Source organism: Taudactylus pleione, unplaced genomic scaffold (assembly GCF_031769625.1).
Source record: "Taudactylus pleione unplaced genomic scaffold, aTauple2 ptg000256l, whole genome shotgun sequence".
NCBI lineage: Eukaryota > Metazoa > Chordata > Amphibia > Anura > Myobatrachidae > Taudactylus > Taudactylus pleione.
Window position 1 is genome coordinate 8263554 of NW_028284658.1, and position 72089 is coordinate 8335642.

Sequence of the window (72089 nt, forward strand, 5' to 3'; positions counted from 1 at the left end):
CTCCTCTGCCTACCCCAGCCCTGCTAGAGCCCGGCGCCCGCAGCTCCCACACCCTAACAACGCGCTTTCGGCGCTGTCATAGTCTCCCTCCCCCTGCCCTGCTGAGAGCGGCAGCCCATCGGGACTCCCCACACCCGGCGGCTGCAAAGATCAGAGCAGCTGCCGAGGAAATAAAGAACACCACGCTCAGGGATTGTTAGCCTGTTATTTTTATTTATAGCCATTTGTTCTATAAATTGCCCCAAAATATTGAAATAAGTTTATGTATAAATATTGTAACAGATGAAGTTGCATATTATCAGTGAGTATTATAGAAATCTGTTAGTAAATAATATATGAAAAGGTTGTCGAGCCAAATACCGGGCCCTGAGTTCAAGATTAATTTATAATTCCTCTTGGTGTTACTGGTTGTGAACATCCCCTATATGTAATATAAAATGAAAAGCTAGTACAGGCTAGAAAATTACTTGCAAGTTCGCACCATATAAAAAACTGGTGATTTGCTAATGGAAATGACCTATTACAGGAGTCAGATACATGGAAGAGGAGTCACAGGGGTATACAATCGGGAAGCCGGCTGACTGTTTCCCAACAGCCGGCTTCCCGACTGCTTTATCCCGTGGGATAAATGACCGGCGTCTATATCTAGACGCCTGTCATTTCCCCGATGCCGGGCGCCACGAGCGGACAGCCGCGGGGGGGGGCTAGGTTTAGGGCACCTGGGGGGACTTAGGGTTAGGCACCCTCCCGGGAGGGATAGGGCTAGGCTAGGGGGAGGGAGGGTTAGGCACCCCCTGGGGGACTTAGGGTTAGGCACCCCCCCGGGGGACTTAGGTTTAGGCAGCGGGAAAGGGGGGGTTAGGGTTAGGCACTTAGAGGGGAGATTAGGGCTATGCACAGGGGGGGAGGGTAGGGTTAGGCACCCCTAAGGAGGTTTAGGGGGTTAGGTTAGATTCGTTGATACTTACCTTACCACGATCGGGATTTCCAGCGCTGTTGGGCTTCCGCTGCCGACCTCTGCTGTTTTGTCGGATTGCCGCTGCCGGGATTCGAACTCCCGGCCATGCGGCAGCCGGGATATCATACCGGTTTCGCCACATGAATGGTGTATTAACAGTGGACCTGATTCAAATCCGTTCACTAAGGCGTGATCGCTCGCTGCCGGGCGATTGGTGCTCAGTGAGCATGCGTATAAGTCGCAGTGTGCATGCGTAAGCCAGTCATTGCGATGGGCAATCGTGTGCTCGTAGCACAAAGCCAAAGTGCTCCTTTGAATGACAGATAGTGCCGTTTGTGGGTGGTTACAGGGGAAGGTGCTTGTAAACGGGGGAGTGGTCTTGCGAACGCAGGCGTGTCAGGCCAACAAAACGCTGTTTAAAGAGCATACATAGTTAGCAAAGCGACGTCATTGTACACGTCACCTGCATATATTTCAGCTAGCACTGATCGCAGTGCTTGCGGCAGGGTAGGGCTACCTCAAGGGCTGCGAGCAGCTCCGATTGCTCTCGATGTTACCGAATAATCCAACAATTCCAGGAGATGACGTGTGTTGCGAGGGGAAAGGGGGCGTCTTTATACACTAGCGAGCGCTCAGTGCCGTAGCTCGCTAAGACATAGAGAGCATCCTTACGCCACGCAGTGCGAGCGTGGAATTTGAATATCCGGACCCTTTTTGCCAGCGAGCGTCCGCATCTTGCGAGCAGGTTTGATTGTGCTCCAGTGGCCACAAGGAAATGTGGAAATAAGAATATTGAGCCACATAACAGATATATATACATAAGGTCTTGGTAGTTTAACAATTCTATTTATTTTGGAGAGTAAAGCCCCATATGCATAGTGAATTTCATACAGTATCTCAACATTATTCATGCTAGATCATAGCAGTTCCTGACCTGTCTGTACAGGCCCTGTGGCTGTTTGTGAGCTTCAAGCTTGGCTGTGTCTTTTACTTTCCCCAGGCAGGTAGTTTTTGCTGCAGTCTTATTGAAAACAGTTGTTTACCATTCATAAGTTATCATAACTATGGAGTGTACTCATGTGGACACTGCTAACTGCCAATCTGTATCACTGCTTTTTGAGGCAATAGCAATTCAGATTTTAGTAGTGTCACTATTTAGCAATCCAGGGTTCTTTTTAGGGCCCCTGCAAAACCCTGCACTGCTGCTAGCATTTCTAGTGAACTCAGCGTAAAATGCGCATGCCTGGTGCCCTAGTTTGACCTAGTGGGGGCGGTGCCTTTCTGGGTTTGCATGTCCCCCATTGCCGGGCAGGGCCAGATTAAGGGCAGGGCGACAGGGGCGGTCGTCCAGGGGCCCCCACACATAGGGGGCCCCCACACACTGTCCCCGGACCCCGGGCACATCCAGATTAACCCTTTTTTTGTTTATTTTAACAGAAGCCATCTGCCGAGGCACGCGGTTAAGCCCCGCCCCTCCTGGCATTTGGCTCCGCCCCCTTTTAAAACGAACCGCCAATCGCGATTCACGCTGGTCCATCTCTGCTGCCTGTAACCAGGAGAGGTAGGCAGGTGCCTGTCTGTGTGTGCTGGCGTGTTGGTGTGTGTGTGTGTGTGTGTGTCTGTCTGTGTGTGCATGCAGAATGTTGATAACAATAGCAACATTACCATGTAACATGGACCCACAAGTGTCACTGCCCCCAGGACTTTGGTCAGCCAGTGGCGGTTCTAGGGGCGGGCTAAAAGGGCAGTCGCCCGGGGCGCCGGCCCCTAGAGGGCACCACTGAGTCCCCAGCAGGCCAAAAAAAATAAATTCCCATAATAAAAAAAAAAAACAGCGCCGGTCCCCACCGCGTTGACGGGTGCCCGCTGATATTTGTTATCAGCTGGCACCCGGCTCCCTCCCTGCAGAGGCAGCCGAAGCTCACTCCAGATCTCCGGCTCCCGCATAGAGCACTATGGGAGGGACGTCATGACTACTACTATACGGGGCATTATTACTGGGGCACTACTAATGTGGGCACTACTATAGGGGGCACTACTACTGTGGGCATTGTATTAGGGGCACTACTAAGTACTGTGTGCCTTGAGTATAAGGGACACTCATTTGGGCATTGTGTAAAAGGGGCACCACTGTGAGTCATAACATGAATAAGGGACTAATGTGTGGCGTAATTTGAATTGGGGATACTGTATTATAAAGGGAATTACTGTGTGTGGCACAATGTATTCTACAGGGCATTACTGCGTATGGCATAATATGTTATACAGGGCATTACTGCATGTGGCATAATGTGTTATACTGGGCACTACTGCATGTGGCATAATGTGTTATACAGGGCATTACTGCATGTGGCATAATGTGTTATAAAAGCCATTACTGCATGTGGCACAATGTGCTATACAGGGCATTACTGCATGTGGCATAATGTGTTATACAGGGCATTACTGCATGTGGCATAATGTGTTATAAAGGGCATTACTGCATGTGGTATAATGTGTTATACAGGGCATTACTGCATGTGGCATAATGTGTTATACAGGGCATTACTACATGTGGCATAATGTGTTATACAGGGCATTACTGTGTGTGGCATAATGTGTTATACAGGCCATTACTGCGTGTGGCATAATGTGTTATAAAGGCCATTACTGCGTGTGGCATAATGTGTTATACAGGGCATTACTGCGTGTGGCATAATGTGTTATAAAGGCCATTACTGCGTGTGGCATAATGTGTTATACAGGGCACTACTGCGTGTGGCATAATGTGCTATACAGGGCATTACTGCGTGTGGCATAATGTGTTTATAAAGGGCATTACTGCGTGTGACATAATGCGTTATACAAGGCATTACTGCGTGTGGCATAATGCGTTATACAAGGCATTACTGCGTGTGGCATAATGTTTTTATAAAGGGCATTACTGTGTAAGGCGCATTACTGCACATGGCAATCAATTATTCGCCATGAGGGGAGAGCTTGGGGGAAGCCCAGCACCTTCATAAGTGCTGGGCATGCCCCACAGTGTGATGAATTGGGGGTGTTCCGCAAGGACAGGCCCCCTTTCCGGAAAAGCGTGTGCTTTCAGCGCGCGCAGAGGAACGTCATCTACAAAAAGTTGTTTTTTTTGGGGGGGGGGGGCGCAACTGTGAACTTTCGCCCTGAGCTCCACAATATCTAGAACCGGCCCTTGGGTCAGCCCCAGGTAGGGAGAGAGCTGCAGCCAGATTCTCAGTGCCAACAGTAGCAGCAATGTTTTATTGATAGGGGCCCCTACACTTTTGTTGCCCAGGGGCCCCACAGACCTTAATCCGGCCCTGTTGCCGGGTATGAAGACGACATGACCTAGCAGCGTAAAACAAAGCTTCATGAATAGACTCATAACATTCACAAAACTATACACATAGTATAGGAATGATTAGGCTGAATTTAGATATAAAGTCAGATGCTTTTTGCATGACGGTGAATTCAATGAAAGAGTTAATTAGGCCAAGATGGGAGAGCAAATATAAAGGTGCCCTTACATGGGCAAATATGTTAATATGCTACAATTGCCAAATTACTTGATCTTTTTAAAAATTGCCCAGATGTGCAAAGCAACATTTTACATATCCAGTTATTATGGGATCTAGTCCAATAGGATCATAATAATCCTATTTTTTGAAATGTGAAATTATATTTTCATATTTCAAAAATTAGGGCTCAATCCAATTAGGAGCGAATTACTCGCGATGCGAGAAAATCTGGGTACACTGCCGATAGCAGTTGCGACAGGCGACATATCGTGCAGTCCATACACATCACATGATTTTGTGAACGACCGCACGATATGTCGTTCCCCAGCCGCATCCAAATGCATGGGATCGTCAGTCACATCTTCAGATTGAGAAGCATGTACGGCAGATCTGAAGATGCAACGGACATTGCCGCGGTAGTGCTCATAGCACGTACACACTGGACAATTTGAACGATTAGTCGTTTCGATCCGTTGGAAAATGACAAATCTTTTTAAAAATCGTCTAAAGTGTACCCAGCTTAAGAGAGGCTGTCTGCCGCTTTTACGGTGCCACCGCAGCCCTATAGAGCTGCAAGCCAAAATGTGCGAGTTAGGATCGGGCCGCAAGGTGGATGAATTGTATGATCGAGCCCTTAATGTCAGAGTCAGGTTTAATGAAAGGTTATTGCAATATGAAATTCTAGTAGCAAAGATATGTAATTGGAGATAATAGTGAGCAACAATACAGCAGATGATATGTTTATAGAAAGAAAATATAAATTCTGCGCTACACAATGATGAAAATGCTGCTCAGTAAAAATGTGGTCCACACCACATATAAATGGATTAAACACAAATGAAATATACCAAGCGCAAAATCTTTTAGGGTACTAGTAATTCTATAAGTGTCCGTAAATCTGAGGGTTCCTGTAAATCAGTCCATAGATGCACTCAAGAAAAACTCAGATAAGTCTTCTTTTTAATGGTGGTCCTTCTTAACTTGTTCCTCAAAGAGAAGAAATTAATAGACCATTCAGTAGATGTAGGTAGGTGTAATGAAAATTGTGCTTTTCCTACTTACATCTAAGTTTTTAGTCTTCTTTCGGGCCTGATGTATATCCTTGAATAGGAGTTCTGTGTAGATCAAAAGTTCCTCCCAGACACAGAGGGACACATCTATACAGTGACTGATCTACAGGGACCTCAGATTTATGGAAACTTATAGAATTACTGGTACCCTAAAATATTTTGTGCTTGGTACATTTCATTTGAGCAGATGATATCTCGACGTCCAGAGGGCTGTGTAGCAGGTCTCATTTTCGGACAGTCCAGGTCTGGTGCACAATCGAGTAGGTAGAAATCCATTAGTATTAAGCAAAGTCCAGTAAACAGTCCAAAGTTCGGGAAAATGCTGAAGAAACATGCCATGTTAGAGTTACAGAGCCAAGTTCATATATATACGGAGCCGGGTCATTAGAGGTAATCTGAACTAGAGGTCCAGGAAGCAAGCTGGATCAGTACACAAGTAAATCAAACAAGAGATACAGAAAACAAACTGGATGAGTACACAAGTAATTCAAACAGAGGGGCAGCAGATGGGTTATCGTTAAGGTAAAAGCACAGGAACCACGAGCAAGGTTGCAATAGTCTCCAAAAATAGAACTTAAACCTAGAATGCTAACCAGGGTCTAACTTTCCAATAAAGAACGTTCAACTGGCAACTTTACCTCGCTCAGTTAAGATGTTGTTACAGAATATTCTGCAAAAAAAAATGCACCAGCAGTTAGAACCAATATAGGTCTACCAAAATCAAAGAGATGTGGAATATGTCCTTTGAAAAAAGACCAAAAGACAGCATACAAATGTAATGTATCACAAGCTGAAATGCATGGACCATCAGGCAATGATTGGTTCTGATTGTATTTGAATGAAAAATTCTTTATTTTTTCAGTTGTAATTTCTTGTTTAGAACATATACGGAATTAGCCATGCATTGCATTATTGTTCAATAAATGTTATTTTTCTGGATACTACAGAGTTTTCATGTTACGGGTAACACACACCCAGATTAGCTGTTATGAAGCTTTTATAAGGTTAGCTTTCTAGGATTAATCACCTAGCATGTGTCTTCTCTTGCGCACACATGCATTGGCAGACATGATGCAGAGAACTGCTTCTCCATCCACAGTCCCGGGCAAGGATGTTAAATGTCCCGGTCCCATACTGCATGACCAATTTCTTAAACTACCAACTTCCTACTTTAATGGAACATGTACGCACCACTTAGCATTGTGAAATTGCTACAATCTCCCTCTTTCCAAGTGTCTTTACAACTTTGTTTCTTGGCCCCCTCACTTTCTCTCCTCAGATCTTCCATTCATTATCTTCGGTGACAGCAATATCCCAATCTATGTCCCTACAGAAGCGCCTGCCTCTAAACTCCTTGCCCTCACATTTTCATTGGTCTCTCCCAATGGACCTCCTCCCCCTCCAATGTGAGTGGGCACTCACTTGATCTGGTCTTCACTCACCGTTGTGATAGTTCTGATTACTCCAATTCATTATTTTCCCTCTTTGACCATCACCACTTCTCTTTTAACTTAACCCTCTCTCTTTCTCTATCTCTGCCTCCTAAGGCTACAATTACGAAGCGTAACATTGATGTTATCAACACCGTTTACTTATCCTCTAACTTGAATCACTTCTCTCCCTTATTTTCTCACTCTCCAGCCCTGAAAAAGATGCTTCCCTATACAATGCCTCCCTTACTTCTGCTCTTAACTCTGTTGCTACGACAATCACTACTCACCCTTGCAGATCCACACCTCAACTTTGGCATTCCAAATGCACCAGATACCTGGAAAAGTGTTCACGAACCTTCAAGCAACAATGGATGAAATCACGTTCTAAAGCAAACTTCCTCCATTTCAAATTTATGCTCCCTACAGTGCTGCCCTTTCCCTCTCTTAACAGTCATAGTTCAAATACCTCTCAGTCCTCAAACCCTTGGCATCTCTTCGCCACTTTCAACTTCCTCCTCTGCCAAGCCCCTCCTTGCCTCCCCTCCTTGCTCTCTGTCCTTGACCTTGCCACCTACTTTGCATCTAAAATTGACTCCATACATCAGAACATCGCATCCCACCACACCTTCAGCATTCCACCCTCTCCTTTCCCTTCAACATCCCTCCCTATCCATTTTACCAACTCTGACATCTTTCTCCCCTGTATCTGGAGAGGAAGTCATGGCCCTCAACCACTCCTTTCCCTTTCCACCTCCCTCCTTGACCCTATCCTCTTCTGCCTTCTCCGCTATCTCTCTCCTTCTGTATGCTTCCATCTTGCCAACCTTACCGATATATTCCTCTCATCAGGCACTGTCCCTTCTGCATTCAAGCATGCCCTTATCTCCCCCGTTCTTAAAAAGCCCACCCTTGATCCTAACGCTCTCTCCTACCCATGCCTCTCCTCTCTTTTGCCTCCAAACTCCTTGATCATATTATTTACAACCACCTTACCACCTTTCTTTCCTCCCACTTCCTGCTTTCCCCATTTCAGTCTGGATTCCGATTTTTCCACTCCACTGAAACTGCCCTCATGAAAGTCAGCAATGACCTCCTTGCTGCCAAATCAAAGGCCGCTACTCTATGCTCATTCTCCTCTAACTTCTCTGCTGCTTTTGACACTGTGGACCACCACATTCTCCTGCAAATCCTTTACTCCCTTGGTTTACATGATATTTTCTTCTCCGGGCTGTCCTTCTACCTCTCTGACTGTTCCTTCTCAATTTCATTATCTACTGATGGCACAATAATCTCCTCTAGCCCCCAAATGCACTGTCTTGGAGTCAGCCTTGATTTCTCCCTCTCCTTTAAACCACACATTCAGTACCTCTCCCAGTTCTGCCATTTCCATCTCAAAAAATGTTCCTGGATCAGACTCTTTCTCATCCGGGATGCTATTAAGACACTCATCTACTCATCTCCAGATCAGACTACTGTAATCTCCTCCTATCTGGCTTCCTTGACTCCCACCTCCAATCTGTCCTCAATGCTGGTGCTTGGCTCATCTTCCTTTCCAAACATTTTACATCTGCCTCCCCTCTCTCTACAAGCCATACACTGGCTTCCCTGCCCCTTCAGAGCCCTATTCAAGGTTCTTAAACTCACTAACAAAGCGCTCACCAAATTATCTCCCATTTACATCTTAGACCTCATCTCCCTTCTCACTTCCACCCACCCACTTTGCTCAACAAATGCAAGCCGTCTCTCCTGCCAACTGATTACTTCTTCCTACTCCTGCCTCGAAGATTTTGCCTGTGCTGCGCCCTACCTCTGATGCTCTCTCCCTCTCCCTACCACCTCTCTACAAAACTTCAAACAGGCTCTCAAGACTCACTACTTCATCAAAGCCTTCCATCTAACCCACTGCTCCATATCACCTTCCTCACTGCCTAGCCATCTGTGTCACCCCTGTCTGTCTGTCTGTCCCATCCCTTTAGAATGTAAGCTCTCCTGAGCAGGGCCCTCTTTGCTTCTCCTTCCCTTACTATCATCTACTCCTAACTCCACACAAGGGCACCTAACACTTGGTTGCTAATGTCATGCTGCTTCTGTGAGTGTTAAGATCACTAATGCAGCAATTTAAAAAATATATATATTTTTTTTAAGCACAGTTGACATATTGACAAAACAAAGATATGTAAATCAAGCTTAATTAACATCACATACCATAGTAAGCGATATATATAATACACAAATCATTGCTAGCTTCCATAGGTGCCAATTCTGCCTACAGGGCACCACGTCAGAGCAGTAATATAAGCAAAATGGAATGGAAGTTAGATAGCATTAAAGTACTGAATATATACAATATAAAGGCATGCATGTAGCTCAAGGCATGAGTATGAGACAGACTGGTATACAATATTTGAGTATGCTGATGCAGCAATGTTTATAAACCATATCTTTGTCATGCATTGTTTTGTACTGTAAGTCACTATTTTCTTGTTTGCTCTACACAGTGCTTTTATACAGAGTTATGCGGGCCATTTATCTAGAGTGCCAATCCCCAATTCTCTTATGCCGATCGGTGATCTGCCAGACTCAGATGATCGGCAATTCCTTGGGGGATCACTATAATATTATGTGTTATAAACCTCAAGACAATCGAGATTGTCCAAAATGTTGGATTTTGCCAATCACTCAACCCAGTTATTGGCAGAACAGGGAATTGCCCCGATAAATGCCTGATGTATGGCCAGCTTGAGTCTGCAAAGGTTGACACTCATACTCTGCTGGCTCAGAATAATATAAGATAGAGAAGCACATTCCTACTAACTTACCAACCTGTTGCAAAGAGGTGAAAGGAGCATGACCAACATACAGATATCGTATCCAGAATGCTTTGGACTTCTGGATTTTTGGATATGCCTTTTCCCTATCTTGACTCACCATGCCTAAAATATACTTCAGATTGTTTAGTAGTGTCCTTCACAGGACCTGTATGAGGAGGCATTTTGTGATGAAGGTTGGAAGAATTATGAGAAAACACTGGCCCTCATTCAGAGGCACTCGCAAGAAGCGAGCGCTCGTTCTAAATGAGGGCAACCGCTTCTTTTTTTTAGTGCGGCCTCCTGGTCGCTAGCTAAGCTGTGGGTTACCACCCACAGCTTAGCAACCATCCAGGTTGATGGTCGCGATGGTCAAGACCATTGCGGCCATCGGGGCTTGCGACGAGACCCTAAGGTTGGGTCTCGGCAGCCACAAGCCCCAGGGAGCTTCCTGCTCTGATCGAGCAGGAAACTCCCCACTGACATCACTGCTGATGTCAGTGCAGCCACCCACAAAATGGCAGGCGTCCGCTTGGGAACGCCGCCATTTGTGTAGCCACCCCCCGCCCCGCCTACAAAATGGGCCGAGCTGTCGATCAACATCGACAGCTGCCCCTTTTGTAGTGAGCTCCCTAGCGAGAGAGTTTCTCTCTCGCTCTGGGTATTGCGCAAGCGCAGTGCGGCCGCTGCGCTTGCGCAGGTCCTTAACATCAACCCGGTTGTGAGCGCTCTGAATGAGTTCCACTATGCCAGTTGGTGCAGTGTATTTTGCATGAATTTGATCTATACATGCTTAGAATGTGTTCGCATACAAATGCATGCTTGCATACCTGCATGCATCTTACCAGTAACAACCTTACAACTGGAAATGTGGAATGGGGTGGGAGGGGCATTATCATGTAGGTCGAGTACAGTTAGGGCATGTTCATTCAAATATCAATGGAAGCATATACGCCTGGTAAACTGTATTATTTAAAGGTGTTCAGGGGCAGGTTTAAATAGTGGATGACAATGGTCACCGCCACTAGCAAACCTCTTGAAAAAGAGACCCTATGGAACTGTCACTGTTGTGACTATAATATGATATCAGAAGTAATTTACACATAAACTGTTGCTAGTATAGTTACCTGTTCTGTGGTGGAGAAACCAGGAAAATAATTAGGGCAAGGACAACGCAAGTTGATGTCTAGTGAATAAATGGAAATAAAATGATCAAGGATTTATCTGTGTTGTCAAAGATATCCATGACTATCGCAGTTCTTAAAATGATGGTAGCCTGTGACAATGTTTGGCTCTGGAGGTGGATGAACCTGCTGGTGCAGCTCCATGCAGTCCCATTCAGGATGAAGGCAGAGATGAACCAGAAAGTATTCTAATAATAGATGACTAATTACTGTAGTCATTGAAATGGCATGTAAAATTAATTTCCATAGTGTGTGATATAAACTGTCTCTGAGTATCCCAATTAAGGTAGATAACGCCATTTCACTGACCAATGTCAGCTTCATCAAAGGCAGGTAGATAGTGCCTTAACATTGCAAGTTTAAATACCTCCATACCTTAAATAAACGCATTGCACCTGGGTTAGGGGACGGGACAGTGTAAACTCTGACACAGTATAAACAAAGCATAAGTGCAACAACATATTGTATATCAGAGCCGTAACTAGACTTTTTGGTGGCCTGTGCCAGAAAGAGCATTGGCGCCCCCCTCATTTTTCAAAGGGACATAATGCACCCAAAAAAGGGCCATGGCTTCATGGGGAAGGGCCAGGGAAGAGATAGGAGAGGACAGGAGATGCTGGTAATGAAATAAGAGGAAGCTACAAGCAAGAATGGTAATAAACAGAAATTTGACAGGCTCAAACAGTGCCCCCTTCCCTGTGGTGCCCTGTGCGATGGCACTGGCCGCACTACCATAGCTATGGCCCTGTTGTATATACATAGCAAAAAGAGTGGTAATAATTGATATATAAATATTAAAATTAAATGAATATGTATAAATGGGTCTAATGGATCGCCTAATTTTTAATAGTATGTCATAAGTTCTATACTGACCATGTTCTATATGAGTACTAATGAAGTATACTGTATTAAAAGGAAAACCATTCTAGCTTGATAATAACAATATGATATAACGAATGTAGGTCAATATCCTAAACTCAAGCAAAATGTAAACCTATATATATATATATATATATATAATGGTCTATGACCTAAACAATCATATTTATAATTGCTGTAGCTAACATTAAGACCTAGTCGCAACAGCCTTCACAATGAATGCTGAGTGGGAGATCATTTTCAGTAGGTTTAAGAATTATAGGTCCACACCATCCACTTGCTGAAGTCACATCACCAGGTATGGTCCAAAATAAATGACTTAGACAAAAGATCAAGGCAAAATAATCTTAGAATAGTTGGTCTTTCGGAAACTATGCTATGTCTGCCTTTTTTCCATTTTCTGAGGTCTACTTTACCAGATGTTTGCACAGATCTGGTAATAGAATGAGCCCAGCAGTTTGGCCCAAAGAGATTCCAAAACATTCAGATCTAGAGTGGTTATATTCCGCTACTTAAATTACATTAATCAAGAAACCATTTGGTCAGCGTCTAGGAGGAACTGGGATCTGACATGGACTGTGATGCCAAGTTCAATATATTATATGCATCCTCTCCTATTAATGTATCTGCAAAGCTGTCTTTTTGGTATGGATAGAAATTACCCCATTTAGACTACTCATATGTAGAACTATTATGTGCACTTAATTATTTGGAGAAAGTTCGGAAGGCAATCAAAAATTAAATTCAGCCATATTGTAGCTCCAGGACCTGATGGCCTAACTGGAGAGTACTACAAGATACTCTCTGCCAGGATTTGTAACTCTTACATTGGTCTTTACTCATATACTAAATTACCGACTGCTCCCTGTCTATTATAATTCTGCAATCCTCAAAATTCTACCCAAACCATGGAGAAACATGGGACTACCTGGATCACATTGTCCTATCTCTCTCCTTGATATTAAGTAAAAACTCCTAACCAAAATCCTGGTGGAGAGGCTCAAGCTAGTGCTACCTCAGATAATACATGATGATCAACAGGCTTCATCTAGGGCAGACACCCATTGTTAATATTAGGAAAAGTCTCTCTGACGCTCAGTGGCTTCAATGGTCTGGATACCAAGATGCCCATTTGCTTTTATCATTTGATGGAAAAAAAATGTCATTCATTCATCATCACTTAATTTCTACAAAAGCAATTGAACATTAACATTTTCACCTACTTTTGTAGAAATTAAGGATCCGTGCCATTCATCATAAAGGTAATGCAGGAGATATAGCTGATATCACCTGCTTACCTTCCAACTCCGATCTGGCCCGCTGTCCCCATACACTAGTATGGGGACCTAAATTCATCAAGTTCTGAAAATATTATAATTCTGGAGCTTGACTGTGGCATCATTCTTCATCTTCAGATGGTGTTTGCTTCCGCAACCCCGCTCCTTCCCTACGGGAATGAGTCCCGGTTTGCAAAGAGGTATCCCTTTGGATCCCTCCTGTTAAGTAAGCGCACTCTGACTCGGCAGTGCTAAGTTTCACTGCTCCAAAAGAAGCAGTAAAGGGGATCGCGGAGACAGCTCATTTTCAGATCAGCTGTCTCCGCACCTGAGCATTGTAGAATTGCATCAGCGAGCGTGTATCCACCGCTGCTACTCTCAGCTAATTGAATTCTTATTTATTGGGTGTCACCGGGACCCCAATAATTAACATGATAATGGACACCTAAGTCTCTTGGGACCATCTTTTGAATCCTTGGTCCATTTCTGTTTTCCAGTTGATGTCATTGCTGTTTTCAAAGCTCTTTATATAACCCCTAAATTTCAAGTGACCTGTAATGGATACCTTTATGATACAGAGAGGAAGTAGACAGGGATGCCCAATGTCACTATTATTTTTTGCTATTGCTTTAGAATTCCTAGTAATTGCATTGCGTACTATTCCATTATTCCATATAATCAAGATTGGCAAGGTAGAAACAAAGTTGGCTTTTTTCACCGACAATGTGCTCTTATATCGGATTCCATCCCAGCTGTGGTGGAAACAATTTCAGTTTTTAAATAATTTGCAGGATAATATTTAGACAAATCCGAGTTGCTCCCACTGACAAAAATCTCATTAGATATTGCCTACCTATTATTTAGCAGTTTTGCCTTAGTACTTCCCAATTGTAGTATTTGTGGATAAATAATCCAACTACATTAAATAAGCTTTATTCTGCTAATTTTTGTCTATTGATAAATAAAATGGAAAAACTACTGGATATCTGGAGATTCTTACTCCTATCACTTTTGGGTCATGCAACAGTCTTGAAGAGTACTATTTTTCCTAAATTATCTTATGCAATTCAAATGTTGTATATCCATATTATATCACTCTGATATTTCTCATTGTTTCATACTTTTTTCAAAATTTCTCTGGTCTAACAAAAGAATAAGGACAACAATATAGAAATTATGGTTTAGGTATCTCTGACCTGCTAGTATAAATAAGTATGAAGTTAGACGATGCTATAATGCCCCCTACTCACCCAATGCTTTGTTACATACACCAAAATAAGCTATTCGTTCACTTATCTATTCTAACATACTCTTCAGAGGCACATATTTGTCTTGGTTGGCAATCATCAAAAAACTCACTAGGACTTCCAAAGAACTCTAGATATTTCACATTCTGGGGAAACCCTCTTGCATTAGATAATAGGATGTACTTGGACTGGAAGAGTAATGGTTTATTAGCTGTGGAAGATGTGCTTGACCCAGGAGGATCCTTACTTTCTTCCCAAGCTTTAAAATATTAATATGGCCTTATGCATAAACATTTTTATATGTATTTTCAGATTCACCATTTTCTTACTACTCTTTCCACTGAGATGTCAACCGGCCATGACAAAGATATTTTATCAAATGTCTTATCTTTTATTGCTACAAAAGTCTACAGAGCAAAGTATCTCTATGCAGTCCTAATTCGCTGAACTTAGATAAACTGTGGTCCCGTTCAATATCTGCTCGGTCGTCTAACATCTCGGACATATCTACTAAAGAAATGATTCTATTACATTCTAGCATGTCCTGACCAAAATGTTATTCTGACATTGAAACGTAGGTAACAATCTGCTGCCTGACTTGTTTTCTTTTGCATTAAGTTTATTTGATGTCTAAAGCCGGGTACACACAGAACGATATGCTCCATGAGCGATATAGTTCAGTGTTGTACCCTCACCTGCCGGGCTCAATGTCGTTCCCGACACTGAGCATATACACTCGTTCAGTGACGTCACCGGCTGCATTCCCAAACTTGCAGGATCTGACAATATCGTCAGATTGGCCTGCAAGTACGGCTGATGAAAGATATCGTTAACGATCAGCGGGAGCGCGCATCGTTAAGGATGTCTCGCATACAGGGCCGGATTAAGGGGGGGCGACAGGGGTGGTCATCCCTGGGCCCCCACACACGGAGGGGCTCCCACTAGCAGAGGTGCGCTGTCTGCGCCCGCCGCCAGTGTCCACTCTGCTAGTGTAGTGTAGACCGCACAGTGAGCGCGGCCACACTACACAGTGACATACACACAGCCACCGGCGGCAGCTGTGTGTATGTGACAGCAGCCGATGAGAGTCACACAGACTCTTATTGGCTGCTTCGTCAGCTGAGGGAGCCGACTGGAGCTCACTCATGAGCTCCGCCTTCCGGCTCCCCCCCGCAGCTGGTGATGATGGGAGAGACGTCATGACGCTGACGTCTCTCCAATCTGTGCAACAGAAGAGCCGGGACTCGCGTCAGGAGAGGGGATTCAGGTAAGTTTTTTTTTTTTTCTTTTCGTGTACGTGTGCGTGTGGGGCACTGTCACTGCATAGGGGGGAGCGCTACAGACGTCCCTGTATAGGAAGGCCACTTCATGAGGGCACTATTTATGGGGGGTGTGCTACTTGGGGCAATGCATAGGGGGGCTACTACTGGGGGCACTGTATACCAGGGTACTACTGGGGGCAGAGCATGGGGGACTACTAGTGGGGGCACTGTATAGGGGGGGACTACTACTAGGGGCAGAGCTTGGGGGGACTACTACTGGGGGCAGAGCATGGGGGACTACTACTGGGGGCACTGTATAGGCGGGACTACTATTGGGGGCAGAGCATGGGGGGACTACTACTGGGGAAATGCTTTCGGGGGAATACTACTGGGGGCACTATATAAAGGACACTGCATAGGGGAGATTACTACTGGGGGCACTGTATAGGGGTGGACTACTACTGGGGGCAATGCATAGGGGGAACTATTACTGGGGGCAATGCATAGGGGGGAACTACTACTGAGGGCAATTCATAGGGGGAACTACTACTGAGGGCAATGCATAGGGGGGACAACTACTGGGGGCACTGTATTGGGGGACCATTACTGTGGGCATTATATAAGGGGCACTGCATAGGAAAGAACAATACTGGGGGCATTGCATAAGGGGCACTACTACAGGGGGCACTGCATAGCGAGGACTACTACAGGGGGCACTGCATAGGGAGGACTACTACAGGGGGCACTGCATAAGGAGCACTGCATAGGGGGGACCATTACTGGGGACATTGCATAAGGGGCACTTCTACAGTGGGCATTGCAAGAGGGGCATTAAGGTGAATAGAAAGAAAAAAAAATACTAGGGTGACGAGAAACGGCGGTATATAGGGCCCCCACAAGTTTGTTGACCAGGGGCCCCCACAGATCTTAATCCGGCCCTGCTCGCATACACATGGAACGATATTGAACGGTATGAATGATAATGATATCATTATCAGGCATATCATTCATAATATCATTCCATGTGTATGCAGTTTTAGATTTACTAATTTCGTGTGCAGACCTCAGTTCTCCAGCACTTTTCTCTTCTGGAAGTCATGACTACATCAACTCCCTTCTTTGTCTGTTCATGTTTTATATTTTATTTCAGTACTTATCAAAAACTTAATGAACAAATTTGAAAAAATAAATAGCCCTGTTTAGTCGTATTCATTTTTGTAAATGTATCTTTTTATATTTATTTAAATGGTTTATTTTTCAATTATTAACACTCTAAGGGCCATATCCAATTAGACACGATAAAGCAAAAAGTTAACTTCAGTGAACTTTTTGCACAATGGGGCTTTTGGTGCGATATTTTTACGTCTTTTGTCTATGTGCGCTCCCATTTTTTGCACTATCCTATTACAAAAGACGCGATGCAGTATTTGCCCGAAAACGGTCCGCGGCGTAACCTTTGAAAAGTATAGCAGATTTTGGGGAAACCTGTCTTTACCCTATAAAAAGGGAAACTGACATAGGAAATCACTTTATAAGTATATCAGTGGACCTAATAAAAGTATTTTCGGTTCTTAAATTGTGTCAAATGGCTGTTATATGCATTTTATGTGTAATAGTGGATAAATGCTAGAAATCTTTTCTTTTATTTTAAATGTTTGCAAAATAACTGCTGCAGGCAAATCAGTGGTACAATAAAATTGGTGCAGCTATATTTTTGTGTCATAAAACTGCACTTTAAAAATTTTTTACAAATACACCTGCAATGTTTAAAACACATGTCCCATCCATAGAGCCCCCCACCCCCACCCCAAAATACCAAACACACTGCTTTAAACTCAGTTTTCAAGACTCTGACATGTCATTATTGACCAAATTAGGCTATTTTAATATATTTTTTGCCTTATTTATCAGTGTGGGGGGGGCGGGGGATTTGGAGTGTCCAAAGGGTTCTGAACCAAGTCCCCCACATTTTAGTCCAAAATAGGGGTTTTGCACAATTTTTCACCTGCTCGGAGATGGTGAAAACTTTTCGTCGGTTATTAGCCAGTGGAGAATTTGCACGTGTGAAAAGTTTGGCAATAGGAATGCCCAATATGCATTTTGTGGGAAAACTTTGCATTGTCGAAAAAACTTTTAGCAAAACAGGGCTTTTCGCATCTAATTAGATATGGCCCTAAGTAGTTTAAATAGTTATTATGAAACCCAATAATTTACATGTCTTGGTAACCACATATATATAAAGATATCCTTATCCTCTGTAAGAACATTTGCGTTGATGGCATATATTTGTACTACTCATTACCACTAAAGAGATTAATTTCCATACATGCTCTTTATGATCTCTATAATGATCATTGCTACTGTACATGTGATTGCTCAAACTACAAACACCTCTATTTCTGTATATTTCTGATTACTATAGTTTCCCTCAATATGTCAATACGTTATGTATTATATAGCCATATTTATATGAGATATTGAGTTATGTTGGTTTACTATTATGATTAGTAGTATTTAGATGGTTCAGTGCGGAATCTTCCCTTTTCCTTTTTCAATTTACAATATCATCTTCCCTCTGTTGACTCAATGCCACTGTAGCCTATACTATAATTATATTTATCTGCACCTTACAATATACCTCTCATTTTGCATGCTTTATACAGTATGTGTATTTTTTATTGTATTCTTTTTATATATTGCACTTTATTTTTATTTGCTTATCTTATAAAACATGTCTATGCCTTTTAGTACATATTAAATCAAACAATTTGATGCTCTTAATATAGTTCATGTTGATATTCATGTATTTTTGATTGACAATATAGATAATTCCTTTGATATTTTTATTTTCTTTTGTTCAGTACACATTAAGTTACGCTGTCGTTATCCTAGTTGTTATCTTGGCTATCTGTGTGAACCCCCTCTGACACTGATTGACGTTTCTTCATCACTCATGTGTAGATTATGCTTTTATGAGTGTGTATGTATTATTATTACCAGTTATTTACATAGTGCACACATATACGCAGTGTTTTACAGATAATATTTGGTCATTCTCATCAGTTCCTGCCCCAGTGGAGCTTATAATCTATGGGCCCCATTTATCAAGGATCGCTTTTGCAATGCGTTCAGGGCATGCCAGTAATGCCCCTGATCGCATTTCAAAATGCGATCCTATCGGCTGGATGTATTATCCGGGACATGCAGGGAGACGGGCTCCGAAAGGAGTCCTTCCCTGCGATGTCTACGGAGGGCAGTAGGGGCTGCTGCGCATGCGCAGTCCTGCGTACTGCACATGAGCGGCTCTAATTGCCAGCGGAGGGTTCCGTGAGATCCCTCTGCCGGCTGATATGTGGCAAGTTGCCATAGACTACAGCGGCTAACGCTATCTTCAGATGGCGTTAGCTGCTGGGGCCAATATCGGGAATGCTTCGCATTCCCGATATTGATGCATTTGGCAGCATCGCACCCCCCATAGAAACCTATGGGGGAGGCGGCTGCCGGCGGCAATGGAGGGATCGCAGCAGGTATCGGAGATACCTGCTGCGATCCCTCCTTCATACATCCGGGGGATACTTAGTATTTGAGGTAAGCCCCAAAAACGTGTGTTTTCGGGGATTTTACCTCAAATATTGAATGATAAATGGGCCCCCATGTTCTTTACCATGTGTACTCATAATGTACACTAGGATTCATTTTTGTCAGAAACCAATTAACCTACCATTATGTTTTTGGATTGATGGAGGAAATCGGCCACCCAGAGGAAAACAGCACAAACATGGACAGACACAGTGGTGCAGCGTTGACACAGTGCCCATGCAAACTCCCTTCCACCCACGGGATACTGTGGCCCCCGAGTGGGACAGTGCCTGAAAAGTGTTATTGTCCCGCTGAAATTGGGATGGGATGCCACCATTGTAACTTGGCAAACTGTATTGATTTGCTGGCCGAGGGCTAAGAGAAGCAGCTGTATGTAGCAGCCACACCTGTGTTGTATTTAAATTGCCCCTGCTTTTGCCCCTTCTACCAGTTGGTAGTGAAGCTTTAATTCAAAAAGTGTATAGGCCTCCCCCCCCCACCCCCCATTAACAAGCTACTGTTCATTTATTTTGTCAGTTTTTTAAAACGTACAGTATTTTTCTCTCTTTTCTTATCTGTATTTACCCATGTGCAGCAAATATAATGTTATATTTGGGTTTAGTTTATTGATTTTTCATAAAATGTGATCCAGGTAACAAATTCCAGCAAAAGGACATTTACTTGCATGTAGAGATGCAAAATGTTTTGGCAGATTTGGATTTGAATATCCATTTTTTACGGTGAGGGAGCCCGTTCGGTTGAGCTGAAAATCATTTCAGAACTGAGATCCGAACTGTATTGCTTTGAACAAAATTGGATTTTAAAATATTGTTTTTAACAACGGTTCTTGTGCAACCATGAACAAATATGACACTCACACACACACAAATCATCTTTTTAAAGCGGTTTTGAGGGAATGTTGTCTTGTAACGTGAGTTCTGATTGCAAATATTACATTGATCGACTGTATCTTGCAGTAATAGAATGTTCCTTAAATATCGCCTTAACAATGGGCACATCACACTTTCCTGAACAACAAATATGGGAGGTTAATATGCATTAGTAATTAGCATTTTCACCTTTTTGGCTTGCCACGAAATCCGTCTGACTTGTGAAATATTATGAGCCTAGTTCTAGTGTAACATTATTTTTTCTGTCAATCATGGCCCCTGTTGATCTATGCATTCCTTTATCCTTAGAGATTTTTCCTAGTGGAACAGCAATGTCTGACAGACCACATAAAGGATTTTCCAAATGAGCAGGGTAATAGAATCAAAATGCATGAGTGCTTTTGGGCTTGTTTGTTTATTTTGGGTAGCGAGGTTAATCCTCAGTGTTTTGGAAGAGACGTTGTAGAGTGAAGTTTATTCCTTGTTGAGCAGCTCAGTGCATGTTTCCACGCAAGAGCAAAAACTTCAAAGAGCAAACTACAGGCTGTTGGAAAATCCAGGATAAAGTCTATACAAGGGCCTCCCTTTTCCCTTCTGAAGAGAAAACCTAAAGCTCATGCTGAGCTAAACTATAGAATTTGTGTAGCTTTTCTGAGTCCTTGATGTGTATGGGCCTGAGTCAGAGTGTACGCAGCTGCTATGCGAAAAATGCAAATGCCGCAGTTGTCGGGATATGTATTAACACGCCCACCACCATCTGCATACAAAGATGCATCATCAGTCGCAGATCAGTCGATCATCAGCCTTCTGAGTAACCCTATGGCTACACGGAATGGATGACGGAACTAATGCTGGGTACACAGTGGAGTGACGTTGGCACGATATGTCGTTTCCGGCCGAATTGGAACGACATATCGGCTGCATCGCTCAGTGAATACGACCAATATGCGTGCTCCCACAGCCGCTTGCAATTGCTACATCGTCCTGAGCTCTGCTGCACGTACAAGCGGACAATTTTACAAGCAGCACCGTTGCATGTAATGAAGGATGGAATGAGGTATCGTTCCATCCTTCATTACCTTGTTCTGATGTGTACCCATTATCCGATATGTCGGTTGGATACACGGCGCTCAGTGTGTACCCAGCAAAAAACACTTGCACCAGTGAAACTGCCTACAAAGACGCAGTTGCTGGATCTGACACTCCTATAAAACTGTTGTGACACACCCGCATTTTTCTAACCACCCCTCTGTTACCACCTGTTACCACCCCCAACCGTCCCTAACCGTCAATGACTTTTGGGGACATGTACTAAGCTCTGGAAAGTGATCAATTGGAAAGTGATAAAAGTACCAGCCACTCAGCTCCTAACTGTCATGTTACAGGCTGTGTTTAAAAAATTACAGTTAGAAGCTGATTGTTTGGTAGTTTATCATTCTCCAATTTATCACTTTCTAGAGCTTACTACATCTCCCACAATGCGTCTAAATCCTCTCTGCGAGCGGCTTTTGCAGAGGAGCCAGGATGCATGTGCTGTAATAAAAACATCTGCCAACAGCAGGGGCGGATTGGCCATTACTTTTATCGGGAAGAATCCCGGTGGGCCGATTGGTGTGTGGGGCCGCTTGTCAATTGTGGCCCCGCCCCCCCCATCCGGCTGTCATTCTGCTTTAGCCCGGCTGCCTGTCACAGTTAGTCTAGAGTTCTGCTGCCCGCAGCCCGCCTCTTCTCGCGAGAAGAGGCTTATTTACTGTTGAGAAGGGAGCTGTCTCCTACTCTGCCAGCACCCAGAAAAGAGAGCAGCGGATCCACGCCCGGCGGCGGCAGGTGGGGTAAGTAACGGGGCCACTTAGGCAGCCAGCCCGATTGTCTCCTCTCCACTCTGACCCCTCCCCAGGCTGTGAAGTTAAACTTTAACTTCACAGCCTAAGGAGGGGGCCGAGTGGAGAGTTGGCTAATCGGGGCTGGCTGCCTGAGGGACTCAGGCAGAACGGGGCTGGGGTGGCTGCCTGGGAGTCTCCTCCCCCCCTGTCCTGCCGTATGCTTCCATTGGATGCTGCCTGGCAGTCGGGGTGGTGATTGTGTGGTGGTATTAGCTGGGCCGGACGCTACTGCAGCAGCTGCTCTCCGTAGACGCGCCCTACGGCCAGTGACCTCCGCGGGGCTCCTCATCTTGCCACACATCCGCAGCATGGCGCCCCGACCGCTGCACATCCAGGAGCAAACAGCGCTGAGATACTGTTCAGCAAAAGGTACAACCGGGGGGAGAAGGCTCAGCTGCTGCAGAACCTCTTGCGGGGAAAGGGGGGTGGCGGGGCTCAGCTGCTGCAGAACCTCGATGGGGGGACACAATCTTTTGGATTTCCCTGTGTCTGTCCCCTCAGTGTCTCTCTCCTGCCCCTGGATCTCTCTCTCCTGCCCCTGGGTCTCCCCCCTCCCACCCCTCAGTCTCTCTCTCTCTCCTGGCCCTCAGCCTCTCTCTCTCCTGCCCCTCAGCCTATCTCTCTCCTGCCCCTCAGCCTCTCTCTCTCCTGCCCCTCAGCGTCTTATGCACCTGCCCCTCGGCGTCTCTCTCTTTCCTGCCCCTCAACCTCTTTCTCTCTTGCCCCTCAGCCTTTTTCTCTCCTGCCCTTCAGTGTCACACTCTCCTGCCCTTCAGCCTCTTTCTCTCCAGCGCATCAGCGTCTTTCTTTTCCTAAAGGTATAACCGGGGAATGGGGGGAGGCCTTGAGTATCTGCTCCTGCAGGACCTCTTCCCAGCTTTGTATTGTCCTGTCCCATCTCAGACATTGTGCATGGTGTATATAGAGGGGCCTCCTGTCATATATTGTATATAGTGATGCATTATAGTGTGTGTCCTGTGTGATACATGGTAGAGGATGGTAGGACCGCTGGTACTATTAGAAGAAACAACTGGGGGACAGTAATCATCAGTAATTCTAATGAAATCATATTACTGATGCAAATGGTACCAAATTAGCAAATATATTTTATTAATATAAATTTGTTTGATATGGGAAACCCACATTTATTATCTGGTTGTACCTCTGTTGCATGATAATGACATTGGTTTTATTGCGACACATACAGGCGACTTCCAGACCATGGGATCTCCCGCATGAATAGTAAATACCAACTCAAGACACTGCCTGTCCAGGGAGGATCAATTTGTTCAGAGGTTCTCTGTTGCAGAGAAATCATATAGATAAGAAAAAGTTCATTCACATGCTTGCTGAGGTTATTCACTGGAGAGAAGGACTGTGGACAAGCCCATCAGCTCCTGGAGCGGTGGGCATGCCCCCAGCATGACTGAAACAGGGGGAGTGGCTTGTGGGCATGGCTTTTCGCATTAGGCCACACCCATTTCCTCGAGGCCAAACCCACTTTTTTGGGCGCGCGACGGAGGCGCGCGCACATTGGGCCACTTTGACACATTTTTCCAGGGCCACTTTCATTTCCCAATCCGCCCCTGGCCAACAGCATAACTATAGGCACAGTGTATAACTTTGAATCCAACCCTATGTACACCAGCTAAGCTAAGCTCTATGGATCTGATGTTTCTGGATCTAGTAAGTAGAGTTATTGTATAAAAGGTGAACCACAGAAGTGGCATATTTCAAATGACAAGTATCTTCTACACAGCAAGGATGGACAGTATTCTTATGCTGAGCAAATCCTTTGCATATGTTCCACCAACCCTGAAGAACCATAAACCATTCTTGTCTTAGAGCCATAGATGTTATTTAGCAAATTAATGTATCACGTATAGGGTCTAAATTGCTCCAGTTTTCAGCGACTGCTGAGATTCATACGTAGTGATGAGGAAAATTGAAGGAGCATCCAGGTTCTGTGATTTTATAAAGATGCAAGAGAGCCTTCCGTAATGTAATAAAGAGCGTTGTAATGTTCAAATATGAGACTTTATACAATATTCCAAAGGTAACATAAGTTACTGTATAATATATTGTTCTTCCACCAAAACAAAGAATGAATTGCAAAAAATCGGAGGATGTTTCTGTTTTTTATTTAATTAGACATAATGGGCTGTATTCATTTCGGAGTGAAAAGCCATTTTTGCAGGTATTTTTGCGAAAAATTTTGCCTGTTTTTTTCTCTGTATTCAATTCCATTCTGTTTTTGCCTATGTGAAAAGTCAAGGCACTGAAATAGGCGATACTTCTTCTCCACAGAATAGCAGGTGAAAAAAAGTGTAAAATCTATATTTTGGGGGTGCAGATGTTGTGAAACCACTTAAAACCCTTGGCACACCCCCCCTAATGAACAATTTTACCTAAAAAAGAATTACAAAATTCCAGGAACAACCCAAAAAACACCTTTGAAATTTGGGGCAAAAATGACAAAAGTAGGGGGACAACTTCAAAAACTAGCAAAATAAGCTTCTGGGGGTGCTCTAAGAAGGGGCCAAGTTTTGGGGGGATTGCAGGTGCTTGTAAAACTTCACTTTAGAGACTTTAAGATATGCTAGTACCCATTTTCAAGTACCCCAAATTTGACATGACTACTTATTTTCACCAAAAAATACTGCTTAATGCCATTCTTCACCACTTTTGCAAGGATGCTAATAACAAGGATTTTAAACAACTTCAGTACCCCAATTAGCTTTATTAGGACTATAGGAACACTTCTAAATTGATCCCCAATGTTAGTGCATCTTTTTGAGGGGTACAGACTGAGGGCCTGATTCAGAGCCGCTCGTAAGCGGCTGCTCGTAAGTGGCCGCTCATTCGCTCCGAGCGATGTTCGCACAACTGCGCATGCGTATGGGTTGTAATACACATGTGCGAACCAGTCATTGTGGTCGGAAATTGTGTGCTCGCAAAATAGCGAATGCCTGCTAATTTGAGTGACAGAATGAGGCGTTTGTGGGTGGTAACAGGGGAAGGTGCTTGAAAACGGGGAGTGGAGATCTGAACGCAGGCGTGCCAAAAGGTCAAAACGGGCATTTTAAGGGTGTGCATAATTAACAAAGCAGCGTCATCAACCACGTCATTTGGTTGTTTCTTAGCCTGAACTGGTCGCATGATTGCGGTAGGAAAATCCAACCACAAGCACTGCGAGCAGTTCAGATGCCTTTCGATGTACTCGATTAATCTAATAAATAGCGGAGATGACGTAGGATGCGAGCGGCCAGGGGGCGTTTTTTTTAAAATAGCGAGCGCATGTTTTGTTCGCTCGTTCAGACATAGAGGCGTCAACAGACCGCAAAGAGCGAGCGCTCTATTTAAATATCCGGCCCCTTTTTTCTGAACGAGCGAGCGCAAATAGCGTCCGGCTCTGAATCAGGCCCTGATTTCCCCAAGTCTGACAGTACTTTCCGCCTGTTCTGCATTCGCCGCTTGCCATTTTCGCCTGTTTAGGAACTGAATAAAGCGGAAAGCAGGGACGCGCACAATAGGTTTTCGTGTCCAAAACACGCGATGTAGGCGAAAAGTCGAGCAGGCGGAACTTTTTCGCGGATGCAAAACTAATTGCATACGGCCCAAAGTTGTAAATCTGCATCACCTTTTGCCTAAAGATGCTTTGTTAACGAAGTCTGTGCATACCTTAGAAAAAAAATGTTCCTGATTCTGAGCAGCCTGGTACAACACTTAGGGCTTGATTCAGAAATGTACGCTAACCTGATGGTTAGCGTACATCTCCGATGTTTAGGATGCTGCGCAGGTGCAGTCAGTGGATGCTTATTTCTTGGCCTCGCAAGTGACCAAGCCTGACCAGCAAACTTCAGCTTACGCAGCCTGGTCAAAGGAAAAACTACGGACGCTGCACTCAAATCGCAAATGCAATGCAGGAGGTATCTATTTCCTATAGACACCTCCTGCTGCATTTGAATTTTGATAGACAATATTGCACAGCCGCTTCTATGTGATTGTGTAATACCGTACGTCTCTGCATCAGGTCCTCAGTACAGTATGTGCACTGGGTTGGATTGTTCCAGCTTCAGGAATGACTTGGACGCTATATGGATGACCTGATTAAAATTAAAAAATAAATAAATAACATAGCAGATCTCTGGGAGTACCTGCATTTACATCAGTATTGCATCTCTGTATTTAAGTATAAGATACTGTTCAGTGAGGCATATTTTTGTTCAGGTGTATCTTGTAATCAGCCATAGTATATCCTAACACTCAGTCTAAGGGGCCAGACCAGAGGTGTTGGGGGTGCACTTAATTTATGTCTGGACACTGTTGTGGGGCCTCACGCAGTTTTCTGATTATCTGAAAACTGAGCATGCGCGGAACCCATTCTGTGCATGCGTAAAATGGGTCCTGCCATCTCGCTTTCTGATCCCCCAAGCCGCAGCATGATTGACATGTTGCAGCATTAGGGGGTGGAGCACGGGTGTGCCTGTCCTGCAATCCCGGAAACGGACGTGCCGTCCCTCTTTTTCCGGGAGTGCCGAGGCCAGGGCCTGCGTCAGTGGATTTAGATTTCCTGGCATCAGAGGCTGCCTGGGTAAGCTGAAGCTTACTCAGACTGGCTGCTGCTGCTGCCGCCATCGTGAGCGATGGTCTCGATGGTGATTCAAAGCATCATCTACATTACTGTCTGGAGACATCTTCCTATAGATGCCTCCTGCAGTATTTTAATATCTGCTGGACGGTATTGCACAGCTGCTTCCTTGCGACTGCATTACCTTCCAGACATGAATCAGGACCAATGTGTAAAATAACATAGTTGGGCCCCAATTTATTAACGAGTTTTATCACCAAAACGAGTGATAAAGTTCACTGTGTATGATAAATGGTGCTCCAGCCAATCAGCTCCCAACTGTAATTTTTCTAACAGTTGACAGTGGGGAGCTGATGGCTGGAGCACCAGCGGTGATAAAACTCGTTAGTAAGGGCTCCATTTACAAACTAACGAAAAAAGCAATTTTCATTTAGTATCACTGTGATACAACCGAAAATTCCACTGGTACTTAGTAATACTTAAAGATGTCATCTAAGATTACAGCTGTGTACTAAATACAGAAAAATGGTATAAACCCTTTAGCGCTAAAGGGGTTATACTTCGTTAGTAAATGGAGCCCTAAATGAGGCCTTTAGTATTAAACCCACAATGTAAGAAATTACTATTCTTAATCTCCTTCCATGACATTATCTCTAGGCTGCAGCAGCTCTCTGGCCATATTACTTTCTCACTACTCCATTCCCCTCTCATTAACATTGACTTTATCCTATATGTATTAACTGTAATATCCTCAACCTATTACCAGAAAATAAAAGCTCACACATCCTGCCATTATCTTTTTTATTTCTTTCTCATTCTGTTTCATTTAGCTGGTGATATAGCTCCAAATCCAGTTCCCTACCCATACACCCATACACACCACACACCTACATCTGATTCACAACAGTATAGGAATCCTCCAACAAACCTCAAACTAGCCACCTGTCTCCCACCACCTGCCCTATAGAATGCATGCTCTGGCTGTAGCAACGAACTGACCTCTCTCCATGACCTCTCATCTCCAACTCACACAATGAGGCACTGCCTCACCTGCAGCTCCTTCACATGGTGGTCTCCATTTCACCCACACTTCAAGGCCTTGAAGCAGACAAAGAGATGGGGTTGGCTAACTTTTCCCAATATTGCGAAGTCACATTTCTACCAAATGTCCCATCACTCACATTCACATCTTTTGGGGTACATGCTATCAGGATTTCCAGCCTGTTCTCTCTGCATGTTACAGAGATCTATCATCCTCCTAATTTCAACCATTACATTCCCGCAGAGTTCCGGCAATATGAAGCAGCATTTGGAGGTACAGTCAGTGTTATTGGGCTCCCCTCTGGCAGAGTTGCACTGCTCCGCAGCCCCCATGTTGCAACTGCACTGAAGTATCAGAAATGTACTGGAAAATAAGAACATTTCAAAATATCTCTGGCCAGGTTACAAATGCATAGTTTGTGGGGAATAATTGTAATTTTCTATATTCTTGGGGCATAAGCTATTAGGAAATATCACTACAAACACAAGGACACACAAAACAATAATATTTGTGACATAGTATAACTGACCAATCTGAGGGCATAGGGACGCCCACTGCTGCTTTCTCATATCCGTCCAGCCTCGCTTTTCTGTGTATACTTCGGCACCATCGACGCACATCGAACGCCACATTTACAGCAGGTCTGACCAGCCACAGACACTGTAAGACTCATCGCATGCAATGAGTACTCATGCTGGTTATGTAATTGCAATGGCTAATTTATGCACGTAATTGAAATGGCGTTCAAACAGACAGGCACACCTTAGTTCTTCTGACCACTCCCTCATCACCACCTCCAAACTCTGACAGCCTGTCACTCACTCTGCAATGATTTCCTTTGTGTGTCCGTAATCACAATGCGATCACTGTGCATGCCCACACTGGCTTGCACGCATGCGTCATAGCAAACAATCACTCGACTGCATCCATAACCACTGTTGCGTACGTTGCTGAATCAGGCCCCGAGACCGAGATGCATCTTTGTACTTGGAATTGCAAAGCCGCCGCCGGCTGCAACATTTGCCTATTTTTGCACAACCACTGCATACAAATTTGCAGTTGCGGCTGCATTAGCGTACAACCCTGCATCATGCCATGTATCTTTAATGCAATTTCATCTTCTAACAGGCTTTAATAAATTATTGACTTTGAGCACAAGCATGTCACCTATTCCATGAATCCATAACACCCACATAACTAGGTACCTTCCCACTAGTCCTCATATCATTTCAGTCTCCCACGTCACCCCTTCGAAATACTTAAAGTGTGTCCCAGAAGCTGGTCCGGTTTCAACTTTGTGCAGCCTTCTTCAGGATCGTACAGGAGCCGGAACATCCACCAGCACAGCCTATGGGCTGAATTAACCCATACTTCACCTCTATCATTAGCTCACTACTCCTCTAAAGGGAGTAGGCACTTCATGTGCATATTGAACTTAAGTCACTGGTGACCCCCACAATTTACCAAAACTTACTGGTAAGTGAACTTTTGTGGGTGGTGACAGGGGCTGGCCGCTAGAAACGGGGGAGTGGAGGTGCGAACGTAGGCGTGTCTGAGCATCTTAACGCCGTTTCCGAGGCGTGCATAATTAAGAGGAAGCGTCATAGTACACGTCGCTTGGCTGAAAATTACACTGAAGTGCTTGCGGCAGGGTATGGTCAACCACAAGTGCTGTGCAAGTGCGCATCTTAAGACAGTCTGGTGGGCGTCTGCATACACAATGTGATCGCACACTGACATAGTGGGCGTGCTAATGCCTTGCCGTGCTATCGCCTGCATTGCAGAATTTGCACACGCATCTAGCGAGCGAACACATCTAGCGAGCGGGTCTGAATAAGGTAGTTAGAACTTTATCAATTGTTCCTGCTCACGGACTAAGTTTACACCTAAGGGGCCAACCTTCCTCAACTTCCCTACCACCCTTAACTCCTCCTGACCTTCCCCCACACATAGCCCAGCCGGAATCCCATTGTCTTACCACACTAGGTTTAGTCTGCACCCACGCCTCATTATCGTTAATCAACATAGAGAGGTGGGACATCTTTCAGGGTCAGAGGCTCCCAAAATCAATCTAACTAGCGCAAGATTTACTAACCCAGTATTGTACTAAAAATGTTTAAATCTTCTTCATAGCAATATCTCCCAGTGGACCACCTCCAGTGTTGATATTAAATATCAGGATGGGCAAATGAGTTAACTAATATGGGGAGTGGTCTTACGAATGAGATTCACCCTGGCATATCACTGCATTCTGTCAGTCAGAACCTTGGCATATTCTTAGCTGAACACAAAACCCCTTAATAACATCATAGGACTAGGCCAGACTGGCACATCTCCTAATTTCCATGGGCAAAACCAGATTTTCACTTAATCCATGGAAGTTTCCCTATTTTTCAAAATGATGGACTACACCATAAAATTTATCGTAATCTGTGTATAAAATGCGACTTTCGTTTTACAGAAAAAACAAATAAGTTAACCATGGAGTTCCTTCACAACCATTCTGGTGGCAGTCCATTCACATTGCCACTGTAATAAATGTTCAGTCCCAGAAACAAGGTAAAGGCACCATTGGTAGATATAAAATGTACTCTTAATAAGACACGCTGACACCTGCAGTTTTACAAAATAGTATACCTCCCACTTGTCTTGGATACATGGATAAAACTCCTCCATAAATCATCTGTAACATATATCCTGTACGGAAATATTTGCAAAGAGGGTTACTTGTAAAAACTCCAAACAATGATTCACACATTCACTTTCTTCAAGTAAGCAATACACATCAATATCTGATCTAAGGGGCAGTATTTTAAAAAGTTGAAACATGTGAATGACAATAGATTTAATAATATAATGTGCTGCAATTAATGGAAAATTAAGTATGTAAATATAAACTCTCCAGGTTCCTCAGTCTATTCTCTAGCAACCGCTTTTTCTTTAGTCCACATGCTGTGGGGTGATATCTGTCCACCTCTTTGTGACTTATACCCGATTCCCAGACTAGTGCCTTAACTCAGGACTGTAGCTGATCTGCGCCTGTATTATTATTTATTATGTATGGCCACTTTTCGTGTTTTGTGTTTTGGTTTTGGATCTGGATCTTTCTTCGTGTTTTGGATCTGGTTTGGTTTTGCCAAAACCACCCTTCCGTGTTTTGGGTTCTGGGTTTTGTTTTTTGGATCTGCATTTTTTTGAAAAAAAGTATAAAAACAGCTAGAATCACAGAATTTGTGGGTTTTTCTGCTCCTATGATATTATTAACCTCAATAACATTCATTTCCACTCATTTCCAGTCTATTCTGAACACCTCACAATATTGTTTTTAGTCCAAAAGGTTGCACCGAGGTAGCTGGATGACTATGCTAAGCGACACGAGTGGGCGGCACAAACACGTGGCCCATCTAGGAGTGACACTGCAGTGGCAGACAGATGGCAGTTTGAAAAACTAGACCCCACACAGTACATAATGCAAAGAAAAAAAAGAGGTGCAAGATGGAATTGTCCACCCACCCTTATGTTGTATAAATAGTACATGCACACTTTAACAAACCAATCATTTCAGTGCCAGGGTCTGCCACACGACTGTGGCTGAAATGATTGGTTCATTTGGGCAACCACAAAATAAGCTGGCAATTAATCTGTCCCTGCACAAACTGGCTCTACGGAGGCAAGATGTCGTCCTCATCCTCCTCATCCACCGATTCCTCAACCTCTTCAGTGTTGTGTACATCTTCATCCTCACAGAGTATTAATTTGTCCCACCTGGAATCCACAGGTCCCTCTATACGTTCTGGAGTCTGGTCTCCCTGGAAGAGTTGATAATTAATTTTTATGAACATCATCTTCTCCACATTTTGTGGAAGCAACCTCCTATGCCTTTCGCTGACAAGGTTCCCGGCTGCACTATACACTCTTTCGGAGCACACACTGGAGGGAGAGCAACTCAGGTAAAATAGAGCCAGTTTGTACAGGGGCCTCCAAATTGCCTCTTTTTCCTGCCAGTACAGGTACGGACTGTCTGACATACCTACTTGGATGCTGTCACCGTTGTAATCCTCCACCATTCTGTCACTGGTGGAAGTATCATATGCAGTGCAGTAGACATGTCAGAAATTGTTGCCAGGTCCTTCAGTCCGGACCAGATGCAGGGTCCTGCCTGCCCTGCATCACCGCCAGCGGGTTGCTTAGGACACCTAAGTTGTTTCCTGGCAGCCCCAGTTGCAGGAGAAAATGAAGAAGGAGCTGTTGACGTGTCACGTTCCGCTTCAGCTGACAGTGTTTTCACCAGCAGGTCTTTGCACCTCTGCAGGCTTGTGTCGGCCGGAAAGAGAGACACCACATAGGCTTTAAACCTAGGATCAAGCACGGTGGCCAAAATGTAGTGGTCTGATTTCAACAGATTGACCACCCTGGAATCCTAGCAAAGTGAATGAAGGGCTTCATCCACAAGTCCCACATGCCGAGCGGAATCGCTCCGTCTTAGCTCCTCCTGCACTTTCTCCAGCTGCTTCTGCAAAAGCCTGATGAGGGGAATGACCTGACTCAAGCTGGCAGTGTCTGAACTGACTTCACGTGTGGCAAGTTCGAAGGGCTGGAGAACCTTGCACAACACGGAAGTCATTCTCCACTGCGCTTGAGTTAGGTGCATACCCCCTCCTTTGCCTATGTCATAGGCGAATGTATAGGCTAGAATGGCCTTTTGCTGCTCCTCCATCCTCTGAAGCATATAGAGGGTTGAGTTCCACCGCGTCACAACCTCTTGCTTCAGGTGATGGCGGTGCAGGTTCAAGAGTGTTTGCTGGCACTCCAGTCTTCGGCACGAAGTCGCTGAATGGCGAAAGTGGCCAGAAATTTTTCGGGCCACCCAAAGCGTCTCCTGCACGCCCCTGTCGTTTTTCAGAAAATTCTGCACCACCAAATTTATTGTGTGCGCAAAACATGGGACCTGCTGTAATTTGCCCAGATGTAATGCCCGCACAATATTGGTGGCGTTGTCAGATATCACAAATCCCCAGGAGAGTCTAAGTGGGGTAAGCCACTAGGCGATGATTTCCCTCAGTTTCTCTAAGAGGTTGTCGGCGGTGTGCCTCTTACTGAAACCGGTGATACACAGTGAAGCTTGCCTTGAAACGAGCTGGCGTTTCTGAGATGCTGCTACTGGTGACACTGCTGTTGTTGCTGCGTAAGGTGATACATCTACCCAGTGGGCTGTCACAGTAATATAGTCCTTAGTCTGCCCTGTTCCACTTCTCCACATGTCCGTGGTTAAGTGGACATTGGGTACAACCGCATTTTTTAAGACACTGAGGACACTTTTTCTGACATTTCTGTACAGTCTCGGTATTGCCTGCCTAGTGAAGTGGAATCTAGAAGGGATTTGGAACCGGGGACACACTACCTCCATCAATTGTCTAAATCCCACTGCAATAATGGCAGATACTGGACGCACGTCTAACATCAACATAGCAGTCAAGGCCTCAGTTATCCATTTTGCTTCAGGATGACTGCTGTTGTACTTCATCCTCCTCGCTAAGGACTGTTGGAGGGTCAATTGTTTAGTAAAAGTAGTGGTGTTCCTACTTCCTCTCTGGGATGATGAACGATTCCCAGAAGCAACAGCAGCAGCGGCAGCAGTAGGTGTAGCAATGCAGGATCCTCCATAGGAATCCCGGATAGGAGAGTTAGTCATGCCAGTGACATGGCCTGCAGGACTACTTCCGATCCTGACTAAAGAGGAAATTGATGAGGAGGGAGTTGACGGTGTGGTTTGCAGGCGCTTGGATACAACAGGACAAAGGGATTTAGGTGTCCCTGGACTGCTTATGGTCTTAGCCAAAGTTTCTGAACTTGACAGTAACTTTTTATGAATGCACTGCAAGTGACGTATAAGGCTCTTTCCACCATTTGCACGCCCTCTGCAAGTGCTGAAAGGAGCACCCACAGTCCACTTGCTGATATGCAAATTGAAGATGTCACTGTTGAAGTACAACAGGATGAGGATACTGGTGTAGCTGGCGCTGAGGAGGAAGTTGGCGAGGAGGATTCTGATGGTGATGTGGTTTGTTTAAATCAGGCTCCAGGGGAGACAGTTGTTGTCCGTGGGATGAAAAAGCTCATCACGGTCATGCCTGGGCCGAAGACCAAACATTCCATCTCTTTGGTCTGGCAATATTTCTATCCAAATCTGGACAACAACTGTCTTGCCATATGTACCGAATGTAAAGGTGAAATAAGTAGGGGTAGGGACGTTAACCACCCAGGAACATCCTCCCTTATACGTCACTTGCAGTGCATTCATAAAAAGTTACTGTCAAGTTCAGAAACTTTGGCTAAGACCATAAGCAGTCCAGGGACACCTAAATCCCTTTGTCCAGTGCTGGGAAGGTCAGGCATCGCAACCACCAACACACTTGGACTCTCCTTGGGGATTTGTGATATCTTCTTAGAACGCAGTGTTCTTCGCTGTGCTTTTGCCAGCTTAACTCTGTCACAAGCGTGGAATTTAGGAGCTGTGTTCCCGGACTGGGCCTTGGATCTGTATTACTTGGCGCAGACGCTCGCTGGATGAGACTTGGCTTAATGAAGTTTCTCCGCATGAGAGGGTGCAGCGAACTGACAGGAATTTGAGGAATGCGGCAGTAACGAGGTAGCTAGGAAGCTACGTGGAGCGGCTGGATAGCCGTGGGTAGATGTTGGTAGCTGAGTGGCTATGTGGAGCGGCTGGATAGCCGTGGGTAGACGTTGGTAGCTGAGTGGCTACGTGGAGCGGCTGGATAGCCGTGGGTAGACGTTGGTACCTGAGCGGCTACGTGGAGCGGCTGGATAGCCGTGGGTAGACGTTGGTAGCTGAGCGGCTACGTGGAGCGGCTGGATAGCCGTGGGTAGACGTTGGTAGCTGAGTGGCTACGTGGAGCGGCTGGATAGCCGTGGGTAGACGTTGGTAGCTGAGTGGCTACGTGGAGCGGCTGGATAGCCGTGGGTAGACGTTGGTAGCTGAGCGGCTACGTGGAGCGGCTGGTTAGCCGTGGGTAGACGTTGGTAGCTGAGTGGCTACGTGGAGCGGCTGGATAGCCGTGGGTAGACGTTGGTAGCTGAGCGGCTATGTGGAGCGGCTGGATAGCACAGTGGGAAGGCTTGCTTAGCTAAACTAAGAAACTAGTTGCACTGGCAACTTGTGTGAGCATTGGGGATCCTTTTATAGTGGACACTGGGAGCTGACAGGCTGAGAGAGAAGGAGAAGGCTCCTCATTGGTGGTAGTGGGGTCACATGGGCAATCCAAGATGGCCGCGCCCATGGACCGGAGGACAGCGCTTCCTGGAGGTAGTCAGCGGGGACCAGCGGTCAGCAGGAGCCGGCGTGGGAGCAGCACAGCAGCGGAACCCTCCAGAGGACAACTGCGGAGACTGCCTTGGGAGAAGAGGAAGGAGCGTACAGCGCGGGAGCCGGAAGACAGCGCGGGTCAGCGCCCGCACAGGTAAGCGACGGGGTCTGATTCTGGGGTCTCCAGGCTGGCGTGTGACAGTACCCCCTTCTTCAAGAGTGGCCACCGGACACTTCCTTGGATAATGAGGAAATTTCACATGGAACGCTTTGACCAGATGGGGTGCATGGACATCGGAGGCATTTATCCAGATTCGTTCCTCCGGACCATAATTCTTCCAGTCGATGAGGTATTGAAGACGGTTGTATCGACAACGGGAATCTAAGATTCTGTCAACTTCGAACTCCTCTCCCTGCTGTGTTTGAACACTAGAAGCTTTAGGCAGGACCTTCTGAAATCGGTTTAAGACTAGTGGTTTTAAAAGAGAAATATGGAAAGAACTTGGAATGCGAAGAAATGGAGGAAGCTTTAACTTGTAAGCCACAGGATTTAAGACTTTGATGATTGGGAATGGACCAATGAATCGCGGAGCAAATTTCATCGAGGGTACTCGGAGTCTTAGGTTTCGGGTAGAGAGCCAGACCATATCCCCAGGTCGGAAATTTGGAACCGCTCATCTTTGGCGGTCAGCAAATCTCTTGTACCAGGCTGACGTTTTAGTCAGAGAGGAACGAACCTTTTCCCAGATGTTGGAGAACCATTGAAGGGACATTTTGGCCGCAGGCACATCTAATGTGGGAAGAAGAGGGAAATCTGTCACTCGAGGATGTTGACCAAAAACTGTAAAAAAAGGAGTTGAGCTGGTGGACGTGTGATAATGATTATTGTGGGCAAATTCGGCCCAAGGAAGAAGTTCAATCCTGTCATCTTGGGAGGAGGAGACAAAAGTGCGCAGGAACTGTTCCAGGTCTTGATTGACCCTTTCGGTCTGACCGTTGGTCTGGGGATGATAAGCGGTAGAAAATTTGAGTTTTACCTGAAGGGCTGAGCAGAGTGACCTCCAGAACTTCGCTACGAACTGTACTCCCCTGTCGGAGATGATCTCTTGAGGAAGGCCGTGGAGCTTGAAGATCTCTTTTATAAAGCTCTGGGCGAGTAGAGGTGCAGACGGAAGCCCAGTAAGTGGTACGAAATGAGCCATTTTAGAAAAACGATCCACGATAACCCAAATTGTGTTGTGGCCCCGAGATGGAGGAAGATCAGAGATGAAATCCATAGATAGGTGAGTCCATGGCTTAGATGGAATTGCAAGAGGTTGGAGTTGACCGTGTGGAACCCGCCAAGGTATCTTGTGTTGGGCACATTTGCTGCATGAAGACACATAAGACCTGACGTCCTTTTTCATCGAAGACCACCAATTGGACCGCTGGATAAATTCTAGGGTTTTATCCATACCCAGGTGACCAGAGAACCGGGAAGCATGAGCCCAGTGCAGTAACCTCTTGCGGAGTTCCGGAGCGACGAAAGTCTTCCCAACCGGGGGTATAGAAGATAATTGGGTAGAGGCGAAGAAAGCTGAATTCAAGATTGGTTGGGGCTGTTCCATGGGTAGATCAGGGTTGCTCGTCATGGAACAGGAGAGTGCGTCGGCTTTGAGGTTTTGTGAACCGGGGCGATAGGAGACTTTGAAGTTAAATCTGGAGAAAAACATTGCCCACCGGGCTTGACGAGGGTTCAAGCAATTTGCAGATTTAAGATAAAGGAGGTTCTTATGGTCAGTAAAAATGGTAATGGGGTAATGAGCTCCTTCTAGAAGATATCGCCATTCTTCGAGGGCTAGTTTCATGGCGAGTAACTCTTGATCTCCAATGGTGTAGTTCTTCTCTGCAGGCAAAAACTTCCGGGAAAAGAAACCACAGGGATGAAGTTTTTCATCTTTAAATCGCTGGGAGAGCACTGCACCGACACCTTCAGAGGATGCGTCCACCTCCAGGATAAAGGGCCGGGTGGAGTCTGGTTGCTTTAAGATGGGAGCGGAGATGAAGGCTTGCTTAAGAAGTTGAAATGCAGAGGTAGCTTCGACGGGCCATATAGTTGGATCTGCTCCCTTGCGGGTGAGGGCTGTAATCGGAGCTACCAGAGTCGAGAAACCTTTTACAAACTTGCGATAGTAGTTGGCAAATCCTAGGAATCTTTGTATGGATTTTAAGGAAGAAGGAAGAGACCAATCAAGAATGGCTTGTAGTTTTGACGAATCCATTTGAAGGCCTGTTCCGGAGATAATGTATCCCAGGAATGGTACACTTGAGACCACAAACAGACACTTCTCTAATTTGCAAAACAGTTGATTGGACCGCAACCTCAGAAGGACTTGTTTGACCTGGTCTCGATGAGTTTGGAGGTCTTGAGAAAAAATCAAAATGTCGTCTAAGTAAACGACCACACACTTGTACAAGAGGTCCCGGAAGATTTCATTGACGAAAAACTGGAAGACGGCCGGAGCATTACAGACGCCGAAGGGCATAACGAGATACTCGTAGTGCCCATCCCTGGTGTTGAAGGCCGTTTTCCATTCATCGCCTGGACGGATACGAATTAAATTATAGGCTCCTCTTAGGTCGAGTTTGGAAAAAACTGTGGCTTCCTTGACTCTATCAAATAACTCTGTAATGAGAGGAAGAGGGTAGCGATCTTTAATTGTTATTTCATTAAGACCCCGGTAGTCAATACACGGGCGCAAGCCACCATCTTTCTTTTTTACGAAGAAAAATCCAGCCCCTGCTGGAGACGTGGAAGGTCGAATGAAGCCTTTATTTAAGTTTTCCGTAATGTACTCCGACATGGCCTGAGTCTCAGGGAGAGATAGAGGGTAGGTTCGGCCTCTAGGAGGATTCTTCCCGGGAATCAGATCTATGGGACAGTCCCAATCACGATGGGGAGGTAACAGGTCTGCGCTCTGTTTGCTAAAGACGTCCTGAAACCCATCGTAGGCTTTGGGCAGGTCTGTAGAATCCCGTACAACGGAAGATCTGATAGGTATTACCCGCTGAAGGCAACCTTTGAAGCAATTGGAACCCCAGGAGATTATTTGCATGGTGGTCCAATCGATTTGAGGTGAAAGTCTCTGTAGCCAGGGTAATCCGAGGACTAAAGAATGAGAGGCTTTGGGAATCACTAGGAAGGATAGTTGTTCGGAATGGAGCACCCCAATGGTAAGTTTAAGTGGTGTTGTACGATGGGTGATGGTTCCACTAGAAATGCGACTACCATCGATGGCGGTTAAAGTGATGACTCGAGGCAACGCTTCCATGGGGATTTGATGCTTCTGGACAAATTCAGTAGTGACAAAGTTCTCTGCCGCTCCGGAATCCAGGAGAGCTAATACAGCTTTGGAACCTCAAGGACACTTTAAATGAGCCTGGATGGTGGAATCAGACTTCCTTTGTGATTCAATGGCAACTCCTAACTTAACCTCTCTTTCATAAGTTAGGAGGAGGCGTTTCCCGGACGAATGGGACAAGTTTTAACTAAATGTTGAGGAGATCCGCAGTACATACAGAGGTTCTGCCTCTGCCTTTTCTGCCGCTCCTCAGCCGATAAATGAGAGCGGTTGACCTGCATGGGTTCTTCGCCCAGAGGAGGAGAGGGTAAGCGGGAAACTGGACGTGGCCTTCCACGATCAAATCTGCCTCTTTCCAAGGCACGCTCCCTGTGACGGAGATCCACCTTGTTGCAGAGAGAGATTAACCCATCCAAACTGGTTGGAAGGTCACGGGAAGCTAGGTCGTCTTTGAGCCTTTCAGAAAGGCCACTCCAGAAGGCAGCGATGAGGGCATCCTTGTTTAAAAATTGAGTTCTGAAGCCAGAGTCTGGAACTGGACTACGTATTGGCCGACGGTCCTGCTGCCCTGACGGAGGCGTAGACCCGGTTCTTCCGGGTTCATCAAAGATTTTGCGAAGTGTAGCAACAAATTCGGGGTAGTTGGAGAGCAGGGGATCCGACTTCTCCCAAAGGGGCGAGACCCAATCGAGTGCTTGGCCAGAGAGTAGAGAGATGATATATGCCACCCTGGTTCTGGCCGTCGGAAAGTTGGCGGATTGTAGCTCGAATTGGATTTCGCATTGGTTTAAAAAACCCCTGCATAATTTGGGGTTGCCATCGAACTTGCTCGGAGGGGAAAGCTGAAGACGAGCAGGAGGTAGAACCGGAGGAGCAGGTGACACCACAGGAGGAGAGGCGGCTTGGGAGCCAGCGGGAGCGGGATGAGCCAGTAAGGACTGAATGTTGTCCAGGCGTGACGACATATCTTGGATAAATTGGATCAGCTGAGCCTGAGAGGTCTCCTGTCTTTCCAGACGGGATAGTACATCCTGCGAGGCTTCTATCGCAGATCCTTGACCACTTGCCGAGTCCATCTGGCCAGTGCAAACTGTCACAAGCGTGGAATTTAGGAGCTGTGTTCCCGGACTGGGCCTTGGATCTGTATTACTTGGTGCAGACGCTCGCTGGAGGAGACTTGGCTTAATGAAGTTTCTCCGCATGAGAGGGTGCAGCGAACTGACAGGAATTTGAGGAATGCAGCAGTAACGAGGTAGCTAGGAAGCTACGTGGAGCGGCTGGATAGCCGAGGGTAGACGTTGGTAGCTGAGTGGCTACGTGGAGCGGCTGGATAGCCGTGGGTAGACGTTGGTAGCTGAGTGGCTACGTGGAGCGGCTGGATAGCCATGGGTAGACGTTGGTAGCTGAGCGGCTACGTGGAGCGGCTGGATAGCCGTGGGTAGACATTGGTAGCTGAGCGGCTACGTGGAGCGGCTGGATAGCCGTGGGTAGACGTTGGTAGCTGAGTGGCTACGTGGAGCGGCTGGATAGCCGTGGGCAGACGTTGGTAGCTGAGTGGCTACGTGGAGCGGCTGGATAGCCGTGGGTAGATGTTGGTAGCTGAGCGGCTACGTGGAGCGGCTGGTTAGCCGTGGGTAGACGTTGGTAGCTGAGTGGCTACGTGGAGCGGCTGGATAGCCGTGGGTAGACGTTGGTAGCTGAGCGGCTACGTGGAGCGGCTGGTTAGCCGTGGGTAGACGTTGGTAGCTGAGTGGCTACGTGGAGCGGCTGGATAGCCGTGGGTAGACATTGGTAGCTGAGCGGCTACGTGGAGCGGCTGGATAGGGCAGTGGGAAGGCTTGCTTAGCTAAACTAAGAAACTAGTAGCACTGGCAACTTGTGTGAGCATTGGGGATCCTTTTATAGTGGACACTGGGAGCTGACAGGCTGAGAGAGAAGGAGAAGGCTCCTCATTGGTGGTAGTGGGGTCACATGGGCAATCCAAGATGGCCACGCCCATGGACCGGAGGACAGCGCTTCCTGGAGGCAGTCAGCGAGGACCAGCGGTCAGCAGGAGCCGGCGTGGGAGCAGCACAGCAGCGGAACCCTCCAGAGGACAACAGCGGAGACTGCCTTGGGAGAAGAGGAAGGAGCGTACAGCGCGGGAGCCGGAAGACAGCGCGGGTCAGCGCCCGCACAGGTAAGCGACGGGGTCTGATTCTGGGGTCTCCAGGCCGGCGTGTGACAAACTCGTTTGATATTTGTAGCGGGAGGAGGGATTCCATCGTCATATGAAGCTGAACCACTAGTCATGAACATAGGGAAAGACCTTAGCCGTTCCTTGCCACTCGTAAATGGCATATTGGCAAGTTTACGTTTCTCCTCAGATGATTTAAATGTTTTTATTTAAGGTCATTTTCCTGAACTTTGTCTTTTGGGATTTTATATGCCCTCTACTATGACATTGGGTATCGAAATTGGTAGACGACGTTGATGGCATTTTATCGTCTATGTCATGACTAGTGGCAGCAGCTTCAGCACTAGCAGGAAGTGGTTCTTGATATTTCCCTATTTTATTTTTATCGGACAAAGGCCCTCATTCAGAGCCACTCGCAAGCGGGCGCACGTACGTTAGGCGTACGTACAAAATTATTTAAATTAAATGGCTTGCTCGTATTTTCGTTCGCATCTAAAATTCCTCCCTAAACTCAGGCGACCCCTCCTCTAACTAACAAGCGTGCGAAATAGCGACCTTACATCCCCGAAATGGCTTGAAGGGAACGCACGCACAAGTGAAACCGGAAGTGGCCTTGTCAGATGTCGATTACCTGCTCCTTTATTCTGCCTACCTCCCTCAATCGTATCATGCCAATCAATGTATCAATTAGCTTAATTGTTTTTTTTTTTTCAACACAATGCAAGAAACTTTACTCTTGTCCGTGTTTGTGTTTACCCGCAGAATACGTACGGATGGAACATTCGCTTTTATTGTTCAAAAAACATGGGAACCACAATTAAACAATTGTTCTATTGGTGTGGATCCCCGCATATTTTCCGGGGTTCATTTCTTTATTTAAATTTGCAAACGCATGTCACTGCATCAAGCCTATCATAACTCTCCAGAGATTTCTGGCCCTGTTGAACACATGACTCATACACTAACCAATAAAATTGCTCCTGTTAATTTCCAAAATACATTAGCCAATCAGAAATTTTTTGCACACTTTATCAAAAATGTTTTGTATGAAAAACTCCATTGCCATCATGAGAGCCTCCGCATTCACCAGGCGCGAGCTGCTGGTGCTTACGGAGGTGATGGATCGCCGTATCACCAGCCAGCCTCCACCCATCACCAACCGGCAGAAGCGCTCCGCGTATGCGGAGGCACGGTCCCGCCTGCGGTCCTTGGGTTCACGCCGCAACATCGGGCAGCTGGAGCGCAGGTGGTCAGACCTGCAACGGCGAACGCCCCGCTTGCTGGCATGCTTTCGCATGCAGATCCTTGAAAGTAAGTGTTATGTATTGTGGTTTTCATGTTTGTGTTTGTGGGGCAAACTGCGTGTGCATGTTTTCCTGTCTGTCCTATTTATTATTTGTCCTCATATCTGCGTGTGCATGTTTTCCTGTCTGTCCTATTTATTATTTGTCCTCATATCTGCGTGTGCATGTTTTCCTGTCTGTCCTCTTAATTATTTGTCCTCATATCAGCGTGTGCTTGTTTTCCCTCTATTTCTGTTTTTTTCATTCTACTCCTATTTGCATGTTTTTTGTTGGTGGTTTTTTTTTTTTTTATTTGGGCCCCGGATTTGCCCAGAAACTAACCTCAATTTGTTTGACATATTTTAGGAGGACAGCCAAGACTACGCCGTCACCGTCCGGCCAGACGGCGTTCCCGGCCACTATCCCCAACCCCCAGCCAACACTCCACCCCAAATATTTCCCCTATACCCCACTCCTCCCCAGCCTTCCAAGACCCTCTCCCGGAACTGTCGGGCCTCCTTCCCCTCCGTCCCACTTCCCCCTCTCCTCCACCCACCCCTCTTCCAATTACCCCCTCCCCGGAGTCCATCATTACCCCTCCCCATTCTTTGGGGAATGAAGGCTCCTCCGAGGAGGAACATGGAGGGACTTCCGGAGCTCCCGTTTTGGCTCCCGGTATGTTTTTCTTTCACATTTTTTTTTACCACAAACTGTTTGTATGTAATCATGTGTCGTGCCTTTATTCGTGCTTGTTTGGTTTACTTTTGGTGATTTAGCAGTTTGCCTTTACCTCTTCCTGCTGATTTCAACATACACATATCACACCTGTGGGAATTTGTACATAGGCCTTGTATTTTTGGCAGCACCCCCTTTTTGTTTTGGGGTTTTTTTTTTCGGTTTAGGAGTGATTTCGTTGTGTTTTTGTTTTTTTAATGTGGATTCCCTATTGTTTTATTAATCCACACACTTTTCTCACCCACAGAGGAACAGAGGCGTCGACAAGAGGTGGACGATTGTGTTGGCCAGATGCGCCAACATGTCATTGGCATTCTTGTGGGCCTTGACCGGCTGTCTGGCATCCTTCGCCAGTAGTTTTTTTTGTTTATTTTCGTTTTGTAAATAAATTTTCGAGTTCTAATATACGTTCTGGCTCATTCTTTTTTTCCAAAACAAAAATAGTTTTCCCTGACATAAGTAGACTGTTCCTGCAAGGATTTCCCTTTTTTAAAAGTTAGATTGTGTTTTGTATTTGTATGTTAAACAGCCACAAGAAACACATAACAGTAACAATGTCATTTCCCTTTTTGGGTGTAGTGTCAATTAGATATTTCGACATTTTACAGGTTCCTAGTTGGTGTGCAAGCTGCTTAGGCCAATCTTCAAAATCCAAAGGTTTGGACAGGCTTCCTTTTGGTGTGGGTTGGGAACCTGAAAACATATTTCAGTTTACATCAACTGGTGTCAGTACTGGATTACCCCTTAGTCAAATGTAAGGTGTGTTAACCTGGTTACACTTGCTGTTAACGTCCAAAAAAAGGAAGACCATTTCACTCTCCAAACATTTATTCACAACATAAATGAGAAATCAAAGTGGTCAGTCCCAAAAAAAAAAAACAGTGATAATCTCAAATACAACACATACAAATAAAATATTTAAATCAAAAAAACAATCAAGAACTGGTTGACGAAGGACCATGCCAACATGATTCCACAAACATGGCGTTGCGATATGGGTTCCAGAATATATGGCCAAAATCACCAGATCCAGGTTTGGTAAGGGTAGCAGGAAGTAGTGAGCGTTGGAGTTCCAAAGATTATGTGAACAAACAGAAGATGGTGAAAAAAAAATAAATAAATTAGATGTTCGCAAACAAACACAAACACATTAGGTATAAACACTGTAGTTTGGGTCAAACTTACCTAAAAAATCTGGCCACCACATCATCGCGTATGGCCCCCCCACATACTGACCTCCGACCAACCTCGGGGGGGCCATCCTCAGGTAAGGCATCCTCTGGCTGCATTGGGACACCACTCCTTATGGCGATGTTGTGAAATATCCCACACAGGACCACAATTTTCGACACCATATCCGGCAAATACATGAGCTCGCCACTAGAGCGGTGGAGGCATCTGAATCGGCCTTTTAAAAGGCCGATACAGCGCTCCACCACTTGCCTGGTGGCTGTAAGTGCGGAATTATACTCACTTTGTGGGCCTGGTGTGGGAGCCAAATAAGGAGTGAGCAGCCAGGACATGCAAGGGTATCCACTGTCTCCTGTGAAAAATAAGAGACAACATCAGGAACACTGTGTATCAAGCTTAACATTGTTATGTACTAAAGGTCTCCACTTACCCAGAAGCCATGCATCACCAGCTTGTAGGTTGGTTAATTTCTGCCATATCCCTGATTGCCGGATGACGAAGGAGTCATGTGCACTTCCTGGTAACTTAGCATTCAGGGACAGGATCTGGAGGGAGGCATCACATACCACCATTACATTCAGGGAGTGATAGTGTTTCCTGTTTCTAAATATTGCCTCCAGCCATGCTGGAGGCTGAAGTGGTATGTGAGTACCATCCACAACCCCTATGATGTGTGGGAAGCCAGCTATTTGGTAAAAATTGGCCTTGGCCACACTAAGGGCACCCATATCCAAAGGCATTTGAATAAAATGATGGAGGTGCTTGAAAAGTGCCACCATCACTGCCCTCAGGATCCGGGAAAAGGAGGATTGGGAGATGCCCGCCACTATTCCCACCATTGTTTGAAACGATCCTGAGGCACAGAAATGTAACACCGCCATAAATTGCATCAGTGGTGGTATTGCTGTTGGACTGTCAATTTGCCGCTCAAGATCACTTTCTATTAATGAGAGAGTGTCTATGATGATTTTGGGAGGTAGACGGTAGCGTCTTAAAACCTCATCATCGGGCATTCCAAAAAGGGTGACACGTGTTCAAAATATCTGGGGCCTTGCATGCCTACGATGCCTACGCCTGGGATGAGATTGAGGTTGGTCGGCTTCCGGGAGCATGGCCAGAACAATCCGCCCCAGATCAACCTGAAATTCAAAGATTTCAAAGTAAGGCTTTTGACCCACCCCAAAACTATATTAAAACAACTTAGCTTGATGATACCATCCATTGCTGCTTACATGCCGGGGTATTGTCATGATACGTCCAAACTGAAAATAAACAACAAAATTACTTGACACATTTCACTCTGTGCATTTTTGTTTATACATTTTGTGCTAGACCAAAGTTAAAATATGTCAAACACCCATTTAGCAAAACCGCAAAGCGACATTTAACACAGTACATCAAAACGGGTCGAAATGTTGGCTCAAAAAGCGAAAGATAAACCACCAAAAAGTTAGAATGATTATTAAGCTGTTTAAAATGCGCTAATTAGTTCGCTAATACAAGTCACAAGAGTACCTACTAAAAACGCGCTAATTAGTTCGCTAATACAAGTCACAAGAGTACCTACTAAAAATGCGCTAATTAGTTCGCTAATACAAGTCACAAGAGTAACTACTAAAAATGCGCTAATTAGTTCGCTAATACAAGTCACAAGAGTAACTACTAAAAATGCGCTAATTAGTTCGCTAATACAAGTCACAAGAGTAACTACTAAAAATGCGCTAATTAGTTCGCTAATACAAGATAAAAAATGGACTTACCAAGAGCAAATATCTAAGATGCAAAATCAAAAGGTCTTTGGGGTCGAAAATAAACAAAATCTAAAATAGAAGAAATTAGGGATCCAAAAATTACAAAATATACGAAACACAATGAAACAACAATTGAACAAAAGTTAGACTTCACAAAACTTACCAAATCAACAAACGAGGTCCCAAAAATATAAACCAACAAAGATAACGGAAAAAAAAACGCAAATCTAACCAACAAACGAATCTCCAACCTCCAACTCCTTTCTACGCAATCAATAAACTCCAGCCAAGATAACCTCCAACAATCCAAAAACGCCACCTCGACTTGAGACACACCAAGCCATAAATAGTGTTTCGTTTCCCGCACAAATTAAGGAGGGATCATAGGGCCGCACAATCAATGATGCGGCCGCAAAATAAGGACGCATGTATAAATACGTCACGAAAACACATTCAAATTCTGGTGTATTTCTTGTTTGGACCTCAGACATGGCGACAGACCAGGGAAAAAATGCACAAGAGTCAGGCGGTAAGTCTTTCATGCATTTTCTATCAACGATTAATTTGAAACATAAGATTAGGCAAGTTGTGATTTTGTGAATTCTGTAAATTTACACAAATAGGTGAGGAGGATGACATGGAAGAGGCTGCTGGGCCCAGTATTCCGGCCAAAGCGGCCAAAAAAAAAAGGCAGCCACATTTCACAAGAAAGGAGATGGAGGTTTTGATCCAGAAGTGTGTGGACATCCTGCCACAGGCAGACAGGAATATGAGTCTAAGCCAGAAGTGGAGAATGTGGGAAGAGGTAGCCGTTGCTGTCAATAGAGTGGGTGATTATGTCCGTCTAGCCCGGGATGTCAAACGGCGGTAAGTAAACCCTTGCCCCCCCTAAAAACAAACCCCATTTTAAACCAAAGGATAATGGCTTCCATTTTTCCCCACAGATGGGGCGACTTCAAATATCGCCTAAAGCAAAAACTCGCGGACAGGGCTAGGCATGCAAGGGGGACAGGTGGGGGTCCCACCCCTGTGTCATTGGAGTTGACGGATGTAGAAGAGCTGGCACAGGGGTGTGTGCAGCCTGTGGAGGTGTTTGGCGTGTCCAACATGGATATGGACATGCCAGACTTTGCGGCTCCTCATGTTGGCCCAGGTAAGTATTGTGATGTCACCAACTCTGAAATGCTATTGTGCCAATATGTAGATTCTAATGTGACTCTTTTCTCATTTTTCAAACAGAGACACAGGCGGATGAGTCTGCTCCAGAGGGAAGCCTTGGCCGCAGAATTTCTGCTGGCTCTGCAGGGGAGGAACCAGTACATCCGGCTGAGGACCCTGCAGAAGCCAGTCCAGGGCGTGCACCCTCGCAGGCAGTGGGCCTCCTCACAGAACTCAATTTCAAATCGGATTTCCATACGGAGATTCTGCAGAGGATGGACGCCAGTCTGATACGGGTGGCTGAGGCCCTGGAGCAAAATGCTGCGGCCAACGTGACCATTGGTCAGGCCCTGGCGGAAAATACCAGGGCCAACATCCGCATCGCCGATGCCCTGGAGCAGCTCGTTCGCCAGCACATGGTGGAGCCGACCTCCCTTCCTGCCGGAACATCAGGATCCTCCACCTCTGGCACAACATCAGCCAATCCTCCAAATGTGCCTAGCCCTGTGCCTAGTCCAGAGGCCACAACTTCTGCCTCTGGACAGGCCAGCCCGATGGCATCCCGGACCCGGTCTGGCGCCCACCCTCCCCCATCCAAACGGGCGAAAAAACGGTGACAGCAATGGCGACTTTTCCCACACTCCTTCTGTGCTTGGCTCATATTCCTTTCTGGTCAAAACTTCCCTCTCCTTTCTTGTGAAATGTTTTTAAGTTATTTTTGTACGTTTATGTTATCAGTTATTGATTATTTATTTTTGATAAAAAGTATCTTTGCCAGAAATAAAAAAAAAAAAATATTATGCCAATTGGTTTGTGTTTAAACAATAAATTTATGATAAAAATCTGACATTGTATTGTGACATTATTGTACAAATGGGTTACATTTAATCCTGGCCCTAAAGGCAAAAAAGGACACAAAAAACCATTTCATTTGTATAAAAAAATGGCCTCTTGAAGGAACGTTTAAAAAATCACATAACGATGCAAATTCCACATTAAAAAAAAAAAGGGGAGCTAATTAAAACATGATGACATTAATGTCACAATAGGCCAGAAACAACAAATTGAGGACAAAAAAAACCCCCAAAAAATGTACGCCAATTGATTGTGTAATCCTGACATTAGCAGGTATGATTTCCACCTGCGTACGGTTTTGTGCTATCCCAATAAACTGCTTTCCAAACACATACCAAGCCGGTTTTCAATACAACACTAATTGCTTTTGTGACCACCCGCGATTAATCGCTGCAACATCATGGAGTCCCGGGACGGAGGAGAAGGCCATCGCCAATGTGGTCGAGTAATCCAGACCCTAAACTGTGCAAGCATTTTGAAGGGAAAGAGGATGTTCCAGTGACGTATGTGACGGTCCGAACACATTTGACGTTCGCATCTGCTAATGTATGTACGCCCCAAAAACGCCTCGCCACGCCTGCGTTTTTCCATCTCCACCCCCGTCAACACCCAAAAACGCCCTGTTCTGTCAATCACATTTGACATGTCACTTCCTGTACGCTATTTTAGGAACGACAGAAAAAAAGCTCGCAATCTGCCGTACGCACATGCGCAGTGTAACACCGACGCATGCGCGGTTAGTCAACATCGGAACGCAACGAGCGTACTGCTGTTTGCGAGTGGCTCTGAATGAGGGCCAAAGTTTTGTCCTCCATTTATGTTATATTGATATATACGTGCGGCTAAGGCGCACAAAGAAGAATTTTTTTTTTTCTAAGTGCACTTTGGGGGTTACACCACCCTTTAACAGACGAGCCAGCCGGCCCTTTACTTATGACACAGGCGCACGCTTGGCGCTGCTCCTTTGTTGCTGCACGTGCGGCTACTGCACATACATTTCACACAAAAACACAGAAAAAAAAGAATTTTTATTTTTTGTGGAACGCACTTTGGGGGTTACACCACCCTTTAACAGACTTATGACACAGGAGCACGCTTGGCGCTGCTCCTTTGTTGATGCACGTGCAGCTACAGCGCACACAATTCACAACACAGAAAATAATAATTTTTCATTTTTTTTGGAGTGCACTTTAGGGGTTACACCACCCTTTAACAGACTTATGACACAGGCACACGCTTGGCGCTGCTCCTTTGTTGATGGACGTGCGGCTACAGCGCACACAATTCACAACACAGAAATGAAGACATTTTTATTTTTTTGGACTGCACTTTGGGGGTTACGCCACCCTTTAACAGACTTATGACATAGGCACATGCTTGGCGCTGCTCCTTTGTTGATGGACGTGCGGCTACAGCGCACACAATTCACAACACAGAAAAGAAGAATTGTTTATTTTTTTTAAGTGCACTTTGGGGGTTACACCACCCTTTAAGAGATGAGCGAGCCGGCCCTTTACTTATGACACAGGCGCACGCTTGGCGCTGCTCCTTTGTTGATGCACGTGCAGCTACAGTGCACACAATTCACAAACACAGAAATAAATGTTTTTTTTGTACTTGGCGGGAGCACCCCTGATGGACAGATCACCCACTGGACAACACTACAGCACCCCTTTAGGACTACAGCCTTTATGGGACACTGCACAACAAAGCCCAGCCAGCACCTATAGACTTTTGGAGTGGACATAGCCCCTATGGACAACTGATTGCACAACACAGCCCAGCCAGCCCCTATGGACAACAGCAGTACAACACAGCCCAGCCAGCCCCTATGGACTTTGGAGGAGTGAACACAGCCCCTATGAACAAGAGCAGCACAGCACAACACAACACAGCCCAGCCAGCCCTAACTCCCACCCTCCCTTTTCACTGTCCACAGCTGGAGTGAGAAATGGCGCCGACTCGGGGACCTTTTATAGAATCCAAAACCCGTGAGATCCAGAAGGCGGGATGATGATGTTTTGCCTCGATTTCAGTTCCGAGTCACGCGGGAAAACCCGAGCCGGACTCAGTTCCCGACTCGGATCGGGGGGGTTCGGGGGGTTTCGGATTTCAGAAATCCGAACCTGCTCATCCCTACTTATTACAAGCTTTGTCTGTAAGTGACTGGCTTTCCTCCTTTGGGGACTGTTTATAATATTACTGACCCTGACTAGGATATTGGTGCTACTCTATGGTTGCTAGTGTCATTTAGTTGCATTTACTGACACTGGAAGTTATGTCACTTCCGGCAGTCCTTGCGTTCCAAGCTGGAACATACATTGTTTGGCACCTTTTTTTGCACATACTTTTGGCTAGTATAAATAGAAGGACCTGTGAGATAGTGTTGTAATCTCTGCTCTGATATTTTGTACTGTTGCCACATTGCTTTAATGCTGAAGTCTTGCCAAAGGTTCCAAGGAATCGAAATATCGACTTATGGATTCTAGCCAATAAAGACACACCGCTGTTGTAGTATGATGAGTACACTTCCTTCCCTTTGGAGCAATTATTGCTTATACAATATTGCGCAAAACTTTTAGGCAGGCGTGGAAAATATGCTGCAAAGTAAGAATATTTTCCGAAATAGAAGTGTTAATAGTTTATTTCTATCAATTAACAAAATGCAAAGTGAATGAACTGAACAGAAATCTAAATCAAATCAATATTGGTGTGACCACCCTTTGCCTTCAAAACAGCATTAGTTCTTCTGGGTACACGTGCACATAGTCAGGGATTTTCTAGGATTATAGTTAGGTGTATGATTAACCAAACAGGTGATAATGATCATCATTTTCATATGTATGTTGAAACACTGTCATTAACTGAAACTGAAAAAGCTGTGTAGAAGGCTTAAAACTGGGTGAGGAACAGCTGCTACAAAGATGAGGTTGTGGAAGACTGTTTCATGTCACAGGTCATACATCATGGCAATACTGAGCACAGCAACAAGACACAAGGTAGTCATACTGCATCAGCAAGGTCTCTCTCAGGCAAACATTTCAAAGCATACTGAGGTTTCAAGAAGTGTTGTTCATGCTCTTTTGAAGAAGCACAAAGAAACGGGCAATGTTGAGGACTGCAGACTCAGTGGTCGGCCAAGGAAACTTAGTGCATCAGATGAAAGACACATCATGCTTACTTCCCTTCGAAGTCTGAAGGTGTCCAACAGTGCCATTAGCTCAGAACTGGCAGAAACCATTGGTACCCAGGTACATCCATCTACTGTTTGGAGAAGTCTGGCCAGAAGTGGTCTTCATGGAAGAATTGCAGCCAAAAAGCCATACCTTCGTTGTGGAAACAAGGCCAAGCGACTCAACTATGCACGAAAACATAGGAACTGGGGTGCAGTAAAATGGCAGCAGGTGCTCTGGACTGATGAGTCAAAATTTTAAATATTTGGCTGTAACAGAAAGCAGTTTGTTTGCCGAAGGGCTGGAGAGCGTTACAATAATGAGTGTCTGCAGGCAACAGTGAAGCATAGTGGAGGTTCCTTGCAAGTTTGGGGCTGCATTTCAGCAAAAGGAGTTGAGGTTTTGGTCAGAATTAATTGTGTCCTCAATGCGGAGAAATACAGGCAGGGACCTATCCATCATGCAATACCATCAGGGAGGCATCTGATTGGCTCCAAATGATTCTGTAGCAGCACAACGACCCCAAACATGCAGCCAATGTCATTGAAAACTATCTTCAGTTTTAAAGAAAAACTGTCACACCTCAGGGTTGGTTTACAGGCGTGGGAGGCTGAAGGGGAGATTAGAGATGCATGAAGGAACTTGGGTGGCTTGAGCCAGGACTTCTCATGTAATGATGGGAGGAGCTAGAGATACGGCAGTGGATGTTGGGCCCGAAGGTGAGGACAGAAATAGAATGTCTTTATTAAACAACAGGTTGGAATGACTGGAGATGATAATACTGAATGAATGAGCAGAATCGGATTGGGACCAATGATGCTGGATTGAGAGTTGGATCGGTTTGAGATCGATGTTGATAATTTGAAGAACTTGATGGATTGGAATCCGAGGTTGAAGAATTGATTAACTTGGTCGGTTTGAGACTGATGTTGAAGAATTGAAGAACTTAATTAATATGAGTCCGATATTAATGAATTGATGAACTTGAGCGGTTTGGACTGATGTTGATGAATTGAAGTACTTAATTGATAAGAGTCCGATGTTGATGAATTGATTAACTTTATCAGTTGGAACTGATATCGATGAATTGAGGAACTTAATTAATATGAGTCCAATTTTGGAAGCATCAGATGAAACCGATTGTTGGAGGTATTGGCTGGAACCGATGGTGTGAGAAGAATTTTTAGTTGTAAAAACCAGACTGGTGTGCAAGATGGTGTAGGAGACTTGTTTACCAGATATAGGAACTGGATATAATGGACTGGGACCATTCAGATACAGAGTACCTGGGAGCTCAGCACTGAGTTGTAACTTTAGCAAGAAGCGACGTTGAACTGGCAATAGAGCCCAGTCTGGAAATGGAATTTATAGGGGAGGATCCCCAGGGATTGGATGCTGCAATCAGCTGCTCTGGGTGCAGCGCTCTGAGTGGAGGAAGAGCATCAGGTGAGTTCAACATGGCTGCGCCCATACTGTTGTTTAGGAGGGACCTCTGGCATACAGCCTGTGTGCCATCATGCTGGGAAAATACGCTGTGAGCAAGTGACTGCAGAGAGCCATCTCCATGCTCAGTAGCAGCACAGACAGACCTCAGCACCAGCCGGGAGCGATATGCAGCATGAGAAGACCTCTGTGCTATCCTGGACAGGCACCGGAAAGTGCTTTTAATAGTCCGTAGCATGACAGCACCCCCACCTTGATGGATGGCTCCAGGACACCTCTTAGGCTTTTGTGGAAACTTGGCATGGAACATTCGGATCAACTGAGGAGCATGTACATCAGAGGCAAAAATCCAGGAACATTCTTCTGGGCTGCAGCCATTTCAGTTGATTAAGTATTGGAGACGTCCAGACCGGATCTGTGAGTCCAGAATCTTTGCCACTTCATACCCAACCCCACGATGAGTCTGGACTTTGGGTGCCTTTGGAAGTGCAAAATTAAACCGGTTGAGTATGAGTGGTTTCAATAAAGAAATATGAAAGGAATTTGGTATCCTCAGAAAGGGAGGTAGCTTGAGTTTGAAATAAACTGGGTTGATTACACGCTCAATGGTGAATGGCCCAATGTAGCGGGCACAAATTTCATGGATGGCACTCTGCAGATTTTATGTAGAGAGCCAAACTCCATCACCTTCCTTGAGACTATGTGCATCGTGAGAGGACCTCTGTGCTATCCTGGACAGGCACCGGAGAGGTAAGAAAATGGTTTTAAAAGTCCGGAGCTTGACAAGAACAAGGAGTCCTGGAAGTGATGATATGGCCCTCACAGAGCCCTGATCTCAACATCATCGAGTCTGTCTGGGATTACATGAAGAGACAGAAGGATCTGAGCAAGCCTACATCCACAGAAGACCTGTGGTTAGTTCTCCAAGATGTTTGGAACAACCTCCCTGCCGAGTTCCTTCAAAAACTGTGTGCAAGTGTACCTAGAAGAATTGATGCTGTTTTGAAGGCAGATGGTGGTCACACCAAATATTGACATTCACTTTGCATTTTGTTAATTGATAAAAATGAACAATAACACTTCTATTTTTGAAAGTATTCTTACTTTGCAGCATTTTTTCCACACCTGCCTAAAACTTTTGCACCGTACTGTGTATATAAATATATATATATATATACATATATATGTATATATATATATATATACACATATATATATACATATATATATACTGTATATATATATATATATATACAGTATATATATATGTATATATATACTATATATATATATATATATATATATAAATGTGTACATAATTGCTCTGCGGAAACAATACTTTTTATACTTTTTGCACATTGATAGATATTAATTTGCACATTCTTAGCAGTACATTAACATTATAAATTGACATTCACTGAAACTCGCATATTCACACACACATGAAATGCTTAATGCAGAGGAAAAGCTACGCCAAGTCTTGGAAGGCAAATGCACTGGCACACAGTCACTGTGTCTCTTATCAATACTGCTGCTTACCGTATTGCACTCTGTGGCTAACACGTTTTACACTTTAACCAGTGCCTTGTTATGCTGGGCCATGGCATGATTTTATGTATAATATATACAGAGCCGTCATCAGGGGGGACTGTCGGGACTACTGTCGGGCCCGGAGACACCGACTTTGTTTAGATATGTGTATCAAGCTAACATCCATTGATCTATTGCAGCTAAATCATGTGCAGAATCAAAGTGCAACTAAAGTATTTATTTGTTTCTAGTGAAAATGCCAAATAGTGTTATAACATGTGAATAAAAAAAAGAAATGTATACAAAAAAAAAGTAAAATATAAACATGTTCACATGCATACTAAGTATATTTACTGAATTCTTTGCCCCTTATTTTGTGGCTAATGGAGAGTTGGACACTCCACATGTGCACAAACAATTCTTCCTTCGTATGTAGACAGTCACATTTTGCACTTACAGTACAAATCCTTACATATAATGCAGGATGGGTAAGAGAAGGAGTGCACAAGCACTGGCTGGCTACAGTTAGAGAATATTACTGCAAAAGCGGTACATGGAGAACATAGTAAGCATATAATTTACTAAGTGGCGTCACTTGGGGGGTGACATCAAAATGCCACCTCCTCCTCAGTGACCGGGAGCCTGGTGCTGCACTGTGATGTTATTCTGCAGTGCCCGACTCCCGATTATTGAGGAGGAGCTGGCAGTGTGGGGACAGTTTCAGGGGGCAGCCCGGCATCTCCAGGAGTGCTTGGCACGGCACACCTTACGGAGGAGGTGTGCCATGAGGTCATGGCCCCTTACCCGTGGGACCACACCCCCTCTTCTGACGCATGTGATGGAGGCTGGTGAAAACTTATCCCCGTTTTTTTACATTGACTTTTTGCACCGGCGAAAAGTCAATGTACAGTTGAATACGGGGATAATTGAAATAGGTGAAAATGACGTCATCAGCGATAAATTATCGCCGTTCCGACATTTCGTCTCAAATTGAATACGGCCCATACACTGTATTATGTATATGATACTAAAATTTAAGTACTATATTGTGTCCCAGCACTGTAACAGGGCTAAATAGCGCTCTGTGCCAGCGTGGCCCCTTAGCAACTTATGTCATGATATCGGGCGCATGACATCATTGTGTCGCTCTGAGGGGCAGGCAGCATCGGTAAGTGCAGTACTGATTGGAGCATCCTGAGAACGCTCTAATCAGCGGCACAGACTGCAGGGTGCCTGCCAGGAGCATTTAAGTGATGTTCTTGCAGCGCCGCAGCAGTGATCCTGGCTGCAGGGTGTTGTTCCAGGCACCCTGCTAGCCAGAGGCAAGGGCCACGTAACGGTGCGCCTCATAGAGCCCTGCAGTCTGTGCGGCAGCACCAGTCGCACACCCTAGTTACAACCTTGTTGTGTTCAAATTTTGTACTGTTTATTACACTGTCAAGCCAAATCTCCTCTGTCAAGTCAGGTGTATATGTTACTGTGTTATCCTATTGTCAACCTGACACATATACTAATGTATTTATCTGAAGTAAAATTGTCACATAAGCTCTTTGTTGCTTTTTACAGCTGCATATTGAACATACACAGCATCTCTTCACCAGCCTTAATATGGGGCAGATGTACTAAGCTCTGGAAAGTGATAAATTGGAGAGTGATAAACTCATACTTGCCTACTTTTTTTTTCCCTCCCTGGAAGGAGCCGGGGAGAAGCAGGCAGCGGGACATTAAGCCCCGTCACCTCAATGTAAATTGCCGCGATTAGCACCTATTTAAATAGGGACGGGGCCAAATGACGAGATTCTTGTGGAATTGCATCATTAAACCCCGACCCAGGGGCATATCTATAATGGATGCAGGGTGTTTGGGGCACACGGGCCCCTGGGTCTAGGGGGCCCCCGCACCGCACACCCTGCACCCACAGGATTACTTACCTCTCTGGAGTCCCACGTCGGTGTGGGAGTCCGGCGCTGTAAAAACGACTGGAAAATGGCCACCACGGCCATTTTCCCGTCATTTGCGCATGCGCAGTACAGGGAAAATGGCCACCACGGCCATTTTCCCAGTGACCTGCGCATACTGTATAGACTCTGGACGCAGTCTAGTGCCCAGAGTCTATAACTCCGGCGCTGGCCGCGCACAGCTCAGTGCGCAGCCGGCCGTCAGACAGAGAGGAGGGGGCCCGTGTCAGAGACTGCACACGGGCCCCCTCGTCTCTAGAAACGCCCCTTCCCCGACCCCTACTCGGAGATCCCCGATCGCCATGGAGATTCTCCCCATTCTGCCAATTTCACTAGAAAGTGGGCAGGAATGCAGGAGAAGTGCCTACTCTACCGAGGGTTGCGGGGTGTTACCCGGAAAATCGGGAGCCTCTCACGACTTCCAGGAGAGTAGGCATGTATGGATAGATTACCAACTAATCAGCTCCTAACTGTCATTTTTTCAAACACAGCCTGTAACATGACAGTTAGGAGCTGAATGGCTGGTAGTTTATCACTTTCCAGAGCTTAGTACATCTTCCTCATGTCTTAATACATACTACTCATACAAGTCAAAATACATGCTGTATTCCATTTGAGATGGGACTTTTGGTTTATAAAATAAAAGTAATAAAATAGCTTACTTGCTTTGCAACTGTAATAATTCTGAGCGTTTGATTCCTATAAAAGATGTATGTAGGCAAGGGTTAACTAATAAGATTTTTTTTTACTTTAGCTGTGTAATATGCAGAGCCAAACTGCTAACAGTGCCATCTACTGGGAGGCAGAAGTAACCGTGGACAATACAGCAAATTCCTCTGCATTCATGAACATTCATGAACAGGTCTCGGGCTGCACTGAATTCTATTTCTGCAGCAATAATGTTTAATTCTTGTTAGCTGAGAACAGCAGATCTCTGCAGACATTAATGCAGTCGTATATACAGGTCCTGTCAACTGATAAAGAGTGAGATATCTCTTCCACCTCCTTAGAACAGGGCTGGGCTTAACTACAAGACAGATACCTAAAAAAGATCTAATCAGCAGAAAGCAGATGTCAGTTCTCCTGGGTATATTAGCATTATGGATACAATAATAGGCCTCAAAGCAGCTCTTGGAACATTATATAAAACACTGGCACTGGGAAGTCTACTAAAAATGTTAATTAAAACTGGCCATACAGTCTTTAGACAATTTCAATACATTACAATATGCATTACATAAAATGGGCAAAAGACATAATTTATAGTATGTAGTAAGACAATCATTGGCTTTTAGAAATAAACTTGCCAATACATGACCATGTCCCAGAACTGTCTGATCCTGCCATGATAATGCACAGTCAGGAGAGCACTGGACATTCGATAGAAGCCCAGCACTGTCTGATATTGTCCTGCTAATCTGCAGTCAGGAAGTCATTGGGCATTAGATAAACTTTGATAGTCTGTAGCTAGGAGGTCACTTTACATTAGGTAGGAGCCCTACAATGTCTGTTCCAGTCCTGATAATCTGCTCTCTGTACATTAGATAGAAACCCAGTACTACCTGAATTTTTCCTGCTAATCTATAGGCAGGAGGTCACTGTACATTATATAGAAGACGAGCACTGATCCTGTCTTGCTAATCTGTAATCAGGAGGTCACTGTACATTGTATAGAAGTAATTCCCCTAGTTTGTGGGGTAAGTATTGGGGGGCGTGATTATTTGTGGTAATCATAGCCCCCCTCTGCTGCAGAATTTTGGAATTGATTATGTAAGCATGGCTATGGTGAGTCATCATAGTGTAATGGGGAGGGACAATATTGATATAATTGTAAATTGCATCATCAAGAAACTGGCCACTTTCAAGTAAGCATGATACTGGAAGGTGGGCTATTCACCCAGCAGTTTGGGAGACTTACCGAAATTCAGGAGTGTAGGAAAGTATGACAGGCAGTGGCGGTTCCTTACTTTTGTGGTCTGTACTGTACATGTGTGCACAAATGAAGAAGTCAGCCAGGGTAGGGCTGGTGTGATTGTAGTGGAGTGGGTATCCATTGGAAGTGTTCTCTGGTATTGCAGTTCGGACTGGCAGTCCCGAGGAAGAAAACTCCTCCTTCTAAGACTGGGCTGTGATTAGCAGGATGGTCTTCCAATTGGAAGCCACTTCCAGTATAGTCACTGGGGTGCCATATTTTACTGGGGGGGGCTAGAATTAGTCATATAAATGTTTTTGAGAGAGAGAAAATTGGCAGTACTGAACCTTGCAAAATGCTGTGGAAATGTGAGCGTTTCTTTTATTAGTTACTTTTACTTATATAGCAAAAGCATATTCTGCATTTTACAATTAGCTTTAAACAATTAATCGCAGACAGAGGTACTCTGATCATATCCATGTGAAGAAGTGTATATATCGTTGTATGTGGTCCATTTGGTTAGCATTCAGATAAATCCATTGATTTATTTTTGAAATTGTACACAAGTTTGAGGTGCATTGTTTCCTCGATTCGATAACTAAATAGGAATATCTGGTGGACTACCAGCTTGATTCATCAGTTCTGACACCTCACAATTGTTTTCCATTCTGTACTACTGATACCCCTGATGAAGTCTCATGTGAATACGAAACGCATAATATCCATTATGAGGAGCCACAGTTGAATGGCAGCACCCTTCTAATAGGAGTGAAAATAATTTTTGACCTCAGGATTGGAAAAATTGTACAGCTATATATCACAAATCTGTAATAGCCGCGCATGACCGAAAATGGGGGCGTGGCCTGATTTCCATAGGCCAGGCCCCCACATGACGCTATTAGGAGGCGTGCCCGCCTCCAAATAATGTCAGGCTGGGGGGGAGCCTCACTAGCTGGGCTTCCCCCTGCCCCTCTCCTGTCACTGAATGGATGGCACCGCCACAGAGCTGGCCACTTCGGCCCACGGGTGGAACAGCAGGACAGTACTGTCCTGCTGAAGTCGGGATGTTGGGGAGGGGTGTGCCCTCTACGAGTGGCGCCCCTGTGCGACTGCAAAGGTCGAACACCCCTAGAGCTGGCCCTGGCATACAGTACATACAGACGACCGACCGACCCATATGTTAGCCAACGGAACAAGCGACAATGACATCAAAACCCGGGCAGCAATATTTAAATGCCCACCCAGTTGTAATGTCTGGCCAGATACACCGTGTGGCCGATTGGTAAGTGTGTATGCTTACCAAAATATTGCATGGTCGCTGGGTGTGTCAGTCGGTTCTGCTGTTTGCCAAGTGTATACCCCACATAAATAAACCAGTTTGTTAACTAGACAAGTGTAGTTAATGACGCAGTAGGAAAATTAAGCACAATCATGCGACTAGTTTCAGTATGTGTTAAATGGACTCATTGGTGAGTGTAACTCAACGGGAAACTCTTGTCTGTGCAGTGAATGCGAGTAGGTTGCTGATCAGTCCTATTAATGAAAACCAGAGGATTTCACCTGAAATAACTGTAAAGGTGCATACACACGGGACGATATCTTTGAACGATATGAACGATAACGATATCGTTCAACGATATATCGTTCATATTGTTCTGTGTGTATGCATAGAACGACCAACGATGCGCACTCCCGCTGGACGATAACAATATTTTTGGTCGTCCATACATGCAAGCCAACTTGGACGATATCATCAGGAATTGCCTGTTCAGAGATGTGGCAGGATAACTTCACTGAAAGATATCTATCAAAGATATCTTTCAGTGTCATACACGCATGCAGGGGGGGCTTCTGAGTACCCAGAAACCCCCCTGCCTGCCGTTCAGTAAGTGTAGTGCGGACCGCAGTGAATGCAGTCCACACTACATGGTAACAAGCACACCGCCGCCGGCGCTGGGTAGTACACTCGTACGACCCGGCAGTGGTGTGTTTGTTTTAGCAGCCAATGAGAGTCAGACAGACTCTCATTGACTGCTGCGCCCACTGGAGCTCACTCATGAGCTCTGCCTTCCGGCTACTGCAGTGGATGTTTGGAGAGACGTTATAACGTCTCTCCCATAGTGCAGAGCGGGCCGGGAAGGACGGAGGAGTGCACAATGGGGACTATTTTTGGGGGCGCTATATAAGGGACACTACTGAGGGTACTGCATAGGGGGGCACTACTGGGGGCACTGCATTGGGGAGACCACTACTGAGGGCACTGCATAGGGGGGACCACTACTGGGGGCACTGCATAGGGGGAACTACTACTGGGGCACTGTATAAAGGGCACTGCATACTGGGGACCACTACTGGAGGCACTGTATAAGGGGCACTACTGAGGGCACTGTATGAAGGGCACTACTGGGAGCACTGCATAGGGGGACCATTACTGGGGGCAGTACATAGGGGGGACCACTACTGGGGGTACTGCATAGAGGGGACCACTACTGGGGGCACTGTATAAGGGATACTACTGAGGGCACTGTATGAGGGGCACTGTATAGGGTGGCCACTACTGGAGGCACTACTTAGGGGGGCACTGTATATGGGGCACTAATGAGGGCACTGCATAAGGGGCACTACTGGGGGTTCTGGCACTACTGGGGGCACTGTATAAGAGGCACTAACGGGGGAACTGGCACTACTGGGGGCACTGTATAAGAGGCACTACTGGGGGCACTGTATAAGGGGCACTACTGGGGGCACTGCATAGGGGGACCACTACTGGGGGCACTGTATAAGGGGCACTACTGAAGGCACTGTATTAGGGGCACTACTGGGGGCACTGCATAGGGGGACCACTACTGGGGGGCACTAGATAGGGGGGCACTGTATGTGGGACATTATTGGGGGCACTGCATAAGGGGCACTACTGGGGGCACTGTATAAAGGTCACTACTGGGGGCACTGCAGAGGAGGACCACTACAGGGGGCACTGTATAAGGGGTACTAGTGGGGGAAGGGGGGTCTTTAATAAATCATGCTGGCTGTATTTATTTGCCTGCTACATTCATGTTTTTTAGTGATAGAGGTGTATGTGTGTGCGTGCATGCGTCTGTCTGTCTGTGTCAGTCAGTCTATGTGTACCCCGTCATAGGCTACTGACTGCCGGAGAGAGAGGAGGAGGCCCGGCACGGGGAATGCACACGGGCCCTCTCCTCTCTTAAGATGCCCCTGTATATATATATTTGATATAGATGTTTTTTTATTGGTTCGGTAACCAAGGATTTGGAAACCCCCTCTTCAAAATCCTGCATTTGCCACTGAGGCCCGTATTCAATTTGAGCTGAGCCGCGATACTTTTTCGCCTCCCAGACTTTTTGCCTACTTCGCCTGTTTTGCAGGCGGAAAAATATTGCGCACGTGCCCGCGTATCGCCGTATTCAATTTGAAAGTAGGCGAAAACGGGACCCGGCGAAACTTAAACAAGCGGAAAGTACTGTCAGATTTGGGGAAATCAGCCTGACACCTCCCAAAAGATGCTCTGACATGGGGGTTAACTATGATACCCCCCGATTTGGCTTGCTGAAGGTATTTGGTGTTTTTAAACGGGCTCAATAGCTGCTAAATAGCATATTTGTGGTGCAGAATATTATATTGTGGCGGTTTTTTTGCAGAAAATAACTTTTCCCAGCAAAATTGGGATACTTGAAAATGGGGGTCAGCATATTTTAAAGTTAATAAAAAAAATGTGAAAAATCCACCTGCCGCAAGCCCCTGCAATGAAAAAAACACCTGGGGCATACTTAGGGACCCCCCCCAGAGTCAAGTTCGCTAGTTTTTTACTTTGTCCCCCCAAATTTTTTTTTTGCCCCCAAATTCAAAGTGATTTTTTGGGGTGTCCTTATGTGTTTTGGCACAGTTTACCTTTGGGGGACTGTCTAAAGGCTGCACAGGGGTTCCTGCAACGTTGCACCCCAAACCCCCAATTCTGCACTTTTTTCTGCCTGCTATTCATAGGTGAATATTTTTCGCCTATTACATTGCATTGACTTTCCGCCTAGGCAAAAAGTCTTCCAAATTGAATACGGAGTAAAATCAAAACAGGCGAAAATGATGTCATCAGTGAAACATTTCCGCCAAAAACACGCGAAAACGGCTTTTCGCTCCAAATTGAATATGGGCCTGAGTATTCAATATGGGCCTGAGTACACCCAATATCGTTTGTCCTGCACTACAGAAAGTTCAAGGGAAATCTTTCACCAATATCGGTCATACAGCACATCGTCCCGTGTGTATGCACCTTAACTCCAGAAAGAGGGATCAACAATATTCCTGAATCTATCATAGATTCTCAGGTCTTCAGAGTCCCGGCGGAGTTAATGGAGGCAGCTGTCCAATCAGTATGTGATCCACCAACATTATAAATAAAATCTAGAGCAGTAAACACCAGCTCCAGAGCAGAATAGACAAATGCGTGTGAACCTGAAGAGGGACGAGAGATCTCCCAGCCTCAATGTTACTCTCTAATAACTCAAAACGTGCTAGTCCAGTATCTGAGAGCAGGAATGCAGTAAGAATGAAATACATCAGTCCAGTGTATGATATCCCTTCCAGGCATTTCATTGGCAGACGTGCTCAAAGATTTGATCAAACTCACAGCTTCTGCATTTATACATGTTCCAACCTCCAGGATTTATGATCCCTTTCAATAGTCTCCAGTTACCTGTGAATCTGGATTTATTCTGGTAGATTTACAATAAAGACATAACAGGTTATGCAGAGTTGGAAGCAAACACATTTGAAACCCTTTTCATTCAATAACTTGCACTTATTTTGTATTGCACATGCACATCAAAAATTCATAATCATCCTTGTGCCAACAGGAGAGAGACAGGCTGGGCTGAGGGTTGGACGGGGTGTATAAGCACAGTGAAAGTACAGAGAGCATGTTCACGCAAAATGTGTCACATGCTGACCTCCAAACAGACACATATGCGCTTGCTCGGAGCCAGATCACCTGTGGGTGCTTCAGCCCTCAGTGCTGATGATCCGTGGCTGTACCTGATTGGCTGACTGTGTCTAAAAACCTCACATTTATGCTAACAGTATAGAAATATCGGTGCTGCACTCTGTTCGTGTTAGAGATGGAAGAAGAGGCTGACCAAGCCTCAGAGATGACCACACTTGCTATTAAAGACCTTTCTAAGGAAGGGGATCATCTGTATCCTCCAAAAGACAGAGGGACTGATCCAGCAGCGATCGCAATTGCAACTACATACGCAGATCGAGCAATTGTTAACCATTGCGTATGCACTGTGCGATCACACTGCGATTACGCACGCAGATAGGAATCCATCGCAGAGTGAGTGACAGGCCGTGAGGGGGGTGATGACGGGGGAGTGGTTGGAGAAATGTAGGCATGTCTGTCCGTTTGAACGCTGTTGCATGGGCGTGCATAAATTAGGCATACTAGTGCACTTCTGAATGCAGATTCCCGATGTTCGGGAATCTGTGCAGGCGCATGACTCGTTCTGCGCATGTGCAAAGCGGGTATGCAATCCCGCTGCAGAATGGCAGCAGACTGTCAGCGATTGACAGTGAGGGCGGGGAGGGGGCGGCTATGCCCTCCATTTCCTGAAACGGAAGTATGTCGTCGACGTTGGGGGGGAAGGGAAGAGACAAGGATCTCCGTCGGCTGACGGAGATTTCCTGGCCTCTTGCTCTCACGGCTGCGTGACCCCAAGAGTCACCTTAGCTGGCCGATGTTACGCAGATTATCCGATGCTGCATTGGACAACGCAGCTCGGATAAGTAATGCACAGGGGGTGTGATGCCTCCTGCTGCACTACCATATCTGCAAGAATCGCAATTGCAAAGCTGCCTGCTTGCAAATCCCGGCAGCAGCAGCCCGACACAGGTGGAAATCCCAAACGTCGGAAGGTAAGTATAAACTAACCTATTCTACCCCCTAACCCTAACCCTCCCTTAGGGGTGCCTAACCCTAACCTCCCCCCAAGTGCCTAACCCTAATCCCCCCTCTAAGTGCCTAAACCTAACCCCCCCTTCCCTGCCACCTAAACCTAAGTCCCCCGGGGGGGTGCCTAACCCTAACCTCCCCCCGGGGGTACCTAACCCTAAACCCCTTCCCCTAGCTTGACCCTAACCTCCCGGGGGGTTGCCTAACCCTAAGTCTCCCCCAGGAGCCCTAAACCTAACCCTCCCCCCCCCGCGGCTGTATGCGCCCGGCATACCTTCGATTGGGATGCCCCGGCGCCAGTCTCCTGGCGTAGGTAAAATGGCAGGCGTCGACATTTCGAAGTCTGTCATTTAACCCTTGCCAGGATTCAGCAGTCGGGAAGCCGGCAGTCGGCATTGCGTCCGCCGGCTTCCCGACTGTTTCCTGTTTCGATTGTGTTTCCAATAATACTGACTGCACTAGCAGTTTTGACCAGATGATATATAAGTTGATTTTGAATGATATTATTTAGTAAGGAAACTTGGTAGACCCTTGTAAATTGTTTTCCAAATAAACCATATTATTATTACCATTATAAAGGTAAAAGTTCCAGCAGATTAGATAGGATGTATTCATAAAAACAAGTTGGTATAACAGTTGATTAGAACAATGCTGTTGCTTGTAGAAAGAGCTATTGAAAAATAAATAGTTCAATTACTACAGATGCACAGTTTCAGGAATAATTTGCATCTGTTTATAATGATTGGAGAACAACTATGTGTACATGTAATGATATGGCAGAGTGGTGATGGTAATGTATGAAACCTGAGACAAGTATTTTTTTCTTTTCTTTTAATGCTGGGCATACACTATACAATTATCTGGCCAATCCACCCTATATCGGCGGATCTGCCAGATAATTGCACAGTTTATGCGAGCGACCAATCTGAAAATATAGATCGGTTTGGCATTCCAGATCATCTAGCATGCCTGTTCAATCTCATATTTTCAAAGTGAAAGTCGACTGCATCAGACGTATACAGGGCCTCGGCCAACCGACAAACATTTTCCCATGTTCCTTCACAGGGATGGAAGGGGAAATGTCTCCTCCCCTTGGGAGGAGCGCAGATATCGGGGCCAATACACTGTGAGATATCTCACAGTGTGGGGTATATTTCCTAAAGTGCGGGTTTTTAGAAGTGGAGATGTTGCCCATAGCAACCAATCATATTCTAGCTATTATCTTCTAGAAGGTGCTAGATAAATGTTAAGTAGAATCTGATTGGTTGCTTTGGGCAATATCTCCACTTCTAAAAACTTTCACTTTAGTAAATATATCCCTGTATGTCTGTGATATCTGCAGGGAGACAGGCTGCCTGATAAAATGTCTGTTGGTCTGAAGCAAGGCAAGGAAACAAAGTTCAATAATGGGGAAAAGATAGTTTGAGACAAATAAAAGAGAAAATAAAGGACTAGCAGTATGTCTGGTCAAAATCTGTGGAGACTGAAGTTTTGGGGTGTGAACCTAACTGTAAGACCTCGTTCTTAAATTATGCGTTTTGTCATCAAAGTACTTTACATAGGACCCACTTCAGCAGTGACTTTAATAAAATGTTTATGGTAATTGTTGATCAGTCCAGTACATGGGCGTGAAGGAATTTTGGTTCATTCCACCTGTAACTCATGTATTTTGGCTGGTCTTTTAGCTTTAATCCTACACAGGGAATAGATGAAGCAGAGTATCTGAGTAAAGATAGGTAATCATTTTGTTGATTAGAAAAATGTATGCGGAATGTTGAAAAGTGTTTTGAGACCATGAAATTTAGTTTACCAGAGCAGCAGCTGAGGGAGAATGACCTCTCAACCTTCCCCATCACACCCTAAAGCATGATAGCGGAACTGCCCTGCAAAGGACAATTGGGAGGTCTGCAAACACCACAGCACGCTGCTGCACTTCAAGCCTGTAATCAGTTTTCACCATTCTCTGGGTCTCTTGCTTAGCTAGAAGCCAAACTGTGCTTCTCCAATTGTGACCAACTTCCTCTCTGTATTGACCATACAAGCTCAAGTGCAGAGTGTCGGGGAGGGATCCTATGGACCTCTCCCTGTGCTTTTTGTGATAGGAAGCCTGTAGCAACAATGACTAATGCCATCTTCAGATGACATTAGCTACTGGGGCCAAGGTGGTCAGGGCTATGTTTCTGGAAAAATAGATTCAGGAACTGTGGGTGAAGCTCCCGGGGGTGGAGCTATAGAAAAACTATTTTATATATATATTGAGAGAGAGAGAGAGAGAGAGAGAGAGAGACGTGATCCGGCACTCTCACTTTTGTATGTATCAATTGCTGGGGTGCTTTCCAGGGTAGCTTTGATAGTTACCCACAAATATATATATACTATCATCATATGATGAAAGGAAGACACTCTCCAGACTTGGCTTGATGTTTGCAATATTAATCAGTTTAATAGGACATACCAAATTAATTTGCCAACGTTTCGGTTCTTTAAGAACCTTTGTCACGGCATCTCAGTATTTCTTAACATCAGCAAGTTTTAACTGTGAGTCCCATAGGTCAGGTGTGGTATGCCACACCTGAATGGCATACCACACCTGACCTATGGGACTAACAGTTAAAACTTGCTGATGTTAAGAAATACTGAGATGCCGTGACAAAGGTTCTTAAAGAACCGAAATGTTGGCAAATTAATTTGGTATGTCCTATTAAACTGATTAATATTGCAAACATCAAGCCAAGTCTGGAGAGTGTCTTCCTTTCATCATATGATGATAGTATATATATATATATATATATATATATAGTGGCAGTATCACCAGAGATGGCGCTGTCGAGCAGCAGATTCAGTGTGGAGCAGGAAAGATCCGCCCATACAGAGAAGAAAAGGATTGTGGGAAGATGCCTAATTGGCTGCCATATGACCAGAGCCCAGGTGAGGCTGCTGGTGGACACAGACAGTCCAGGCGGGGCTGCAGTCAGAATGAAGCAGGCCAGGTGCACAGGATTCCTACCTGCAAGGAGGCAGGAAGATCCCTATACCTCTGACACTGTCCTTGTGAGAGGTGGCAGCCAACAAGCTGTGAAAGCTATACTAGGCCAGGATGCCATTGTCCAGTCCTGCATGTGGCAGGGTCCACCACCATTCTCCAAAACTGAGAGACTTTCATGCAGACTAACTGCTTTTATAGAGAGGGCTCAAGAAGTGAGCTAGTGCCTGAGTGAGGGCTAGGTTTGTTTATTATTTTCTGTCCATATTGTTTCCTGATTTCCATGCTGGAAGTAAAGCAACATTTTCACTCATTATTTACTGGAATGCCATGTGTGGACTCTAATTCTGCTCAAAAGGGACATTAAAGGGTTGCTCTTTTCGCTGATGATATGCTTTTATTCCTCTCTGACTCATAGCATTCCCTTCCAGTGGTAATGGATATCATCAAATCATTTGGACTTGCCTCAGGTTACAAGATTAATATAGCTAAGTCTGAGATTTTAAATATTAGTGGGAATTTTTCTTGTCCTCCCGAAAATTCAGACATATCCTCATTTCAAGTAACAACTACTCAAATCCAGTATCTGGGTGTAAATATCACAGCAGATCTTTCTGCACTTTACAAAGCAAACTTCACTCCAGTTATCTCTAAAGTCACGTTAATGCTTGATAACTGGAAGTCTCTGCCCCTCTCTTTAATGTGTAGGATGGCAGTTATAAAAAGTGTAATTTTTCAAAAGATTTTTTATTTTAATCAGATGTTACCCATAGCTTTGACTAAAGATGATATTTCAAAACTTGAAAAAGTATTTTCTAGATTTCTGTGGCAGGGTAAGAGACCAAGAATAGCTATGCAAAAATTGAAGGCCACTTGAGGTAATGGTGGATTAGGTGCTCCAGATCTTGCTTTGCTTTCTCTCTCAGTCTTCTTCAGATATATCAGTGACTGGCTATTGGAAAAAAGTACCTATACGGATAATAATCTAGACTTAGCTTTATTTGAACCCTACTCTCCAAGTTCCCTTTTGCATATTAAAACCTCAGATGTTCCAATGTCTATCCTATCTCATATTATGTTTAAAGATACTTATTGTGCTTGGTTGGCCATTAATAAGAAGCTCAATAGGAATCATTTATTCTCCAAATTCATACCATTATGGGGTAACCCATCTTTTCCCCCATCTATACAAATTTTCTCACGTGGGGGAATAAAGGTCTAAATTGCTCTTTTAAAGTTTTCGACCCAGGAGGCTCTCTAGTTTCATTTGCAGACCTCCAACAACAATTTAATCTCCCTAACCGCCAGTTTTACATGTATCTACAAGTAAGGCATTATCCATCTTCTGTTTCTCACTTTACTTCCACCAATTTGAATCCTGATTACTTAGATTCTCTCCTAAACCTCCTACAAATGAATTAATTTAAGACTAAATATTTTGTACCCCATCATCTCTTACCCAAACTTCCCTCCTCACAATGGGCAGTCTTAGTAGCAAAATGGTGGTTAGATATACCATAGATAACAGATCTGACAGACTTAATTTCTCACTCCGAAATAACCTTACGTCGCTTAAATTCAGCGTATTTACTAGAAGTACACATACGTACTATCCTTAGGGCATACATAACACCTGCCCAAAGAAGACATATGTCATCAACCAAGACAGGTGCATGTTTGAAATGTGGATCCCATTCAGCTAATTTCATTCATTGTATGTGGGAGTGCTGTAAAATTAAAAAATTCTGGAATAAACTTATCGACTTTGTTAATGCAGTCTTTTCCCTTAGAGTACGACCTGATCCACATTCTTGTCTGTTTTCTGCATTTCAAAAATGGGACCTGGGCCCCCACAAATCAAACATTTTACAACTTTTGACCGTTATAATGACTATAGGGAAGAAGATCATACTTATACATTGGACAGTTAGAACAGCCCCTACCCTTATGGAAGTAAAACAGAAAGTGCTACAGCTGCTCTATTTTGACAGACGTTCTACCTTCCCTGATGTCAACAAAGGGGTAGAAAAATTTTACAGAAAATGGGAAATTTATATAGATAAACTAGATACAAATACTCAATATGATATCGCCAGAGTTTTTGGATCCACTGAGTGGGCTCTCCTTAAGTGTCTTTCCAATACTTCGGATTGATCATTTTTTCTACAGCAGGTATAGGTCACTTCTCACTACATTGTCATAAACAAATCCTGGATTAATCTAAATTTATATGTTCAATTTTAGCATACTGAAGGCTTTAAACTCCCTCCTCCTTTCTACCCTCTTGTCTTACTCCTTTTGTGTTTAATAATAACCCCTTATTTTTGGATTTTGTATCTGTTATACTCTTACTCAATCGGAAATATTTTCGTGAATATTTTTGTCTGTTTGTCAATCATATACATTGTTATTTATTGGGTCACACCAACAACTCGGCTACTATACTTGTTCTAATAACTTATTATATGTATGTTTTACCTGTATAGAATGTATAGTATACCATCATTATATTTACCTAATGACTTATGACAATGTATACCTTTACAACTTTACATCTCTTTATTGCTGAAATAACTTTATACTTAATGAAAATTAATAATAAAAATTATCAAAAGGGACTTTAAAGTAAAACTTATCTTTTAGAAAATACATTTTGGCCCAGGTTATTCCTGCTGAAATATAGCACTGAAGGTGGTAAATTTGTTAAGAAAGCAGCCCCCAGGAATCACAGCAGATATCTCTAATTTCTGCTGCGAACCTCTTAAGATACATTTGGGGGATAATTATTTGCAGGATATCCCTTAAAAATAATTGATTAATAGGCCCCTATGTGATGACATGACATGGCAACCTAAAGAGGCGTCATAAAATGGCTCACACATGACCTGAAGACATAGTTTTGGGATGGAGATGATGATTGGCCATAATATCTTCTACACTATGGGCCAAATGTAATAGGGTGAGAGATTAGAAAATGTGAGAGTTTATCAGTATACTCTCACACTTTTTAAACATGGCTAATGTAATAGAGTCTGAGAAAATGCAAACACATGTTTTTAGTCTCAAAAAACTCTCACGATTTAAACTGTCATCCAGATATTTTCCCATTTTGAAGATAAAACTCAACCAATGTGAGAGTTTACTGTTAAACTCACATTTTCTAAACTCTCACCCTATTACATTTGGCCCTATATGTCAAAAAAATTAGACTGAAAAAGTATTAAAAACAAGTAATAATTAATAAACACAGCTGAAAGATTAGAAAAAAAGGCTACTAAAAATGTATATAATAAATCCTTACTGAATGTATTGGCAATAAATACCACATTTCTGAAGCATAAAAAAGTATATTCATTTCAGGACAATGTAATGTGTTTGCAAAAGTAAATTTAAAAGTGTCAATAGTTGTGCTCAAGCCTAGCCAATCATTATTGCAATGTAATTTGCTAGGCATAAATGTTTGGGGACTTACGCTTTGCTAGGTAAACATGCATGCTCTATTTGGTGTAAACTAAATAAAACACATTTCTGATTCATAGGTGGACACTAATTCATGCACAGCTGTGATTTGTTTCGTATTCGCTGTTGCGATAATATGCAAGCCCTGCATTGCGAATTCAGGCAATATCACAGGGATTTACTATAAATCCCTTGCAGGGACAGAGCTTGCGATAAAGCTCTGTCCCTGCGGATCCCATCCGCACTCTAGTCGCGGTATTTTCGGAAAAAAAACCGCGACTAAGAGCCCGCGCATGCACCGACCGACCACCGCTACTACCCCCCCCACCGACGCTAAGCCCCGCCCCTGGCGCTAAGCCCCGCCCCCGCGATCGTGGACCCCCGCGACCCCCCCCTCCCCCCCCCCCGCGACCCCCCCTCCCTTCATTACACTTACCTGCATCCTCCTGGCCTCCGGTGATCTTCTCCGGGCTTCCCGATCAGGTGATCTCCCATACTGCACTGGGACCCGATCACCTGATGACCGGGCCCCAGTGCACTGTGGGAGACCAGCTGACCGGAGAGGAGCCATCACCGGAGGCCCGATCACCGGTCCCTGGATTCAGGTAAGGAAAAAAAAAAATGTTTAATTTTTTTTTCTTTTTTTTACAGTAATCAGCTTGCGGTCTACTTAGACCACATAGCTGATTACTGGTACCGGCTCCCGCCTCTGCTCTCTCCGTTAGAGCAGAGTGGGAGCCCGGTAACCGGGGGAGACCCTGGATAACGCCACCTCCAGGTGGCGTTATTATCACAGGGCTTCCCCCGGTATTTTTTTACAATTTATTTTTAGTAACTTGCACACAGATCACATTTCCCATTACAATTATGGGAAATGCGATCTGCTTTACTAAAAATAAGTGATACTGGGGGTTGGAGTAGAATTTTACTAATTCTACTCCAATTGCCCTGTAATAACTACAGGTGAAACTAAAATAATGTGAAAAGGGTGTGAAAACACCCTTTTTCACTTTATTTTAGTAAAAATAATGTTAATAAATAGAGCCCTAGGAGAGGAAACCAGCAGAGCCCTCTGTAATTTCTCACAATAGCCGACTCAACAGGAAAGATTTTCAGGGGCCCATTTATCAAAGTGAAAATCTCAAATATTAAGTATCCCCCATATGTATTAAGGAGGGACCGCAGCAGGTATACCTGCTGTTATTGCTCCATTACCGCTGGCAGCCGCCTCCCCCATAAGTTTCTATGGGGATGCGATGCTGCCAAATTTACCAATATGTGGAATGCGATACATTCTAGATATTGGACCCCGCAGCTAGCGCCGTCTGAAGATGACGATAGCCGCTGTAGCCTATGGCCTACACCGTGCACTATTAGCTGGTGGAGGGATCCACCGGAAACCTCCCTGGCTATATTGGATGTGTATGTGCAGTCCGCGGGACTGCGCACGCGCACCAGCCCCTGCACTGGTCAGCAGCTCTCCGGAGACAACACAGGGACGGGCTCCTTTCGGAGCCCGTGTTCCTGCATGTCCCGGATGATACATCCGCCCGATAGGATCGCTTTTTGCAATGCGATCATGGGCGTTACTGTCCTGCCCTGCAACTAATACGCCTCTCACTGTCATTTTTTTAGCACAGATTGTAAAATGACAGTTAGAAGCTGATTGGTAGGTATGGACAACTTCCCCACTTCATCTCTTTCCAAGATTTGATAAATCTCCCCCTATATGAGCTCCATCGCGTCTTTGTGTGGTGATGTCAATGAACTCATGCATGCGAGTCCTAAGTTTCGACAAGTGTCTACACTTTCCGGGAAGTATGCCATGGAGTCAGGATGAGTCACTACCCTACATGATAATGGGATGGATCTGTGTAGGTGGGGCCTAGTCAGGATTTCCCCGACCCCTGCCCGGCAGATCCAATTCTGATAGTTGTGTCAATGATGTAATATTAGCTGTGGAAGCTAATATTATCCCCATCATAATGTATTTACATCTACACTGTAGCAGGTACAAAGATATACCTAATAAGAGTTTTATATATGCATAACTGCTGTGTTTAGCCTGTGTTAGATTGCCAAGATTGCCATTTTTATTCAGACGCAAGGAGACACAAGTGTAAAAAGAAAATGGTTCCCACAATCATTAATAAATATATATTAAACATTTTTAGGGAAAACCTTGTATTATACATTTAGTGAAGTAATTAATACAGGGCCCGATTCAGCAGTGGATGC